Here is a 72089-nt window from a genome sequence, read left to right on the forward strand (position 1 = left end):
TATTAAATTAAAAAAATATTTTATTAATTTACTTAAAAAATTATTTTTTATTTATAATAATTAGAAAAAATTAAAATTTGCTATATTTTTAATAAGATAATTAACTTTATTGGTTTGTGTAATTGATTTAAAACATTTTTTTATATGGGATGAAAGGAGTAATTTTTTTTACGCACAGATGCCTAGTCTTAATAACAATATCTTATTTCAAAAAAATTTCGATGGATTAAATTTTATGGTCATATTCTGATTGTACATAAAATTTAAAAATTTTAAGATAAATTGCACGACAAATATCGGGTCTGTATCGAGGAAGGTCAATAATTAAGCGCTAGTGGCTGGACACTTGGAAAAGTCAGGACTAGCCCAGCCCAATGAGTTTTCTGGGCTCACTATACAAGACTTAGTCCACAACATATCAGACAATATATGCACGGTTTTGTTGGGCCTCAATAATAGGCCCGATTACTGTACGGAGTTCCACAATAACAGTCATGAACCTGAGTCAGTTAAATGGCCATACCTTAGTTAAGTTTGGTAGACTATGAAATTGGGCTCCACTTTTGGGTCCTTGTAATGGTCCGGCCCATTTCAAAGTGCGTCATTCATATTTATATTTATAAATAACAATGCACTTTTGATAATGAACATTACGTTAGGCGCAGCTACAGCAATTCTAATTATCCAAAATCTGAGTCATGACCTAACATAGGCTAAGAAAATAATCTAAAGGAGCCTTCCAAGCTTGAAAATTTTCAAAGATGTTTTCGGTAAAAAGAGAGACGATACATCGATGCCTTTAAATTTTATTAATATATGTTGCTTAAAATTTAAAAAAAATACTATAATTATATGAATAACAAATACAAAATACAAACGAGAAATGAAGGCATGCCAAACTAATAATCTAGGGAGAGTTATTCCTAAATCCTTCACAATGCATGATTAAATGTTACAAAGTCTATTAAGAACAGATTACAAATCTATACCCATATACCTGTGTTCAACTTATTTTGACATGATCTGGATGGAAATGGGCTAACTGGGATGCAGTGACCCACCTAGAAAATTGCATGGTGGAGGCAAATTTTTGCTCAAGATAAATATGATTTTTTTTAAAATATCATTTTAATATTTATTAAATTACATTCAAATTAAAAATTTGTTAAAAGTAATTGCTAAAGAATAAGGCATATTACATATATAATTTAATGATGTATTGAATAAATCAGTCCGAATATAATAACATTTTATAGTTATTGAAGTTATTTTTTATTGAATAAAATTTATCTGGATGGAAATGGGCTAACTGGGACGCAGCATGGTGGGGACAAATTTTTGTCAAGATAAATATGATTTTTTTTAAAATATCATTTTAAATATTTATTAAATTACATTCAAATTAAAAATTTGTTAAAGTTAATTGCTAAAGAATAAGGCATATTACATAAAGTTATAATGATGTATTGAATAAATCAGTCCGAATATAAATAACATTTTATAGTTATTGAAGTTATTTTTTATTGAATAAAATTTGTTTATCTTTAGTAGATAATTTTTTGTAGTAAAGTTTTTATTTAAAACATAGACAAATTTATTTTTTTAATTATTGTTCTCTCCATTCTAAAACTATCATTATTTGAGATTACAACATATAGATTAGGTTTGAGTTAAATATATTGTTAGGGAGATGAGTGAAAATTTCTTTCTGAAAGGGGGCAATTGAAATTTTTGAAGGAGGTATTGAAATTTTTCTAGGTCATTTTGTATAATTTTTTTTTTAGCCTTGTAAGGGCAATTGCCCTCATGACCCAATGAGTAGATACGTCCTCTTGGGACGAGTTCTTTATGAACAATCATAAGTCTGACATTGCTCTATATTTATGTCATGTTTGGTTATTAAAAAAAATAAATTAAAAAAATCGACACAAAAATGAATTAAATCATTATTTCTTTTGATGGTAAGCATGATAAATATATCAAGTGTAAAAATTAGGATATTCTTTAAAAATTTTATGAATTATCATTCTTACCTCATTAATTAAATTACGTTTTTCCTTTATGAATTTGGTTCAATATTTTTTTAATTATTTTATTTTGACCTTTATCTTTTCAATTCATTTATTAGAATCAAACAGGACCTTAAGCTTTTACTGCCCAGAAGCATATTCTATTGGGTAATCATGGATAATAACACAAAATCCCAACATATTATAATATACATAACCTAATTTTTTATGACTTTACTTTTATATAATATATATATATATTATCGTGCGTACAAGCCTGCCATGATTAAACTGAATTTTAATGGATTTTTTTTAGGATCCGATATTTCAATTTCATATAATGACAATTGATAAATACATTTTTGTAGTTTTTATACCAAAACAAACGCTAGCTTGTTTCAACTAGAAGACTTTAATCAAAAGTTTGAAGTATAAATTAGAATGTAATCTAATTAAATGAAGATATCCAGTAATGAAATAAAGAATATTGTTAATGATTAGCTATTTAATTACAAAGTCATCTTTTTTATTTGAAAGAGGTCCTAAGTTTAAGTCCGGTGTTGATTTACTAACATGGGTTTGTAGATGTGTGGATATTCTTTCATATATCAAATGACTACATTATGAATAAATTTTCAAAAAAATAAGAAAAAATTAATTATTAATCATATAGTTTTAATTCAATTATAACTCAATTCTTATAATTTTAAATTAGTTATAACTTAGTCAATAAACTTTAAATTGACACAGCTCAAAATGAAAAAAGATTAATTTTTAAATTATAATTAAGTCAAAACTACAATAACTAAATGATTAATTTTTTTAAAAAATAAAAATAATATTTTTTATTGCATGCAAATGTCCTTTTGTTGACACAATCCTATTTCACCATGATTAATTATTAAATATAGGCATATCTTCTACTAGGAATTCAAACTTAAACATTATAAGTTTTCAATCCAAACTCAAATGTTGGTTGGTTGACCCTCATAAAATATAATTTCTTTTATTGGTTTTTAAGATGGATCAGAGACTTTTTTTTTTTTTAATTAAAGACCTAAGGCCCCGTTGATTTTCACTTTTACTATTTAAAAAGTTTCTTTAAGATGTGATTTGAGTACATGTATTGTTTTTAAGGACTTTAAAAGTGATTTTGTCAAATATAAATATTAATCTTTTAAGTTTTTCTTTTTTTTTTTCCCTGCTGTGGCTTACTTTTGCTTTTTATATTTTGGAAGTGAGTGGATTAACCAAGGGAAAGATATTTTTAACTACCACATTTTCCCCATGCTATCTTGGTTGCACTTTTTTCTCCCCCCTCTTCCATTGGATCATAGTGTACATGCATTATTTATATTTTATATTTTCATTATATTTATATTAACTCTAATATTTATGTCAGACATCAAGTTGAGCATCATAAATTAAATAATTAATCATGTTAATATTTAATATTAATTTATATTGAACTATTTATATAATTTTTTTCTAACATATGACAATTTATATTCTTTATTTTTATTATTTAATGTATCAAATTTTATGTAATCATTATTTCCAAGTTTAATATATTATTCTTTTGTTTAAAAAGCACTTTAGTTCGTTAAAAAAATCATATTTAAATAATAAATCATTAGAGATCAAGTTTTTAACATTATTTAAGTTTGGATGTCTATCCTGATTTGGTAAGTTTTTAAACTTAACTTGTCTAATTTTTTTGAATAAAAAATCATACATATTTTTTAAATCATATTAATTTTAATATTAATACATGTTATGCTATTTACTATATAATTTTTTTCAACACATCAAACCTTACATTTTTTTATTGTTTATTATTTTAATTGTACATTTAAAAGTATATTTTAATATATATATATTAAATAAATTTTAATTTACAAAATGTTTTTTAAAAAATATATTTAAATATATATTTTATTATAACAATGAACTTTTTATTTTGGATTAACAATCAATTTATTTTTATCGGATGATTTTTTACAAATTAACTATTTTAAATTAACGCATTTGGCTCCAGATGTAAAGGAGGCTTTCGCCGTCAAAGTTTGCGGCCACAATCTCCTGAAAGAGCCCCAAATGTACAGTACCTTTTATAATATTGACCCGCCATATCTTTATTGAGAAGATCACATCGGTCTCCTTTTTAACAAAATTTTATCACATATAAAAAATAATAATAAATTTTATTTAGAAAAAAAATAAATAATATTTTTATTTTAATAATAATTTATTATATATTAATCTTTATTGTGATAATTTTTGTTGGGAGGAGTTTGATGTAAATTCTCTACTTTTCTTTGTCTGATTATATAAATTATATATATATATCATGACATTTCTCCGTATAGGAACCACAGAATTATTTTTTTATTATTATTCTCCTAATAAAAGTACCTTTTCATTTCCGTTTTTCTGTTTCTTCTTCTTCGTATTGGTATCGCAGAATTATTCTTTGGCATCCCTCTTCCCTTTCTCGATCCCTTCCTTTTTACTTCCTGGCCCTTCTTCATATAATCTTATTGTGAAGGGTTCAGCAGCACATAGATCCGGTAGCTTCCGCCAATTCCCCCCAACCTTTTGGATCTGTTACTATGACTTCAGTTGTGAAGATCGAAGGCCAACAGCTCCCCGTCAACGATTTTCAGGATTTGTCCCTCAAAGATAAGGTATTTGTGTTTTCTTCCTTGTTTTCTAATCTCGTTTTTGAATATTTATTCGTTTTCGGATGTTTAAAAGTGGCGAAATTTGGCGGTGGTAGGGTTTCATGGATTCTGGTTCTCGTCGTTATGACTTGTTCATTCGTTGACGAATTTTTGCGTAGTGGATGATTCTAGGGTTAATTGTTTCTGAGCGGTGATAGATATTGTGTTGCGATAAGGATTGCTAGAGTTGCTGCGCCTGATATTGTTTTTTAGATTTATGCCTGACTTCTCTGATCTTCAGAGTGAAATGCGATGCGAAGCAGAGATCCTCCAGGTGGGATCTGAGAACCATGGGGGAATCTGTGCGATTTGCTTGGATAAGATAGTACTGCAGGAAACTGCGCTCGTTAAAGGTTGCGAGCATGCTTACTGGTTGTCTGAACAATCTCTCACTATTTCAAAATAATTTCTGGACATTTGCTGCATAGATTAAATCTGGTTTATCTGCCAATTGGAATTGCAATTGGAATTAATCATGTGCTCACAGACATCCCCTGGGGTTCAGTTGTGGATGGAAGGAGGGGATGAGGTTATGGATTAGGGTTCTGGGAGGAGGAAATTTAGCTAGGGTTATATGGGACTCTTAACTCATGAACACACGCTGATGAAACACAACTAAAAATTACGGTCCTCTCATAGGATTTTCTTTATCCCAAGAAGCTTTACTGTTGGGTTGCATCCGACTAGCATTGATATAAAGTTTCATGAATGTTATGTGCCGTTAACGGTGTCTTATTTGTTTTATAAGATCTTATAATTAATAATATGATCTTCAGATGTATTCTGTAAAATCTTATTTTGTCCTATGTGGGATTATAGAGCAATGGTCTGCAATCTGGCTGGCTTGGACTTTAACGGGCATTGAGTTTAGGAACAGATTTTAGGTGTGCTTATGGCGGTTTTGACACTATTTTAGGTTCTGAAGGATGGTTGAGACAGCTGTTTCATATAATTTTAAGTATCTACTATTTGTGCTGACTCACAAGCTGTTGTCATCCATGGATTTACGATTTAATTTCATTTGCCATGATTTTTGTCATTTGCATGAGAGAATGTTCTGTGTATTGTTCGAAGTTGCTGGAAATGTTAAGGTGCCATGATGTCATTCTTCTCAAATTACTGGAATGTTGAAATTTGATAAGTTTGTTGCAGTTTGTATCACTCAATAATTAGGGCAATCTTCCTGAACATGGATTAGAGGTCAGATTTAACCTAGGTGGTTAATAAATGTTTTATAATTAAGTTTTTGCTTATCTATCTGGATTCAAGGTTGGTTGGCATTTTAAATGTTGCGCACTATTTTCCACCTTTGTCTCCGGGACAAATATTTGCAAGAACTAAAATGATTGGTTTAAAACACATGACATTTTACTGGCTTGCGTTCATGGCCTCCACTCTATAATATAGATTAGGCTTTGCTTAATTATTTTACTAGAGTACTTACTTTGTTTCTACCTCCTGTGATCTTTGTTATGAATGTTTGTTGCTATGATTGAAGCAGAACAATTTAGTTTACTGTGCAGCTACTGTAATCAAATTTGGATTCTTGTAGTTTAGATAGATGAATACTGATTTTTTATTATTATTGGCATTTCATTTTTTTTTTTGCGACCCCACCTAGTGGGATAAAGGCTTGTTGTTGTTGTTGTTGTTGTATTGGCATTTCATTTTTCTCCCCCCAATATTTGTCTTGGTGACTTGTCTGATAAGCTGTGACAGGTTATTATGTTCCTGCTTCTTATCTGAATGTTATTTGTTTTCCTGCAGTGTAACATGCATTCTTCAGTGGGCGACACATTGTCCGAGGGCCACTTGCCCGCAATGTAAACATCCATTTGAGTTTCTTAATGTCCATCGCTCCCTTGATGGCGGGTTAAAATAATAACCCTCAATTTGTTTCCTGTTCTCAACCCATGGATTTTAGTATGGATGGTTTTGGAAATAATCTGGCAAGTGTTGGTCTGAGTTGGAATTATTGTAGCCAACACAAGGGCCTTGCGTTTGTGTGTGGGTGCCTGTAGTAAAGAATTTGATAAGATGGATTAGAAACTTATGCTTGTCTTTTGTTTAAATACATGGGCTCATATTTCTTGTTGAATATTTTCTGTACAAAGAGTTGAAACATTACTTTGCTGTCTCACTTGGTATATACTAATATGTTAGAATCCTTAACTGTTTCGGACTAAAAGAGTAGTAGATATCAGTGTTTTCTCTGTAGAAATTCATCAATCACTCCAATCTTGTAATAGGAAATGGTTGTCATCCCTTGGAAGTGAATGATTTTTCTTGAGTGCGAAATTGTTGAAAAATGAAGTCCAAGTTTTTCCACCCTAGCATTTTTTGCAGCTTGAATTTCTGTGTTCTTACTGCTTGATTTGTGTTGAAACAGCCTTCATGACTACATGTTTGAGGAAAGTGTCTGCCTACTTCTCCGAGCTTCATGGTTTAAACCTTTAAATGTGGAAGATCGTGCTGAGCATGAAGACATATATATGTACGATGACATTGAGGATTATTTTGAATACGACGATGGGCAAGATGACTTAGATGAAGCTTATTATGGTGGCTCATCAAGCATCCGCATCGGCAACCGGAGATGGGGAGACAATGGCTATGTTAGGGCTGGTCGACAACAAGCTAGGCCAGTGTACCAACCACACTCCCAGAACTCGGGGGCAAGTTCATCCCGTGAGCCAAGGAACAAAGAGGTTGTCAAAGGTGCTACAACAACTGGACGGCGAGCAAAGCGAGCACTGAAACGGGAGGAGGCGGATAAGGCTGCTGCGGCGAAGCATCAGCAGCATCTAGTTAGGTTGGGAAGGAAGTGATTCTATTTATGTTGAATCAGACCAAACCTAGAAACGCTTCCCTCTCCCCATCTTAGTCTTTATATATTCATTTTAATTTTTTTGTACAGTGAATGTGGCTTTTAATCTGTAAAGCAATGTATCAGTTGGGGGAAAGATGTTTTAAGAATAATTGGGGTGCTAGGTGGTTGGTTGGTTTTAATGGTAGGACGGTGAACATGTTAGGTTTCTATTTAGCTGACTCGTTCTCTCAATGCAGTCCTTAGTTGTACATAATTCAAGTTGAACAAGGTAGGCTTCGTCTTAACTCGTTGTCCTATGTGTTGGTTCTTTCAATTATAAGTTGAAATTATGGAACGTGGAGAAGTGAAATTTGCCGCACATTTGATTTATGACATGTCTATAAATCAAAAGCTAAGTTTGGATGGATAGGTTGCTCTCATCGCACGAGTTATCATGTTATTAGAGTAACCTTAGGAATGTATAAATGATTGGATGGTGTTGGATTTTAGCTTAACTTGAAATTTGGTATTTTTCATGAAAAGGATTGAGTTAGGCATCCTTTTAGTTTAGTCTTGTCCAATAACAACTTAAAAATTAATACGACTGGACTTGATTTATAGATTGAGAGATTGGTTTTATTAGTTAGTAGTATCACTTATTTTTTTTCTCCTTTTTCTTCTATGAGAGACAATGATCATTAGTTTAATAAACTCAATTAAGAATAAAAACAACAAATAATAACAAGCCTTTATCTTATTAAGTGGGTGGGTTGACTATATGCATTGCAAGAAGTCATTGTATTTTATCATTTACCAAACTTTTAAAAATATATTAATTAAGAGATCGTGTTTAACAATTTTTAAGAGTGTTCTCTTAAGTCTTCCCCTACCCCTCTTAATAGGGCTCAATTATAAGATAAACAAAACACTTATAATAATAAATCCATTATAATTTCCAACAATAAAAGAAAAATCTTTCTATTAAGGCTAAATGATTTAAATTTATAATTTCAAAAAACTACATTATAACAATTTAGAAACAAACTCAATAAATCTTCATATAATCATCTTCTTAGCATTAATTATACTTGAAACATTTTTCAAATATAAATTAATTATAATTATATTAAATAAATTAATAGGATCGGACTGGATTAAGTGGTCCGGATGTCCCGTCTTTTGTCCAATTCAACTCGAAGAAATAGTTTAATCTTTTTAGTCTTTTTAATCTTGAAGGACCTAATTTATACAAACTAAACAAGACTAGACCATCTCGAATTAAATTGGGTTAGATAGGACTGAAGGACTTTTGCACAGCCCTAGCTTTTCATGGAGTTATCATGTCATGGTAGTAAGCAGCCTTCAGCTATTATATTTAATTGAAAATAAAATATAAAGTATTTTAGGGTTTTTATTGTGTATTAATATTTTTTCAAAAGGACAATTAATAAGTTATTTTAAATAGAGACACTCTATTAAAAAGAATGTGCAATTTTAAGAGAATTAACTGACTTATCAAGATTATGATTTAGTTAAAATGCCATGTAATACTTAAATGGAAAGAATATATGATAGGTTTTTATTCGATCTTTAAAAATATGTTAGATAAATTAAGGGGCATGTTTGATTTTGGTTCAATTTACTTTTGTTTTAAAAAATAATGAAAGAACTTGTTTTGATGAGTAATTTGGGGAAAATATTTTCAAAATTGTAAAGCAAAAATGAAAACATGTTAGAGCTATTTCGGGTTTATTTTAGTTTTCTAAAACATTTATTACAAAACATCATTTGAAACAAAAAAAAAAAAGGACCTAATTCTTTGTCTTGGTCCCCAAATTTTATTTAGTTATAGATTTCTTTTTTTACATAATCTAATATTGATTCTTGACTTATCATTTTCTTATTTGCTAAAAAAGCAAATAGGTTACTGAACTTTATGTTCACAAGTATATGATATATTAAATTCATTTTTAGTGTATTGTTTGAAATGATGATGCAATTTCACACTTACTAGTTACTATTAACAAAATTCTATTTTAAAAGTTAGTTGATTATAAAATGTCAAAAAATGACCAATAAAATTTTCTGTCATTTTTTTTTTTATTTTATGTAATATTTTTTATTTTTTTAACTAACGATTTAAAGTTAATTTTTAATAACAGTGAAGAGAGAGACTATACCGTTTTTAAAAATTAAAAAGAAATATTGTATTAAAAATAAGTTATGTCTTAGACCCCTACATTTCTAATTTATAATTATAAGCCAATTGCTTTGTTATACTTTTTTTTTTTTGTTTTGTTTTGATGAATTGCATTGAATTCTTTTATTATTATATTTCAATTCAATTGTATTATCAAGAAAAAATTTGAATAAAAAAATTAATATGATCAGAATACCTTTATTTGGATGGAAATATGATTAATATTAATTGAATTAATTTTAATATAATTCATTTAAATTTACATTAATTAAAACTAATATTTTATTATTAATTAAAGTTATTTAATCCCAAAGGAAAAAAGTGATCAAATATATATTGGGGTGAGAGAAAAATTAATACAATACCACTTGTTTATAATTTAAAATGTCACTTGTTTTAATCTTGAGATGCAACTCATTCAATATATGTGTGTTTGTAAATTGTAATCCAAATATTACTTTGTCTTGAATTTTTGAAGCATGAAGTTGAGCTAAGAGCACAGAAGGGAAGACAGTAACAGCTTGTAAATCTAGGCCAAAAAAAAAAAAAAATTAACAATATGGCGGGAAATAGCATAACATAAATTCATTTCTATAAAACAGTGCTTAGTGGAAGCCAAAAGAATAGTATGGTAAAGATTAAAAAAAAAAGTCCCTTTTCTCATAACACCTAATCAAATACAATAATTAGCTTTATTTTTTCAGTATATACTTATAGATATAGATAGATGATATTTCACATTCAAATTTCAACCGTATTTTTTAAAAAACTAAATTATTTTTATAATAAATATTGTTAATATTTTAATCAAGTACAAATATTATTAGTAATTCTTCCAATATTTGCCAATTATTTATAATAAATATTTTTAATATTTTAATCAAGTACACACCTGATCTATTCATTGAAAAATTATCTTATCACATTTAAACTGAAATATATAAAAGATGCAAGCGTGAGTTCTATTGTGAATATAGTGTTCTTTTAATAGCACCTATATAGCTTATGCAATAACGAGCAAGGTGAAAAAAAAAAAAAAAAAGGTGACAAAAACTTTTATTCCAGACAACATCACACCATTATTAGGAGGTTTCTCTTAAAATTGTCAGTCCAATATCAATGAAAGTGCAGAAAAAATCTCTTCAAAGCTTCGTAATTCTATAACAAAAATGAAAATACAATCAAACAGATCTAATTCTTCATCTTGGTCCCCAAATTTTATTTAGTTATTTAATTCTTTTGGCTTATTTAATATTTGATTCTAGACCTTTTGTTTTTTATTTTATTTTATTGATAAGCTGTATTGAATTTTTCATTAAATATTTCAATTCAATAACATTATTGAGAAAACAATTGAATAAAAAAATTTAGCATTATCAGAATACCTTGGATGGAAATATGATTAATATTGATTAGAGTAAAATACTTTACCCTTCTGTCTTTTTACCTAAATTACAGACACTTCTTTTCTATTTTTGAAACCTATATAAACCTCTCTTAATATAAATAAATACGAGCCTCTCCTAGTCATTACATTCCTAACCACTCACCCCCAAACATTATAAATCAAGATAGGTGAACAAGCCAAGATGTAAATACAAACTTGGGATTAATTAGCATCTACTGACAAGGAATCACATATCAGAAAAAATACTACTTAATTTTACAATTACAAGAGACTTGGAAGAGTATAGAAAGGGAAGTAAAGTTGTGGAAGGCACAAAATTCTACCGTTATATTGCTTCTCTTCATAAAAATAAACATTTTAACCATTGAAAAACAGAAACACAAGCAAACAAGCTAATCACTTGAGGAACCATCATCATCCTCGTGCTCAACAACAACTTTCTCTATGAACCTTTTACGAACACCATCAATGACAGCTTTTCTTGATTGTTCATTCCTGCTCTGGCCATCATTTAGCACAGGATCTGATTGGCATAGTACTAATGCAACACCTAATTTTTTTTTTTTTTTACCAGAATGTGCAAATGATTCACCAAAACATGTTGGGTAGATGGGGTAGAATGAGGGAGCAATGAGTAAGACTATCATGAAAAATAAGATGATAGGAGAACATGTCTCAGCTGAATTTTTTTCAATCAATGGAACAATATGAACACAAATAGTATGAGGAAATAACAATATATATGAATTCTAAATATAGACAGGTTCACAGACAAGGAACACAAGCAAATAATGAAGCGTGGAATCTTCAATCGATAATCAGTCTCCATGACTGGTGAACGTCATGCTTACATGTTAACATAAAATGACACTTGGATATAATATTGACACTTCGGGTTCTTGTGAAGCTGTACATTAGTGCCCATCTAAGATACCTTTTTTACAAGAGATGCAGTAAAAGAACACAATAAATATATCAATATAAATAATCTAACAATAACTATTGCCAGATGGTATTTGATTAAACAACATTCAACTATAATCATGTAAACAGACAATGATATCAGTTTAATTGCACAATATAATAAGCCATTTTGAGAAAACTTCACAATAGAAAGCAGCCCATAAATCCATATTAGAAATGAATTAGAAGAAGTAAAGCTCCTGCCTTTTTCAATAGGAAACTAATAAAAGAAATCAACTATGAAAGAAGGATATCTCAAGCCACCTAGGCTAGCTCAGATGGGTAAGAGTGGTGAGGATATGATAAAAATTCAAACTTTATTCCCTTCAAATATAACCCAAAAAAAAATCCATAACATAATTGGCATTCTTTAAGATTAATAGAATAAAATACAAAGGGGCACTGCCAATCAAAGCAAAAAAAAAAAAAAACAAATATCATAGGCATCCTGAAACAGATTAAATACCTTCAGGAGTGCATCTCCGCCCAAAAGTATGCATGCCCACATAATTTGCTTTAACTGCTCCATTGTTGTAAACCAACAAAGTGGGAAGATTGCGATCTGGGTAGTTTGGAATACAATCAGTAGATATTATCTTGACAAATTTTATTGCAGGATATCTTGCAGCCAATTTCTAAGCCATTGCATTAGAAGTCCACATTCAGAATTCTGCCATGAAATGAGTGTAAATTAATATCAGCACAAGAAACTTTATTCCAAACTTAAATACAGCTTTTGAATATTTTTTATCTGATTGTCCAATAATGCATTACAAGGAGAGATATTTTACAGCTTGACAATGCATAATTGGTAACAATTGCCTAAGAAACTTTACTGAGTTATAGATTTGAAATGATGTAAATAATTTAAAGATGTCTTAAGGCCTACCCTTCTTTGTAAAGGTGTACAACAACCCAAACATCAGGCGGAGCTGTGAAACCTCTCGAACAAAATCAGATCCTGATATCGGAATTATCGATCCAAACCTCAAAACTTTGGCTGTCTCTCTCATCTCGGCCAGCCTCTTCTTCCTATCAACGAACAAGAATCAAAACAGAATATAAAAACAAAAGTAGGACCTGATTTTGCTTTAGTCATAGTTTTATTTTTTCCCCCTCCAACATGTAAAACGACTAAAAATTAGCTGGCTGAAATTAACAGTATAATAAGCCACATACACACAGGCTTCTGACATTATAGTAGTTGTTTCCTAAACACAACATAATCCCACGATATGATACACATTTAAGAAAGTAAATAGCCAAAATAATCAAGGCAGTATACATCTACGTTATTTTCATATTCTGAGCAGAGAATCAGACATTCTTATATAGATCAAACTTCAATAACCAACCTGCACTCCTGTAGGAATCTATCATCATCGAGATCGTCTTCAAGCTCTTCGAGCTCTTGTTCCATTTTGTTATCAATCTATGCGTTATCTTTCGGAATCGAATCCTTATCAGGTGCAGGTGTAAATGGTGGTGGCTTGAACGCAGGTGGTTTGGGGGTAAATTGCCAAGCTTTCTCTGGATATCATCCCACTGTGTGGACGCTCCTTCCACGTCTTTGTACACAAAGTGATAATCCGTCATTGTTATCACACAACAGATCTTAGTGGACTTCAACTTGGCAAATTCTAGACGGATGAAGTTGGCTCTTCATAGATTCATATTTTTGGGAATTCGACTATCGGGGGGGAAGGGTTTTTCGAGATTTTACGCTTGCTGTGTCTTGAAGAAAGAGTGGCTGAAAAAACGAATTAGGCCAGGTTGGCTATTCATTTGTGGGGAGATAAAACATAAATATGATCGTGAGCACAAAAAAGAGAATAAAAATTAACGATCCTTGGTATCAAAAACAACTGTACGAGTCTCAATCTGATTTGCTTGGGTGTGGATGCTGCGGCCACAACAAATCAACTTCCCTCACAAGCCCAAGAACAGAAACGCGGAGAGAACTAAGGAGAATGAAAATGGTGAAAATCATCCAATCGCAGCAAACCAATAGGATTCAGCCAGAGCAGAAGAGAGAGCAAGTGAGAAACAGAATCAAAATATATGGGGCTCACCGGAAACCAACCAGAGCCCGCCGAGGAGGCATACGGAGAATGGATACGATGAGCACAAGGCTACAAGAACTGGGCCAAGCTTCAAATGGGAAGGCCCAAATGGATTCCAACGAGGCTCGACCTAAAAGCTCCCACAAACGACTCCACAACGTGAGGAAGGATTACTTATGCTTTTGTGAACGAGAACACCCCAAATCAAATAAAATAATTACTTTTATTTTTTAATATTATATATATCATAACAAAATTAGGTAAGTAGTTAAGTCCCAAAAGCTCACCAAAATTAGGATATTAAGAGTGTTCACAGAAACAGGACGGGATCGGAACACCCTTATCTCATATCTCATCCAAAAAAAAAAATCGGGACTGAATTTTGATCCGTGTCCCGTCCTGTCCAATTAGAAGTAGGGACGGGACGGGACAAGATCGGAACGTCCCGCCATCTTGATAAATCAGATAATATCAAAGAAAGATCTAGATAATAATATTCATTAAAATTTTAAATTATATAATTTATTAAATTAAATAAAACAAAACACAACACAAGTACATAAATCACAATAATTTAAAATTAATTATTGAATTAAATTATATTTCATGGATCTATATTGAAAACTGCAAAATATATTGACAACATTTTACAAACACACTTGGAAATAAAAGGCAAGCCACTTGAGAATGAATTTAATTTTCAAGTAAGTTGCAAAATAGTTACAACTAAGCTTACAGTTTTCAATAGTTAAGAAATTAGATTAGAACAATAATTAAGCCTTCACTCCAATTTCATGACTACTCTAAAAATAGAAACTAGATTAGAAGTATTTTACAACACTTTTTGATAATATAGATGGTAAACCACTTGAAAATGAAAATCATTCCACCATAATTTTGAAATATTAATTTTAACTTAATTTTCTGTTTTTAGTTGTTTAAAAATTAAAGGAAAAAGATAATTTGACCTCTAAATTATAAATGTCCAAAGCATCTAAATTTTTTTTAGTGTAATATTTCCTTTTAACTTTTGAAAATCTTCATTTTATTTTTACTATTGATAAAAGTTAACTTTAACTATTAATTGATTAAAAAATGATCGCAAAAATTATAAAAAATGATCAAGAAAATTACACAAAAAAACTTACAAACAATGACCCAAAACATACAGAAAATAACCAAGAAATTCTTAGTCTTTATTTATTTCTAATTAACTAATAAACAAAGTTAATTTTTTTAATTTTTGTTAATAACAAAGGTAACATGATACTATTTTCAAAAGCTTAAGGAGAATATTGTGTATTAAAAATGAGTTTAAGATAATGTTCCTGGACCTATAATTTAATATCAAATTTTCATTCAATTATTAAATACATTAATCACACTACACGTTATAATAACCAATACAAGTAATCTTTAGGCTATAAGAGTAGGAATAATAGGCAAGTTAAGTACAATATTAAATCATTGTTTTTCCACTTTAGTGAAGATGTACTAAGCTAATTACTCTTCTAAAAATCAAGCAAGAAAAACATTATAAATAAAAGTATTAAATAAATAGATATAAAAATAAATTATATTAATATAATTATATATTATAAAGAAAGATATCACCATGTTTACTCAATATCATTAAAATTATCAATATAAAAAAACTTTAGTTTTAAATAAGAATTGTAAGTATTGAAATTATAATTGATATAATTAATATAAATATAAATTATATTAATATAATTAATATACTTAAAATAAATATATATATATATAATATTTGAGATGGGATGGGATGGGACATCCCAATAATAATTCCGTGTCACGTCCTATCCTGTAAAGTCCCGTCCCGATTATTTTCGAGCCGAGACAAAACTTGTCCCAATATGATCGGGATGATGCCAAACCAATCGGGACAGATCTAAGCTAAAAACCCAAATATATCTCTAAGCTCAAAAGCATTTATAAAAATACTTATAGATTGTCCATTAATAAAATCTTTATATCTGCCGTGAGATGGATTTTTCCACAATCTTATAAGTTATGTATTAAATTGGATTAACTTTATTGGCTATATATATGTATATATTCACTCATCATTTTAGTTCTTTTTTCTTCTTCAGGTCTTTTTACACCTGGACCCTATTTATTGGAAAGAGAATAATTATTATGCTAACCCTTGTGAGTTGTGAGACTGTAATACTATTATTTCTATTTTAAAATTCAAATTAACTGTCAGACTGCAAAAGGAAAATGCTCTCAAAAACATGTTTAGAAAAAAATTCACAAAATTTGAATGTAAAACTTTATTTAAAGAATTATGTAGGTGTTTAAGTGTTAAGCTGAGTGATTCAACTATAAAAGTAGTTTGGAAATAGCCCAACAATCACATGTACATTGTAACATAATAAGTTAATGATCATTTTTGCCTCTCAACTTTGCTTGAGGGATTGCTAGAAAGTCTAAACTTAACTATAAATTAATTATATCCTTAAAGTTTAGAAATTTCCTCTTTCATCATCATTAAATTAAAAACACTTAATGTTTGTTAATAATTAATGAATCCCATTATTTTTTAATATTTTTATTAGGTTAAAGGTCATTTTTGCCCTTCAACTTTTATTCAAAAGATCAGTAAGCACATTTGACTCAAATATTTCATAATAAAAAGATATTAAAAGTAATGTGATAAGATGCAGAGTGATAAAGGAAGAAAATTTTAAAGTTAAGGGATATAATTAATTTATAATTGAATTTAGGGTTTCTAATGACCTTTTGGGTAAAGTTGAGAGATAAAAATAACCCTTAACTCTAAAATCTTAATTAGCATAGTTAATTTTGTTTTGGTGATTATATGAAATTATTAGTTGATTTGAACACATGATGGCTGATCAATTTTGCAGTTAAGAATTATGTGTTTTCATATTCAATTCCTCCAAAGTGACTTAAGAATTGATGGGAAATTTCAACATTATTTCGGAGAAATTCATAGTCTAAACTTTAGTGACTCTTTTCATGGACCCACTTGTCAAAAAACAAATGATTGATGAAAAAAATTTAAAGAAAGGAAAAACCTTTTTTTTTTTACAAATATAAAATGGAATTTCAGTCCCCCTTTTATAGTACATGAACAAAACTTTATTTTGACGATTTATAAATAATATGTTTATCAATTTTATCTTCACATTGATTGATAATCAGCAGATAATGAGTGTTATGAGAATCGTTTACTTTCAACCGGATACATATATATACATATATAAGTAGATATAATTTGCGACAAAAATTATTTTTATATATAATCTTTAAAATAAAAATAAGGAAATTAATTATTTTTTATTTTTAAAATTTTGTACTTCCTTGAATCCTAAAAATAAGAACTAGATGACTAATTTACAATATAAAAAATTAGTTAAATTAGTTATTGTATAAAATATTTGTTAATCGTTTTATAAGAGATGATTTGTTGTCTCAAGGTCTATATTATTTCATGGCAAAAAAAAAGAGAGCATATATTATTCCAATATTACCTTCATTGCTTTACTCTAAATAAATTTTTTTCTCTCAAGAGTATTTTAAAATTTTACAGAAAAATTAAGATTATAAATTACTTCACATTTAATGAATTTCATTGACACGTTAGTGTATTTAAAACATTTCTTATGGTCAATATATTATATATATTGATTTGTACAATCATATGGGTAGTTTGAGAAAAATAATAATAAATCCATGAGACAAAGAGATTTGAAGTTTATATTTAAGATCAAAATAAACTCTCCAAAAACTCTCATAAATAGAAACTTACGGAGTAATTGACAGTTGAACCAATAAATTAAATGAACCGAATAAGAACATCAGTACGTAAAATAATAATTATGAAAAAAGGCACAATATTTTCACATAAAAGTCTTCATAGTGTTCATTAACAACGGTAATTTTTTTGGACATTTACACATAACAAGTTCTTTGTTAATTGTGTATTTACTGAAACTATTAATAAAATTAGAAAACTTGCTATGTGAAATTGGATTATCACCTTCTTTAGAGAGACAATTATATTGATTGGCTAGCTTATCATGCCTTTATTATTAATATAAAACTTTAAATTTTTTATATCCCAATTCCCATCACTTGGTTGTAACAACATTTTGTATGTTAACATGACCTAAATTGTCTTTCTATACAATTTTTTTATCATGGCCTTGTATTTCAAAAAAAAAATGGTATAAACTTATTATTTCTGCGTTTTTTTTGGCCAAAACATTATCATTTCTATGTTACAAAAAGGAAAAAAAAAACATTATTATTTCAAGCCCATTTGTCCTATGAAATCGATTGCTATACTAATTTTGCATTTAGATTAGCGTGCCCAAGACAGCATTATAGGATTTAAATCATGAACTATTGAGAAAAAAGTATCTTATTGTTGTGAACAATATAAGTACAACCACATAATTTTTTCTCATGAAAGGGGAATGTTTTTATAGGTTACTTAGTTTTTAATTATTTTTTAGTGCTTTAACTTTTTTGGTACAATGATGGAAATAAATATCATTTTTTCGCACAAATTTGATTTAGCTAATTACTATAATTCTTTGATTACCATTGGATTATTTATTAACTATTCATTTAGAAAAATATCATTTTTTTTAAAGCTGGAGACCCAAATGTATAAGAAAACTTTTCAAGTCATTCACATTTATCATATTTTCTTTTCATTTTTTACTGCAAAGACAAAATTAGATGCCATAGTTTAATGTTTCTCTTCAATTTTAATCCATGTCTTGTTTATTTATTTATTGTTAATATTTTATTGTACATATTCCCTCCATTCAAAAATGGAAGGCATTTTTGAGGAGTTGGATATTCAAAATATAAAACATTTTTAATCTTTTGAGGTATAATCATTATTTTTTAAAAAAAGAACACCTATTGATAGTGAATTTATATTTATTATAGGGTATTTAATAGAGATAAATATGAAAAGATGGGATTAGTTTAAAAGTAGATAACTACTTTATTAAAGGATATGATTCAATTAAAAATATCTTATATTTTGAATAGAGGGAGTATGTGAGTTGATAATTGTTATCCATGCATCTTTTTATCTAATTTGTGAGCACACGCTATTTCCTTGTAGAATATCAAGACAATACGAAATCATAAAATCAATATTATTTATAAATATTGATAAAACTTCAAAAAATGGACAATATATACATTGGGCTTGTTTTTTTTCTGTTTTGAAAATTATTTTTTGAAAAAAATTAAAAAACCTATTTGGATAATTGTTTTTGATTTAATTGTTTTTTTTTTTTAAAACAAAAAATTGAAACAATATCAAGTTATTTTCATTTTATTTTTACTCCATTTGTTCAAAATGTAATAAATTTTTTGAGGAGTTAAATATTAAAAATATAGTATTTTTAGTCTTTCGAGTTATAATCATTATTTTTTAAAAAAAAGTGTCATTATTGATAATGACTTTATATTTATTGTAGCGTATTTAATACGAGTAAATATGAAAAGATAGGGTTAGTTTGAAAGTAGGTAATTACTTGATTGAGGTAAAATTTAATTACAATGTCTTACATCATTATATATATAAAAGTAGGGTTAAAAGTTACGAGAGAATGCCACATGTTCATTTTTAAGTTTGCTATAATTCTGTACTTCAGGATATCTTTCCTATAATTTCGTGCTCTGGAGTTAGATTTGGAGTTAAGTTCAGGCTAATTATTATTTTTTAATATATATATATATATATATATATATTATTCAAGTTTGAAGTTAGGAGTAGGATGACTTACTAATTTTTAGATATATATATATATAAAGAAATTATTTTTTACCTATTTGAAATTCAAATCTCATCATATTGAATTCAAATTAATATCTATCTATTTAAAGTTTTCATCCACTCTAAAAATATGTCGAAAATCTAAGTTCATATGATTGAGTGTATATATGCAAATATATTAGTATTCAAATTTAAACTAATATTTATCTGTTTAAATATTTAAAAAAAGGAATATGTGTTTGAATATTTAGACTATCCTCATGATTTTAGAGAATTATAAATATGATAAAGTATATATATTAATCTATTTAATAATTTGGATCTCATGATGTTAAATTTCACATATTATAAATTTTATAATATAGATATTAATTTATTTAACAATAAAATATTTAGAACTATCATTTGTTATTTATGGAGAATATTGAAATGTTAAATTTTGGATAATACTATGTTGAAAAGGCCCTCGTGAAGTTTGTTAAAATTTAAATACATTAAATATCTATACTCACAAAAATAAATATTAATATCTATCATCTTGATTTTTAAAAATTACCATTTAATTTTCTCTCCCAAATCAACCTTATTCAACTATAAATTACTAGATTAAGTCAATAGCACATTTCATTCCTTCACGTCTATCTTACTTCTCTAATCACGTTTGGTTTATTTTTTTCTTGACTGTTATTCATACTGTCAATGATTTCTACATCTAAGAGGCATGCAATTCACATCATTAGTACAACAAAAAAGGATTGACACATTATGGTTAGGATGATTCATGTGTAGAGATTGTTAGATAGAAATATATTTAAAAAATTCAACGAGTGTTGAATTGGTCTTCCAGGATGTTTAAGTAAGTGTTTATGTTTTTTATATTTGTTTTTTATAATTTGGATCACATCAATTACATCTAATATAGAATACTTATCCTATGTGTAGGACAACATTACTATAGCTGTAGTCATTTGAAAGCTTTTTATGAGATGTTCTGGAGATTTTGTACTTTGAAAATCAAATTTGATTTTTAATTTGTGAATATATTTGAACTCAATTTTTAAGTATTTATATATATAGAATAAAAAGATGATGATTATAGTATATCTTCTAAAAATATAATTTCTTATCCATTTTCATCTATATTTAAATTTTTAAAACTATAAAATGTTAGAATTTGATGAACTTTCATAAATTTAATATTCTCATAAGGTTAAGATATTGATTGTTTCTTGTGTAAAGTTTGAAATCTAAACTACTAATATTTTTCAATTAAATAATGTTATTTATATTTTCTTATTAAAAATAGTATTAATTAATTTAATGATATTTTTACATAACTAATCATTTTATTTAATTAGGAAATATTTGAAATTCAAATATGTTATCAAAATAAGTTAAAACTACAAAACACATCGACCAATTGAATGTACAAAAAATTATCTTTAAAACATATCTTTGGTAAAATAATTCTCCCAAATTAATCATAACTTTGAGGAGTATTTAAAATTTTGGCATGCTATAATTTGAGTAGGATAAGTTAATAATATTGGTCAATATATTCAACTATTTTTGGATTGCCAATATAATGTAGTTAATAATAAAAAGACTTTAAGTTATTAATAAAAAAAGTTTTTAAGTTTAAATTTAAAATTTTAAGCTAGATAAATTAAAATTTTAATATATGATGATTAAAATAGGTTTTCATTTTTAATTTGAATTTTCATCCATGTATATATTATAATAATTAAAAAATTAGAATACATTAACTTCTCTTCTGATTTACTTTCATTAAATATACGTCCTTTTTATTTTTTAAACATACACAAACCTTTCCTAGAATTAATAATTGTATACAAAAATCTTCTTTTTATTTTAAATTTTTTATTTTATTTATCCAATTATTAATTTACTATTAAGTCAATATTGGATCAAAATAGTCTATTTAAATGTAGATATTTTGTAGCAATCATTTAATATATCTAAAAAAAATTTAATGCACATATTTTTTAAACATTTTAATCATATTTTAAACTTTTTATTTTGAAAACTTATTTATTTAATTATTTTTTAAATATAAATACACAAGTTATCTAAAATAATATTTTAAATATGTATATGCAAAAATCTTAATGAAATAGGGAAGTAATGCATAATGAGAATAAATTAGTCAATATAATTTATGCTTTCTTTTCTTTAAATTTTATGAGTTTGATCACAAAATTTCTAAATTACTTATTTTAAAATTTTCATATTTAATTATTTAAATTTCCTTAATTTGAGGAGGGGAGAGAATATACAAATACATTACAAGGGCAAATTAATACTTTTAAGTTTTTTAATATAATTAAAATTAAAAATTAAAGTATTTTAAAATTTTTAGTTGAATATTCTTAATGGGGCTACAAAGTGGAGTAAAGTGTAGGTTTTAAAATCAAAAGAAAAATTTATATAATTTCAGGAAAATGGAGGTACAAGTTTGTATTTTACTCTAATTAAAATAAATGGTATTGGCTACCATTTTATTCTAGCTATATATTATACTAATTAAATAAGGAAGATTAATTTAATTAGGTGTTGGAACAAAATGATAAAGATTGGAAGAGGAAGGATTGAATAATTAAACAATAAAAAATTTGTAAAATAAAAAATTATAAGCGAGTTAGCTCGCAGGTTAGCGAGCTCAAGTTAAATGGTGCGAACCAAAACTAGCCAACATCTAATCGAGCTCCAGATTACACAACTTAACCTACCACTCTTTGGCAAGGTTTGACCCACGGGCTTGGCTTATATTACTAGCTCTAATTGAAATCGAGAAAATATTACAATATAATGAAAAAAGTCCTCGAGATCACAAGCTTATACTTTTACTTAACATGTCAAGTTTGGATGCAAGTAGAAACAAATTAATAAGAAATGAAATAAATTATAATAGGGTTACATTATATGATGAATTGATAAGATTGTTTTAGAGCCTAACTTTTGAAAAAAAAAGAGAAGATTTATGATGATGCCGCTGAATTTGATGAAGAAGATTTTTTTTTTCATGTATGGATATGATGGTGTTAGGAAGACGTATGTTTGGAGGATACTTTCTATTTCGTTAAGATTTAGAGGTAAAATAGTTCTCAATATAGTATTAAGTAGGATACCCTATCAGGAGGACATACAACTCACTCAAATTTTGTTTCCTCTTTTTATGACTAAAGACATTATACGTAGCATGAAACATGGGATCAACCTGGTTGAATTATTTGTTCACATATCATTGATCATATGAAATGAGGCTCTAATGGCACACAAATTTTGTCTTGAAGCTCTTGACAGATGCTTAAAGAATATTTTAAAATTAAGTAGCCTATTAGCTGGTGATCTTTCTTTTGAAGGAAAAGTTACTATGTTTGCTAGAGATCTAAGGCAAATTTGGCTTTCCTATTATTCTAGGTGAGTCAAGAGAAGACATTATTTTTGTAACCATTAACTTTTTATTTTGGGACAATTGTCAACTTTTGACACTAACAATAGACATGAGATTTCTATAAACAAATAATGGAGTATCTATTAGTACTCTTTAAAATTTTACTGATTGAATTATCTTAATTGGTGATGCAATAGCTGCTAGAGCTAATAAAGGATTTATGGATATTAAAATCCTAGATAATTTGATACAAGATGGTTAAGATAATTGTAAAGTCTATTGTTAATTTAACTTTCTCAATTTTTCTTGCCAATATATATAATTCTTCATATTTTAGAGATAGGATTGTATTAGCTCTTATGTAGGTTATGACTGAAGAAGTAAACAAGTATATGTAATCCTTATTTTCTAAGAGAAAGTTGTATGCATGAGCTTTAATAGTGTTATTAAACATGTTGGAGATATGAATTTACTTAATGACTTGCATTCTACATATTCTCTAAATTAAATTACAATGTCAAACCTTCTAAATTATGAAATAAGGCTTAAAGTGGATGCTCCAATTTTAATGTGAACCGAATCATTGAGAAGTTTATGGGTTATGCAATGGTACATGTCTTATAGTTACACGAGTTAGAAAACATGTTATTGAAGCCTAATAACTGTCTAGATCAACTACAAGAATGAAAGTATGTATACCAGGTATTGTTATATGTCTATCTAATTTAAGATTGTCATTTATTATGAGAACGAAGCAGTTATTCATTATGTTAGTCTTTGCAGTTCCCATTAATAAGAGCTAGGATTTGAGTTTGTGTCATATTGGTTTGTACATAACTCATCCTGTTTTCACCAATGATCAATTATATGTTGTTTCTCATGTTCAAAGCATGAAGAGTCTAAAAATATTAGTTCTTGATGAGGATAGTCACTATAGAGATATAATTTTTAATGTCGTTTATAAGGATGTATTCGATAATTTGATTTAAATAATTATAAAAATTTGTTAATTTATCTTCCATCATATCCATTTACACAATATGCATTTAGTTTTTACCATTTGCTTTACTTGAATATGTATATATAATATTAATGATTATAATTATATAACTCCACTGCATATATGATAATACATATGAATAAAATATCTTTTACAAGTTATTCTTTCGAACTTATTTATAAAAATTATAGTATAAAACCCGTGCATTGCACGGGTACTTTACTAGTTTTTTAAGTAAAGGGAGTAGTTTTTAAAATACATTATATTTGATTATTAAAAAATTACAGTTATCTTAATCAATTTCTATCATAAACTATCATTATTAACTTTTATAATTATCATACAAATCTATTTTTTAATTATAAAACTATTTTAAATCAACATAATCAAAAGGATTTTCATTTCATTTTGTTTTAAAAATAATTTTAAAAACTGCATTATAAAATAATTTTTAAAAATAAAAACTGGAAACAAAGACCAAGCAAGCCCATAGAGTGAGGGGGGAATGTTTTTGTAAGATAAGTACATAGGATGATTGAATGCAAATCCGCCTTAGTGGGAGATTATTAAAAGCAAATTTAGATTGAAATCAAATAATAATAAAAAATCTCTTCTGGCCAGACGAATGATTAAAAAAATCTCACAGTGAAGAATTATAAGCATTCTTTATGGTGAGAATCAAATTTAAATTTTAATAATTAAGTTCAACATTAAAGACCATTCTTCTTAGTTCCTACGTTTTCATCATGCAAACAGCAAACTCATTTAAATAGTTTGTAAAGTTCAATTGGTCTTAAGTCAAATTCAAACATTTCAACCTTGAAAATAGTTGAAATTTGAATCTGGATTGTGTATAATAAAATTGGTTTGGTTTTTTCCATTTAAATATTTATCCATCCTTGACTTGTGCCACAAGACCAGATATTTTAATTACACGTCTAAGTTGACAAATTTAAAAGGTTTAAGAGTGATTTTTGTCCTTAAAATATACACAAAAAGTCATAAATACTTCTAAACTCAACTATAAATTAATTCTCTCTCTTAACTTTGAAAATTCCTTTCATTATCACCCTAACATTAAAAACATTTAATGTTTATTAGTTATTAGTGGGTCTCACTATTTTATAAATATTTTTTATCAGGTTAAGGGTCATTTTTACCTCTCAATTAAAATATTTTATAATAAAAAATATAATGTGAGGCCTACTAACAGTCAACTTGAGAAAATGACAAAGTGATAAGGAAGGAAATATTTAAAATTGACAGACAGAATTAACCTATAGTTGAATTTATAAGCATTTGTTACCTTTTGTATATAATTTAAGGATAAAAATGACCCTTAATCCAATTTAAAAAGGTAAAAATATAATGTTTATAGATAGTATAAGCATGTGAATTTAATTTGAAGTCTATGAATTCTTACAAATTGATTATATAATAATGAGGTTTTCAAATATTATTATTCAAGTTTAAAAACCATGATTGAAAGGACTTTTGAGGTTTGGAAAGACATATTTGCAATCTTACGTCATATGTCTAATTATTCATTTGTGATGCAAGTTCATATAGTTGGCGCAACAATGACTATACATAATTTTTATTAGAAAAAAATCTACAATTAATTCTGACTTTTGGTGTTTTGAAGATAAAAATATGATTAACCTTATGACAATATTAATGAGCATCATTTCCATCATCAATTCTTAGTACAATTTCAAGTGTGACTTTTAATAGAGAGATGAATAGAATTCATGATTCCATTATAGAGCAAATTGTACATTACAGATCAAATCATTAATCATGTAACTATTTAATATTAATGAATGTTTAACTATATATTACATAATTTTTTCCAACATAATAAACTTTACATTTTGTATTCTTATTATTTAACATATTAAAGTTTATATTATTTTAAATTTTTTCATATTTTTTAAACATTTCTAATATATTATATTGTATAACAAAAGTTACAAATTATCAAAATTACTGTTTTTTTTGTTATTATATGTTCAAAAGCACGTTTCAAAAGCACAAGTCATTGTTAATTCAAATAACTTTCAATTTATTAAAATAAATTTTAAAAAATATAGCTAAATACAAATTTTATTATAATAATTGATTTTCACTGAACTGACTTTGTCAAATAAATTTGACAAATTGAGAACTAAACACACACTAGAACAAAAGGAAGAAATGAGTGTACATGTGTAAAAAAAAAAAAAACTCTATGTTCAAATCTCACACACATATGTGTACATATATCACTTTCTTTTATTGTTTACAAGTATAAAAAGTAATCTTATTTGAGACATAATCAGGTATTAATGTGAGCACCTCTCTCAGTAGAGATTTAAATATTAATTTATCATGTCATGAGAGACTAATATGAAGTAAAACTATTATAACTGCATTCACAAAACGACTTGAGACTTCTAGTTAAAAAAAAAAAAATCTCTCTCTTCTTAGTTGAAACAAGCATTTGGGTGAGAATATATCTTTTTGGCATTTTGAATGCATGATTGTATTACAATTTAATTTTATTAATTAATAATTTAATTACTTGAATATTACTAAATTTCCATTTTTTTGGGTGCATGTTGACATAGAAAATTAATAAATATGAAATAATAAATTGAGGGGACGAAATGGCGGATCCTCTTTTCCTATTACCATTTAGTGGAGAAATTTGGTCACTGCAAAGTGGAAGCTGCATTGTCAAGCAAATTCCCAAAAAAATTATAAAAAGGTCTTTATTCCATTTTTAATTTTTTTTTTCGTGAAACTTGCAAAAGAGTACCCCAAATAAATATTTTGTATTAAAATATTTTATACATTGAAATATACAAAGATTTAAATTATAAGACTAGGACCATCAGAGTTTCTAGATTTTTTTTTATAATGTTTTCCTTTAACATTTAAAAATAGTACAACATTATTATGTTTATTTTGATGGCTAATTGAGCAAAAAATTACATAAAAAGATCAAAAAAATTAATTATTTTTTATATCATTGTCTGTAATTTTTAGTCTCTGTAATTTTTTTATTTTTTCTATAATTTTTGTTGTCTTTTGTAATTTTCTTGTCAATGAGGTCAAAGTTAATTTTTATTAAAGATATTGATGGTATTACACTATTTTTAAAAATTGAAGTGATGAAATTACACCTTTTTTTGGACTTATAATTTAAGAATGAAATTATCCTTTTATCCTTAAAAAAATTATAAGTGTTAAAGGACATTTTTGCCTTTCTAAAGTATCTGGTATCATAGATTTTCATGTGATATAATTTTCTACTTTAACATTTAAAATAGTTTATTGAACCCTTTGATGTCAAGAAAAAAGGTTAACTTTAATATTCAGTTGACATAAAATTTACCAAAAAAACCAAAAATACATAAAAGAACAAAAAAAAATTACATAAGTATCTTATAAAAAATTAATATTAATTAAATTCTCTAATTACACATAAATAATAAGATACATATGTTATTTCTTACCCACATGTAAAACATTAAAATATGATTTTTAACAATTATTATTTTAGGGATTTAATCAATATTATTGATGGATTTTATAGGTTTATATGATGCTTATATGCAATTTTATAGGTCTTTTTTTATTTTAAGTCCTTTTTATTTTTGAAATTTTTGGTCCACTAACATCAAAGTTAACTTTTTTAATGGTTGGGTGCTTAGTATATTAGTTTCAAGTATTGAAGAAAAAAATTGCACCACATATAAATTTATGATATAAGGCATTTTTAATTTAATAGTTGAAGAGTAAAAATATCTTTAATCTTAGATTAAATGTATAGCCTCCAGCTCAATCAAAGTTTATGGTTACCTACACAATGCATTACATATGAAACATGAATAGAGTTGGGTGATTTTTATATTATATATTAATAGTTCAAAATTTTATATCCCTATATCTTTAAATTAAATTTTAAATTTTAAAACCATTTTCTTTCAATGAAACTTTTTCAGAGAATTTCAAATAAGAACAAAGGATATGACTTAATTAATAGTGGGTTTAAAAAAATTCTAAAATTTCATATCATTCTAGCGGTATAAAAGTAAAAATAATTTCAACTATAAAAAAAGCAGAGTGCCTTTTACTTGTTCTGTAGAATTATTAGTTATTAATTTTTTACTTTATTTGTTAATTTACCAATATCACTTATAAATTACATTTGTTAACATTAGTTGTTAATTCGCTTAACTTTACTTATTAATTTACTAACATCAGTTGTAAATTACAATACTTGTTAATAATTTATAATTAATATTAATAAATTACAAGACTTATTATTAATTTATAATTAATATTAATAAATTAATAAGTAAAGTTAATAATTTAATAATTATTGTTGCTGCTTATAATTGAAGAATTGATGTCAAATTTTTATATAACAAACAAAGGATACTTTAATCTTCGCACAGTTAAAATTATTTTTCCTTTTATTCCTTTAGACTGAACTAAAATTTTACAATTTTTAAACTTTACTAATAATTAAATCACATCTTTAATCTTTATTTAAAATTTCGTTGCCAAAATTTTTCTCATTTTCCCTCCCCCACCCAAGCACCACCCACCCTACCCTACTCAACAAGGCATATCTTTATCGTGTTAGCTAATTTTTAAATTACATTGCTTTATACTATATTAAAATTTTTATAGAATCAACATGTTAAAGTATAATTTATTTTACATTGAAGTATATTTTAAATTTAATTTCAATTTAAAAATTCACATGTATTAGAAACAAACTTAAATATGTCTATATCCAATACTTTGTCATGCGACTTATGAGTAGAAGCATCCCTAAAAGATTGAATATATACTTGAACGATTTTATATTTTTAATTAAATTCTTTTCCCCTTCACTGTCCCAAGAATGATGCTAATATAATGTTGATATTTTATGATGTTGTGTTAATTTAAGACACAACATAACATGACTATGTTCCAATTTCATAGTTGAAATTTAAAATTAAGAAATGTTTTTAATTTGTAAAGATATGACATATAAATCATAACCTCAAAATATTAAAAAAAACCTAAAAAGTACGGATAATAAGTATACCACCTTTAAAAAATAAATTTAAAATGTTTAAAACAATTATATCTATTATCAATTCATTAATAAGGTAAATAATGTGACTCATTCATATTGAGATAATATAATTTTTAGTTCCTAATTTTTTAACTCAGTTCTTGTAAAATTTATTGAATTAAGAAATTATAAAGGCTGAGTTATACCTAGTCAAAAAATTACAAGTACTTAATTATTTCAAGTTAGGAAATTATAGGAGTTTGGATTTTTACAAATCAAAATTTAGAAACTAAATTAATAGTTAAAAAAATTTGAAGATTAAAAATTATATTTTCTCTTTTCTATTCCATGAAGTAACGATGGTAAACTTACGAAGGGTCTTGCCTCATATTTTACAATAGTGTCCAATTAAATTTTGATATACTAAATATGAAGATTTTATTGATGGATACTTCTTCTTTGACTTGTAAGACCTGTCTAATAAACACATCTAGATAAGATACACTTAACAAACATGGCCTTGCCTCATATTTTGCAAGGGTCTTGATTTACATCCTTTCATATATGAAGGTGGGAAAAAAAATCATATTATAAATGTGAAGATGTTATTAATTAGTAGTTAGTTATTTCTCTGATCTTATATAGAAGTCAAAAACACTTACATCTATCTCATACATTAAAAAATTAAGATAAAAAAATACTTCTTTAGTTTTCTAACTTTAAATTAAATTAAATTTATTAATTTTATGAATATCCAACAATGTTAGGGTTAGATTTAGAAAAAAAAAATACTACCCTTTATTAATGGTACTAAATTGTAATTTTCAAATATATTTTATTATAAACATTGATTTCAACAAAAGAAAAAAATTAAAATTTCAAACATTATCTGCAAATTTAAAGATATTAAATTTATTCTCCACAAAGTAGGACAATGGAAAGGGCATCTTCTAATAAAAATTAGTTCAATTATTAAAGATTTGATTCATAAATAATACTTCCTCCATCAAAAAATATAAAGTATTTTTTAAAAAAGTTGAGTGTTTAAGAATGTAAAACATTTTTAATTTTTTAAGGTGTGATTATTATTTTTTTTTAAAGTATCCCTAGGAATGATTTTATATTTATTATAGAATATTTAATAAAGATAAATATAAAAAAATAGAATTAGTTTGAAAATAAATAACTATTTTATTGAGAGATAAAATTTAATTTAAAATATTTTATCTTTTTAAAAGAAAAGAATAAGATTATAAATTAAATTTTATTGTTAATGTAAAAATTTTATTAATGAGTAATATATGTCTGTAAATATTTATTGAGTTTAGAAACATGCTTTTGGTGTAGGTGAATTTGTTAACCCAACCCGTTCAAATCTTTCTTTTAATTTAATAAGAAAATTTGATTTTCACAAATTTATTTATAAATCGCGTTTCGCTTATGATGATTGTGGCTTTTTGCATGAGTGAGAACCAAGTCAGAACTTTAACTGAGAAAGGGGTGACATCTAAACAAACCCTTACATCATCGTCGTCATCATATAGTTCCTCTCTGTTCATTTTCATGCTTCCATCTCCCTTTCTCACCTACTGCCCCATTCTCTCTGTCTCTCTCCTTTCTTTGGCATCATCATCATTGTGCTTCTCCTATGCCCCATTTATATATTCCTTCTCTTCCCTTTTCCCCTCTCGTTCCCAGCCTCTCTGTTCTGATTCTGCCCAGAAATTTGAGAAACTTGCCTTCCATGGTTGATCCTTGACAAACTCGGTATTTCTGAACTGTTTGCTCACCATACTAGGTACCTTCTGGTTAGAATGGATTCCTTCGGTCAGAATCGTCATCAGACCACCAACTTCAGGTACAATCCCAACGCCGGCACGGTGAGCCACGGTGGCGATGACGACGGGGATGGATTTTCCGGTATTCTCGAAATCTACGTCCATCATGCGAGGAATATTCACAACATATGCATCTATGAGAACCAGGACGTGTACGCGAAATTCTCTCTCACGTACAACCCAGATGAAACTCTCTCGACGAGGATCGTCAATGGAGGCGGGAAAAACCCGACGTTCGACGAGAATCTGAGGATGGAAATTGCCCAGAGCGATGCCGTTTTGAAATGCGAGATTTGGATGTTCAGTAGAGTGAGGAACTACATGGAGGATCAGCTTCTGGGTTTCACTTTGGTCCCAATTTCTCAGGTTTTGGGAAAAGGGAAGGTCACTCAAGAGTATAGCCTTTCTTCAACCGATCTCTTTCATTCTCCTGCTGGAACTGTTAAATTGACTCTCTGTTTGAATCTGAACCCATCTCTGCAAATTAATTCATCTGTTAACAAATCTGTATCGGAATCATCAGTTAATTCTAATACCAATTGTTCATCCATATCTTCAGAAGTTGTCTTGCTTGATAGAAAGATCTCAGAGGTTATGTTAGACCCAGTTGAGTTTTCTAGAATTGAGTTTCCTGATATTAGTGTTGTGAGAGAGAATCAGCAAATGGTATCTGAGTACTTCAATTTGACATCTCATGGTTCTTCTTCTGTTTCTGCTTCTGCTTCAAGGCCTAATTCTGGTGGACTTTTGCCATTTCTTCGCCTTTCTGCACCTCCTCAAGTTGATGACTGTGAAATGACTGTGAATTCTCCAGATGGGAATCATGGAGATTCCATTTCTCCCAATGGCAGCATCCAGAATTCTGGGTTCTTCAGCTCTACCACCACAACCTTAAGTGATGATAGAAACTCTGCAGATTCTTCAATTGACAAGAAGGGTCATCATCATCTTGGTGGTGAGTCATCAAACTCTGCTAATATTGCAATCTCTAGTGAAGCTAATAATAATCAGAATTCTGGTTCTTCTTGTGGTCCTGACACTCCGACTTCCAAGAAAGAAAGTGAAGCCAGAGATCATGAGAAAGAGGGAAAGTTCTCAGCCACAAAGGAAAAAAATGATCAGAGCAATAGTAACAAAGATAGGAACATGGACATGGAGGCTGCTGCAAAATTTGGTCAAGTTTTCTCAGCTCCATTAGGGAACATCAATCTTGAAGCTGAGCAATCTGCCATGCAACAACAGATAGTTGACATGTACATGAGGAGCATGCAGCAATTCACTGAGTCTCTTGCGAAGATGAAGCTCCCAATGGATCTCAATACACCAGACAGAGAAGATTGTGGTGATGTGATTCAAAATCATAGCAGCAACAGCAGCAGCAAGTTAGAAATTGACAAGAAAAATGATCGGTCTCGCGTGTTTTATGGAAGTCGTGCATTCTTCTGATAATCACCTTCTTGATGCTGGCAAAACTAGAAGAAGATCAGCTTAATTTGATGCATGTTTAGTGCACGGAAAAATGTTTATTATTTCCTTTCTGGAAAATACTATTTTACCTACTAAATATTGTGATGGTGTAACTTTTCTGATATATTTATTATTATTCTGCTGAAACTTTCTTAAGAAGGCTCTTATGTTGGTGACTATATATAATCTTGTAGCTCGGATGGTTTTTTTTTTCCTTACTTACCGTTTGACTTGACTGTAAATGGGTTCGCTACTTCTCTGTCTCTGTATTACTTTATCTTGATCTGAAGTGCTTTTGAAGAGATGTTCATTTCTATGGATTCTTTTGTGATTGCTTCAGTCATAATCTTTCTGCAGAATTGAATTGCAAGGAAAGTTTCTGGTCTGATGTCATGTAGAGGTGGCTAAAGTCGTAGCTATAGATTTCATACTTATGCTTCAAGCTGACTATAATTGCAATGCATATTGTCTTTTATTATCATTACTTTGACTACACACACACACACACACACACACACACACACACACACACGCACATTCTTCTTCTTCTTATTTTTCTAGCAGTTGAATTACTCTGAACTCATTAAACTATTGATCACAGGTAAACAAGTCTTGGGCCATTAAAATTTGATAAGTACTCCTATATATAAAGAAAAAATAAAATGACAAGCAACTATTCTTAAATTCCCCTAAATTTAAGGGTGATATGCCATTAAGGATGATTTTTTTTTTAAAAAAAAAAAACTTTATGCAAAAAGATTCCTCTAAATTTTAAATCAAATGTAGATAATTCTTAAAGTTTTCAAGTTATCTACAGATAATCCAAATTCAAGGAAGTTTAAAGTAATTTAACTTTTTTTTAAAAAGGACGACCATGAGTATTTTCCACTCGTATTATTATTCCCTAACATTTGCATGTTAAATAGTCTTTCTAACAGTTTAAAATGTGTTTTTTTTAAAAGAAAAAAATTTAAACTATCAGATAAATTTGATCGCTGGTAAGATTATGCATTTTAATTCAGTCCTTATCCAAAGATGGACAATAATTCATATAAACTAAAGTAACTTTATTTGATATATAAAATAAAGTAACTTTTGGTTTGACGTATCCTCTAAACAATCTGCTCTAACCTGTGTCACTCTGTAATTTGTTTTAGATTATTAGCTCCATGTCAAGTCTACATATACCTTTTTATTACAAAGTCTCAATTGTTTTTCTGAAACTTCCATTGGCCTGGACTTATTTGAGGACAGTTGGAAGGATTTGAATTTATATATATAATGTTTGTAATGATTGATATTCCTTCTTAGAGCATTATCTTGTTGGAACCATTAGCAAAATCTGCATAATGGGTGGCCATCTCTTTGCAAACTTTATTTCCCACTCACGTTTTTTTTCAAAAATTTCCTATAAGTTTTTAACATAAAATTTCTGAACCAAGGATAAAATAATTGGCCCCTTATAATTTTTTTTAGAGAGAATTATGTATAAATCTCCCTTAATACAATTAATTACTCTCAAAATTCATTAACAATTGAGTTTAGAATGACAAAACAAATAATTATATAGCCAATAATTGTGTTCGTCCCTTTTAATTTCCTTTCACATCTTTATAAAGCCAATACTTATTTACATTTCAATAAACAGATTCAAATGTTAATCCTTTTTGGTGGATAAATGTTGTTTGGCTTCTGAAAGTTATATGAAATCTTGGCTAATTTGAATAGAATTGGAATAGAAATATTGATGCGAAACCCTTTTGATCATACTTCTCTTCATGTATATGATTTGAACTCGATCATTTTTAAGATAATCGAGCTTGATATCACTTCATTAAATAGTTGTGATATTGATCAAGAGATCGGTGATATGTGTGTGAAGTGATGTTGTTTTATGAATTAAAGGGGTCCCCATGTCATGATCAAAGATTGAAACTTTTGATTACATTGGAATTGCGGTGGGAATGGTGGGGGCAGATTGAAGCCATTTTTGTCAACACAAGGTGCACCACATTCTTGAGATAGTAGGCAATTGTACTTCAATCACACAACAAAGAAATGTAGGATTGGGAATCCAATGCCCATGTGAACAAAAAAAGGAAAAGATACATACATACATACATACATACATACATACATATATATATATATATCCATATGAAATAAAGAAAAATCACGATATATTATGTTTTTACTTTTGTTTGAATGATGTATATGTATATATATATATATGGTTCTTTTTAAATATTACTCATTCTATTTGAATAAATATTTATTTTTTATCAACAAAAAATTTAGTTAAATTCGGTCCTTGAATTTATCTAAGTCAGAATATATCTTCAAACGTATAGATTGTACATCAACAAAGTTTTTACATCAATGGTAAAATTCAATCCCATAACCTTGTAATTTATGGATCAAATTTTTATCAACTAGATTGACTTTTGTTGGGTTAAAATAAATATTTACAAATGTATGTTTATAAAATTATTTATTAATGTTAAATAATTAAAATACAATATATTATTGCCTTTTATTAACATAATAGTCACAATGTAATATGGGATTAGTATGAGACAGCAATAACAATAAATAAATAAAATTTATTTTTATCAGTATCCGACACATGTATAGTTATTTACATACAAGAAGTTTCAAACTATATTAAAATGTTATATTTCTTTTCACATTACAATGTTCGTAGTGTATATATTATTATTGTCTCATATTAATGCACTGTTTTGCAGTGTAATTTCGTTATTTTTCCATGACTACATTGAAAGTTTTTTAATGACAATTTTGAGATTAAACACAATATTAAACAATTAAAGAAAAAATTATTTACATGCAATCACATCAAACATCAACGATTGTAATAATAGTGAAAATCTATATGTTGGGGGAAGCAAAATTAGTGCTGTAAATGTTAACTGAACAATGAAATTATGTCTGTGTGAAAGAGAAACATTGAATGACAAAAGTTACACTTTCACTTTCTTAAAGATCAAGCAAACCCATTTTGATTCATTTGGGTATGTCCAACCGACTTTATGGAATTTCTAATGTTGACTAATGTTTTCCTACTTTCTTCACGCTTTAATTAATTGCATGCATGTTTTTTAATTATTATTTTCAACATTCAAATAATGACCTTTTCCTACCTACATTGTTGTATTATATTGAGCAGATTAATTTTAGATTTTTTTTAAAAACTAATCATTTGATTCTCATAGTTTAACATAATAAAACTTAATCCTTAAACTTTTATTTGATATAATTTAATTTTTATAATTTTAATTCTTACAACTCAATTCTTATAATTTTATTTTTTTTATTATTATTTTCTTCCAGGTTCAAATTTGTGTTATTGAGCAAATTTGTTTTCAATTTTTTAGAAGGAATTAATCATTTAATTCACATAGTTTGATTTAGTTAACGCTTAACTCTTGAACTTTAACTCAAAATTTTAGAACACAATTTTTATAATTTTATCTATTTAAATGTTGCTCCTTATATCTGAAAAAATAAAATTATAAATAATAAAGTTATTATTAAATCTTACAAACTTAATGCTTTACTAAATGGCTTAAATTAATTTGTAATTTTTTAGGTTATTTTCTATAATTTCTTATAGGGGCAGAGCCAAAAAATTTTGTTAGGGGGGCTGAAATGACAAAACATATATGATAATTAAAAAATTAAATTTATAGATATCACTAACATAACATAAATATTTTAACTTATATATTTATATTCAATTTCACACAAACACAAAATAAAAATAAATAAATAAATAAATATATATATATATATATATATCTTCATTTTTTTAAGTATCGCTCATAAAATATTTATGAGCAATACAAACTATCATGAATAATTAATTATCATGTTTAAGATAAAATTTTTAAAATTTTTCTCAATATAAACTATCACTAAATTGGAGAATATTTTATCTTTCCTGTAAGAATTGAAGAATTTAAATATATCTTTAGGATCTAAAGCTCTGTTTAATATAAAAAAACTCTATCACTTACTTGTTGAATTTACTATTGAATTATTTCAATTGACATGTTCTTCATTCAATATATCTTAGGATTTTTGTTTTAGTGTTTTATAAAGTTTATTAGTAATAATTCTTACAATTTCTTTTATCAAATATAAAATGAAAGCAAAATCAAATAAAATTGCTTTAAGAACAATTGTAATGTTATTTGATTAAAAATAAGTAGATTTTATAACAACTATATTTTCAAGCTATTGTAATAGTTGAATTATATATGTGTAAAAGATTAATATAAAATTAAAATAAAAATTTTATCTAGTATTTTAAGACTTTAATGTGCCAATTTAAGGGATCAAAAATATATAATCCCTATATTTTATTAAAAAGAAATTAAAAAGTTAGAAATAATCGTGGCCCCTGCTAGTGTCCTCTATCTCCACCCCTGATTTCTTAGTTAGTTAACTATTAAAGTTAACTTTTACTGAAGATGAGGTGTGATATTATACTGTTTTTTAATAGTTAAAGGAGAATATTACAAGAAAAATGAGTTTAAAGTTTCAATACTCCTAAACTTATATGTTAGATACCAAATCTCATTTAACTAACCCTAGTATGAATATAAATTTTCTGTCTGAACAGGTTCACTTTTGTGTTTTGAATAGCACTTTAAAAAAGACAGTGGTTATAGTTGTGTGATAAGATCAAAATACTGCAAAAATGTCATTTTCATTTTACTGAGAATTTTAACTTCTTTTTAAATTTTTGATATTAGGAAAAGAGATGCATGGCTGGGGTAGTGTTTTTTATTTTTTTTCCTTACTGTATATTCAAATGGGCTAGGAGTTATATTGGGCCTTCAAGATGAATTTTCTTGAAGGCTGTTTTGGAATGAAGAATGATAAGATTAACCCCATAACGCGTTATTGCATAGGAAAGGAAATATATTTTTTATATTAAATATAATACGTAATATATTAATTTTAATGAAATTACATACGATTTTTGTATTTTATAAAAAAATATTTGATTATAATTTTTAATCCTTTTAAAATAAAATAGTTTGTTGAGGGCCTAATTTTTTTTCCTAAAAATGAATACCAAAATATATATTCCCTCTGGTAAAAAATGTAAGGTATTTTTTAAGAAATTAAATGTTAAAAAATATAAGGTATTTTTAATCTTTTAAGGTGTAATCACTGTTTTTTTTTCAAAAGTACCCCTATTGATAATGACTTTATATTTATTGTAGAATGTTTAATAGGGATTAATATTGAAAGATAGGGTTAGTTGAAAAATAGGTAACTATTTTATTGAGAGTAAAATTTAATTAAAAATATTTTACATTTTTTAACAGAAGGAGTAATATTTTATTAGTGTATAATAATAAAAATATTTGTATTTAAACATTTTATTTTTTACCACAAATTTAAACATTTTATTTCAGTAATTAGTAAATAAATAGTGATAAATAATTCTAATTTCATATATATTTTTTTACTTGTAAATATATAGTGATTTATGAGACACTATAAAATCCTAACCATTTTAAAAAATTCTTTTGACCTTCCGTAGTTAGTATTGCTTAATAATTATTAGAAGCAGCTTTTGGTTGGGAAACGATCTTGAAAGTCACTCGAGTTCGATTTCAAAGAATCCTCCATTAGCGACGTCACATCATGGATCTTTCATGGCGCTCCGGCGAACCCACCGATGACGACAATCATATTCTCCGGCGACCAACAAAGCGACCAAGGACTTGGAAGAACAAGCCAGAGGAAATGGCATCCCTCAAGAACAAGTTTCTCAAGTTCGTCACGGCCGTTATCGATGGTGAATCATCCAGCACAGTGTTGATCAGATCAGCGGAGATGTTTTTGGAATCTCTGATCAGAAACATTAACGTGGAAGCTACCCCTTCCACCTGTAATTACCGGCGTCTCACAACGTTCTGTTCAGTGAATTTTATAAATCTATTACTTCAGATGATCTGAAGAATCCTGTACAGTCAGATAAAAGAAAAGAAAATGAAACAGATGATCAAGAACACAATCCGATGAGCTCGAAGTATGACAAGTTGACGTCGGGGAAGATAGTGGAGATCGTGGCGATGAATGAGAAGTCGTCGGCGCTTAACAAGAACGTAGAAATTGAACCTCTCTGGAGCTCACCGTCATCCCTAAACATGAAAGAAAAAGAAACAGATGATGAAGACGATCTGATGAAGTTGAAGAATGATGATGAGTTGGATGATGATTTCTGGAATTCTTTGAGTCCCATTGTTGGTCTCTCCCTTTGAAGACGATCTGATGAAGTTGAGATGATGATGAGTTGGATGATGATTTCTGGAATTCTTTGAGTACCATTGTTGACCTCTCTCCTTCGAAGGAGTTTGAAACACACTTGTTTATAGTTAGTTTAGTAGTTTTTTGAGAAAATTAATCTTTTAATCACTCAATTTTTAATTCACTTATAACTCAGTCCCTCAACTATGACTTGCTGCGACTCAGTCTCTCAATTTTTGATTCATCTATAACTCGATTCTTATTTTTTAATTTTTTAAAAAAATTCTTATCAAATAAGAGGGATAAAAAGTGCTCATCTATTATTTTAAAATACCCTCCTCTTACTTATTGATGTGAGATATAAGCTAACATGAAAAAAAAATTAACAAAAGTTAAGGGACGAATTTGTAAGTGATTCAAAAGTTGAGGGATTGAGTTATAGGCGAATTATAGTTGAAGGACTGAGTCATAACGAGTCATAATTAAGAGACTGAGTCACACCGAGTCATAGTTAAGGGACTGAGTTACAAGTGACTTAAAAGTTGGAGAACTAAAAAATTAATTTTTTCTATTTTTTTTAGTAATATAAATTGATAGATTTTATTTCTTTTAATAGATAAATTGATAGATTTTAGGACTACTCTGAATTGCAATATCATTTTATAGTAATGTTGTTTGATCAATGTTGACCATTTATTCTGAGGGTTAAATGGCAATTTTTTCTTAGAATTTTGTCTATATGAGTAATTAGTATACTAAACTTTTGATTTTCACAATATTTTTAGGTTATCAACATAAATATTAGAAAAATTATCTATCAACTTGTTATGATCCAAAAATAGAAAAAAAATTGTAGATCGAAGTATATTATATGCCTTTAGTTCAGAATACAGGCTAGCTTGTCTATGTTGTCAAGGAACAAGTCTAAATAAATCTATATTTGTTGAGGGTTAAGCATGTGCAAGCCGAGACGCTCATGGACACATGATTGAACTTTCTCATTGGTAATGGAAAGTCCATTAAGTGCTTGGATAGAGTTGGCTTTATGCCCAAGCAATGTTAGGGAAATTCCACAACATTGTGAAAAATTTAATTAGGATTAATTGAAGTTAATTAAATGTTGGTTGTGATTAGATACGAGCAAATTAATAAATTTAGGCTTAATTATACTAGAGATTGATTTGTTGATGACTAATGGGTTAAGTGGACTCTAAGAGAGGCCTAGAATTGGACCTAAGGAAGTGTTGGCGCTTGTTGGCCCTATTAGATCAAACTAGATTCAAGCTTGCCTCTTTATATTATTTACTACAACGGATGACAAGATGCGTCACAATGGATGGTCACAAATTTCAAATTTGATTCTCGAGATAGAAGGGAAAATAGAGAGAAAGAGTGGGAGTTTGAGGGAAAGCATTTAAGGCTATGTTAGGGCTTGTTGATTTCAAACTTTAAAGGCTATTTAGAGCTTGAGACATGTTAGGCAAGCTTCAAATCATTATCCTCTCCCTCTCCATGCGTTTTCTTCAATGTTTTTAGTTAGTGATTGGTAGAATCTGAAGATGGGTTGTAGTTCAATTACATTGGATGGTCCTGTTTTGTATTAATAGTTCATGGATTCAGTTAAAAGTAATAAAGAAGATATAAGATTATGTATTGATCATGCATGTTATGACAAAAAAGGATCAAGAAAATTACTAAAAAAGACCCAAAATTACAAACAAGGACACAAATTACAAAAAATAACCAATAAATTTTTTGGGTCATTTTCTATAATTTTTGAAATATTTTTTTATTATGCTATAATTAACTAACAATTAAAGTTAATTTTTATTAAAGATAAGAGCATGGCATTGTTTTCAAAAATTAAAGGAAAATGTCACGTCCAAATTAAACATGATTGGCACGAGATGTATACACAAACATACATTCCTAAAGTTGTGGTAAATGAAACCTCAATCTAATATTTAATATTTATTTATAAAATATAATTAGATTTATATTGAAATTTTTAACAAACTTTACTAGTGTTCACCTATAATAAAAATTTTAATATTTTTATAAAAATTTTAGCAGAACCTCCTTTATAAACAGGATCTCTCAAAAATTCTATAATACAATATTTCAATAAAAAACATCAAGTCAATTAGGAGTAGAGCTTCTTCCAGCCAACAAACAAAATATATAACAATATAAACAAATTAGTCACAGACTATGTGAAGCACCTAATAATAAGTTTACAAAATAAAATTTTATAATTAAAAACTTTACATCAAGAGAAAGTTTAATCTTTTGCTCTTCCGCTTCTAGTCAATCATAAGCTTCTCAATGTTTAGTAGGTGGTTTAGCATCAGCTACGCTATTTGAGACTAATATTATTTCCAATGAATAACATCCCAAATATAAATAATTAAATATGAATAAAAGGATAGTTAAAAACACAACGATCTTCATGAAAATTTAAATAAATTCATAATAAAAGGATTCTATATAACTTTAAATGAAATTTTAAACCATCAAATTATCATATCAAATATTATTACTTGATTTCAAGGAAGCAAATAAACAAAGTGAATAATTATCAATAGATTACTAATTGAAACCATTAGGATATAAAATTATTAAATAATCAAATTCATATTTATAAAAACTTTTCAAAACAATTAATAAACATGAATACACAATCTACAAGGGTAAGTGACCAAACACAGTTGAAGCCACAAAATAGTCGTGCACATATAGTCTACGAGGATAACTAACTAGATATGGTCAAATCCACGAAACAGATGTAAGTACGAGGTTTACAAATAACAGACGTGAGAACAGAGCTCACAAAAATCATACTAGCTAATAATTGACCATGGCACACCAATAGCTAATGGAACTGCTGTTAACAACCAGTGTTCTGTATAAATTTCCTTTGAAAATTAATTTTTAAACATGCAAGAAAAACAATCATTATCAAATTAAAATTTTCTCTTCTCCATATCAGACTCGTTTGAATTATGTGAACACCCATTCTTTTCAATGTAAAAACTTATAAACTCTTTCACAAATTTACATGATTGTCCTTGTCAAATAAAGGATTACTAGAACTTGTAAAAAAAAATAATTTTATCAATGTAAGAACATGACATGATTTCAAGAAATAGAGTTATTCAATCAATAAAAGTAATCAATGCTGGATAAATATATACATACACACACATATATAAATAGATATAATTGTAGATTGTTAAAATTAATATCTTTGATGAAAAGAAACTTTGCTAATAAATTAATTAGGACGTTATTCACTTATCTAAAATTCTCACAATGCAAAATTCCCCTTTAATTCCTATCAAAATCTTTTTCTTCCATACCCCCCATGAATCAGTCTTGCAATAGCATCAAATCAGCTCTTCACTTGCTTATCACTCACGAATAGGAAGAATGAAGGAGAAAGAAGAAGATTCAACAGCACAAACAATGAAAAAATTATAGAGATCGACAACTGATTGAAGGATCATGGATTCATGACTTGAGCTACTAGCAGTGGATGACCACAGCACACGTTTGCAGTGCCGACGACCTGATTCTCACACCACTAGCAACGCATGTGTGAACGACGAGGACTAAGCAAAAAATGAAGGAGATAAACAGAGACAGAAAGCACGACAGAGGCTCTAGGCATGCACTGTGGCGACAAGCCTCTAACTTCACCGGTGACCACTAGAAATGGAAGGGAAGAGATGAAGTGCAATGGAGGACAAAGTATTGGTAGAAAATCAGAGCTCTCTCACTCACACTTGGTTCTGGAAAAATCAAAGAAGGGAAGAAAGATATGTATTCAGATTTGAAAAAGGGCATAATGTTAATTTTGGGAAGAGCTGAAGCAAGAAAAAAAAAATCTCCACTCTTGACCTCCCTAAGGTTCAAATTTTAGACCTCCTAATTAAATGATTGCACTATCACCACCAGGCTAGCTCTTGTTTCTTGCTATATTTGCTCCAAAATTAATAAAATACATTTAAAACACAATATTATAATTATACTTAAAATTTTTGGAATATTACAAAAAACATTACATTGAAAATGAATTAGGGTCTTAGACCTCTGAGACCTATAGTTTAAAAATTAAATTGTCATTTAATCCTTATTTAAATTAATTGTATTACAAGATTGGGAGAATGGATTAATTAATCAAATCATCTAATGAGAATGAAATGTTAAAAATACTTTATTGGAAAATTAAATTTTGATAATCAGCTTTTCGTCTTATAATAAATACGAGAATTGGTCAATTATAATATATTAGGCTATGCCCCCTCCAATACTTTTGCATGTCTTGCCCGTAAATCTCAAAAGTTCTTGACGTGGCCCTATTTCTTGTACATATGAATTTCAATATTTCCATAGACAAAAATCCATGCTCCAAGAAATTAAAATATTATATCATCAATTAAGTTTTACTCCGTAATTCAATCCAAACTTGATGAGTCAATCCAAATAAATAAAACTTGATGGGCTTATTTGATTCACTGGAATAATAAGGTTTAACTTTAAACGAGCTTAGCTTAAATCATTAACTCTACTTTAAATGAAATTTAAATATTTTAATTAAAAAAATTGACATATTAAAATTCATGCTCAAATATGTTAAATATTATATCATCTATCCTTCTAAATAAAGTTATTAATTCAAGTCAAGCTTAATAAGTCAATTTGAATAAGTTTCAAAAATCTCAATTGCTGCGCCTTGTAGTTTAGATTTCTTTTTTTTTTTTGGATTTATTTGAACCTCCCCTGATAATAAGTTCAAATCTAAATGAGCTTGGCCCACATTATTGACCTTACTTTTAATGGAATTTAAGTATTTTAATTAAAAATACAAATATCGAAATATTTTATATTTAATTAAGTTCTAAATTTAATTATCCGATAACATTAATCCAAAAAACTTTATCTGATTTCAATTAAATTAAAATTTAGTTTGAATTTGGTTATAATCGGATAATGTAAATAATGAGTTAATGATAAAGTTTTCCCACAAATATACAAGAACGAATGTGACAAGGTCACACCGATCTTCCTCATTAGCGTTCTGGATCTTCCAAACATGTACTCCATCAACAATCCACAGTCACCGCCGGTAGTTCCAACTCAGGGGCCGGCGACAGCACCCGCAACCACCATATTCTCCGGCTGCCAGGTAAGCCGCCGGCGGGAAGACCAAAGGATTCGAAGAACAAGCCCATGGCATCATCATCAGTACCACTCAACGTAAACCAATCTGAATCTCCCAAGTCGGAGAAGATCAAAATGAAAATCTCCGCCGGTGCCGACGTAATGCAGTGGCTCTTTCAGCTCTGTTGCAACCAGCAAGCCACCGTCACCTTGGAAAAAGTGTCCGGTCGTCTTTCCCACATCGTCCTCCGCAGCCAACCCAACTACGCCATCACCGGACCCTTCAAGATACTGTCTCTTTCCTGCACTATCACACCAGTCCCGCCGTCCGGTTCCATAAACTCACCGGGGAGTTGTTTTGTGTTGAAGGGCACTTTTTTTAGCCGGAGCAGAACCGTATATTACGGTGCGAATTGGCGGTAGGGACGGCGGAGGCGGTGCTGAAGGTGGAGGCGATAAAGACAGATCTTAAGAACGTTACGGTTGAGAATGTGGCCGGCGATTTACCGTCTCATAATATTAACGTTAAGGTCAATGAAATTTATAATAATCCTGTAGAATCAAGAGAGAATGAAGCAGATTATCAACAACACAATCTGATGAGCTCAAAGTATGATGAGTTGATGGCCGTTGTCATCGGTGAAACATCCGGCAGCCGAACGGCGGCAGGAGAGAGGGCGATGTTGACGACGGCTCCGTCGAGCACGGTGGAGATGGACAAGACTTGGTCGTCGGAGCTTAACAATAATAACGTAGAAATTGAACCTCTCAGCAATAATCATAACCAGAAAGAGAAAGAAACATATCAAGAAGACGATCTGATGATGTTGGTGATGACGGCAACGAAGACTTCGAAGAATGATGAGCTAGATGATGATTTTTGGAATTCTTTGAGTCCCATTGTTGATCTGAGTCCGTTCGAGGGAGTCTAAGAGCAGTGATTTTTGTAAAACACTTTTTTTTAGCCATTTTTTTAGAATTTAGGACTATTTTTTATTTTTTATTTTAGGAGTAATTTGAAGTGCAGATACTTGGTTTTTTAAATTGTCATTTATTTTTTATTTGTGACTTCATGGTTAAGCACTTATTTTTGGTAATGTGTGAGTGGATGTTCGGTATTTTGATTAATCGCATAATTGTTTGTTTAATTTGGAGATTAAATATTTTGATATTCTTAATAAAGTATTATTAAATATTAATATTAATTTAATAAAACACCGTCTGGTGACTAGCCGCCGGTTATGGTCCAAAGACCAACGCCCATAGTCAAGCCAGTCAAGGTGAAAAGGTCACGATGGTCAAAGGGTATTTGAGTATTTTGACTAATTTCGCATATTGACAAAATTACTTAATTTCAAAAATTTATTGATAATTAACTTCCATGTCTAGGACTTCTAGATGATTCTTTTTTTTTTTTGAGACTACAAGGATTTTTTTTTCTGCCAGAAAAGAGTGGATATTATTAATCATAAAAAATAAATTACACATACTGACAGTTGAAGCCAAAGAAATATACTCAAAAAAACTATCAATACAACCTAACATACCAAAGTATATCAAAAAAACAATAACGAGTTCAACAGAAAAATAAATACAGTCCAAATATCCAGCAGAAGTTAACCAAAAACAAAAAACAACAACAACAACAAAACAAGAAATAGCAAGTATCAACCAATGCTTTTTTTTACAAAAGAAACATCTATCCTAGCATCACCAACATTTAATGCTTTAGCCTTATCATGAAGCAAATTCAAGGCAAGGTAAATAGAGGTGATAATATCAAACTAACTTGTTCTATCTTTTTTTTAGCATCACTTGTAAAAATCTATAACTTCATTATTGTCTCTATAAACAAGAGACAAACAACAATTCTTCACAGAAGGCTATAAAGAACAAATATTATTGATAATGCTGACACTTTTTCAATTACAATTAATAGTCACATCACTAAGAATAGCCTTACAAAGCCTCATAATCTCCCTCCACACAAACCTTCGAATCCCCAAAATCATTAGCTAATAATAAGGCTCTCCTCAAAGCCAAAGCTTCAATCATTAAAATCGAAGAGCCTAACACCTTATCACTTATGCAGGTTGGAAGACATTTTTTAAATTATCTAATCATTCAAATTTCAACTAAGAGTTGCAATGAGAAGCGAAGTGGAAATAGAATTCAATAGTAAAGTAGCGTCTCCTCTTGATTGAAAATATCTTAATTTTTAAAATGTTCAAAATAAGTATTATTTTATATAAATATTCAAATGCCATTTCTCTTTTTTTTTTTTTGAACGAAAACAAATGCCATTTCTCTTTAAAAATATTAGTCATATGTCTCATTGTTAAAATAGTGTCCATATTTTTGAAAATTCAACTCAAATGTTTTTACCAGAGATATGCATGTCACTTGCCCACTTTAACCTTCCTTTCCTTTCATGACTCATACAACAACTAAGGACCAAAAAAAAAAAAAAAACAAGTCACGACTAGTCCAACAATTATTCGATAAAACCCCCCGTGTCCCTCTCACTCAATCTCAATCTCACCCTATTTGATTCCTCTATTTTTTGAAGCCCAAACCCAACTTAAAAAAAGTTAAGATACAAGCTTAAATTATTTCCGCGTAAACTAATAATCAACCTAAAGTCTAAGATGGTACAGCATCATCTTTGAAATATGAAAATAATGCTGGTGAAGGCCCACAAATGACCTTAAAATGTTAAGCACATGGTTTAGATAGAAAATTTTATTCCTTTGATCAACCACCACCTTGTTGTAGTGAGATGGTGGATGAAGAGAAGATTTAATTTTATCTTTATTGTCCTTATAATGATTTTTGTTGTTTAATATATGATCTCATGTTATATTCAAAAAGGGCCCCCAAATGCTCTAGTTTTCCAATTCATCTACCTCATAATCTTCCATATGTTCATAGACCCAAAAAATGTTGGAGCATCTGGAAGCTCTCAAACAGAGCCTTGTTTAAATTAATAGCGTTGAACCTAATAAAAGCATGTTAGTTCCCCATAACATAGCAAGTTAAGATTTGAATTTTTACTAGAAAAAGTATCCTTATTTAATATCTAACTTTATCTCAAATAAAATTGTCTCTAATTATAGGATTCTTGCATGCAATCATGGGAAAAAAAAAGCCTTGTTTGAATCAGAAACCGTATAAATAGCCACAGATCACAAGGAAAAGCATTCTCTTCATCACTACAATTATAATATATAAAATCATTGTTATATTGTGAGAAGTGCATACTTTTTTTAGTACTTTATCCATTAAAAAATGTAAGGCGTTTTTAAAAGAGTTTGATATTAAAAAATATAATGCATTTTCAGTGTTTCAAAGTCAGTAATGTGTTTTTCCAAAAGTGATCATAATAAATAAATTACTTTATTTATTTCAAAGTAAAGCACCCTATATATATGGATAAATAAGTAAATATGGTGTTAGTTTGAAAATAATTTACTACTTTATTAAAAGATGAGATTCGGTTAAAAATATCTTGTATTTTTTAACCAAATATCCTACTGTGACAGTTCCTACTTTATAATGATCTATTTTGCATGAACAAAACAGACAAGTAGAAAAGAAAAACTTGTTATTCATGTCACACACTTTCCAGTTTACTTTTTCTATGAGTATAAAGAGATTAGAGGCCAAAACATTTATATTTTTTAAAGAATAACTCAACAGCTAACAGTTCAACAATGATAAAACTATATTTTCTAAGTATCTTTTCATTTATTATAACATGGAAATCATGTCTATATAAACCAGACCTGCCCGTTTCCATGCTGCGCTCTTGGCATGGACTGATCACATCATAAATTCTAACTTTGGCTCTTATATCCAACATTCACATTTACTTGTCATTTACAAGCCCATCATCTACTCACTTAGTTTATTATACACACATTTTTATTTTTAGATCCAGCTTAGATCCATTGTATTTTCGATTTTTAGTCAATTCCATTATATTCCATCTCATTTAATTCATTGTTATTATCAGTTTCAATTTTATATTTGCATTTGAGGAAATGGTGGCAAAGGACCCAAAAATTTTCATATTCCATTATTATTTAGATGGCCGTTCACGCGAAAGCAAGGAAATATATTGCCAACAATTTTATATAATGCTGCAATTACTAAATGAGATTCACATTTTTGATTGAGATGAGAGCTTGTGGAAAAATATCAATAGAGCTTTGAGTTTCAATGTTTAATTTTGATCATTTGGTGGAGCTTTAATTGCAGGGATTTTTTTCCCTAAAATCTTTTTAAGAAAAATCATGTTAATTATTTTTCTCTCGAAACCATTTTTCGTGCACGAACACCTCTACATCGCTTTTTCAAGAGTTAATTAAAAGTATAGATAGAATGAAGATTTTAATTCATGATTCGTAAAAGGAAACAAAAAACAATGATGGTAAATGTTATATCTATGGACAAACATTCCAAAATATCAAACGAATGCATCATTTTTAATTAATTTTTTTAAAATGCATTAATTAGTTATTATTTGTTCATGCACGTTCCTATAATCATTTTCTTAATCACTTAATAAATACAATATGCAACCCATCTCTATACTCCATTTTATGTCTTTCCATTTTATATGCCTCGTGCTGTGCACCGCTAGGAAAATCTAGTTAATATTAATGGATAATCAATATCCTATATATCAATAGTCTGAATTTAAATAACGTAAAATTAATATAAAGTCACACTATTCATAAACAATATTTATCAGCATCTGTCTAGTGTACAAGGAATTACGCGTAATTTATATTTATTTTTAATCCATTGTTTCTCAAATTCTTGTTTGCCCCATAGTTGTGATTTCTGAGGCCAGAGACAAACATAAATTAAAAGATCTTCAAATGCTATGATTAATATTGAGGGAAAATTGGTAAGAATTGAAGGAGCATGACGTAAAGATATTTGGAAAAAAGGCCTAAGATCCTTCAGGTGAATTAAAATTATAACTTTTTTTTCGATGAAATAAAATTATAACTTTAATTCATTTGATCTTAATTCATTTGACGGACATCCTTAGGCCTTTTTCAAAATAAATTTATCCCTTGGTCCTTCTGATCAATTTCCCCTAATATTAATTACTACTTTTGGTCCCTGTTGTAAGACATATAACTATTTTACCATAATCAATGAAAGGTGGTTAAGTCATTAATTTTATCTAAAAATAAAATAAACTTTCAATTCTACCCCTATTTAAATAAAAAACTTTTAAATTTGCATTATATTTACCTCACTCATAAATAATATTGGAAAAACATAATTAATACTGATCAAATGCCTTATACTAAAAATCAAAAAATATTTTTAAAATGTGCTTACTTATAATAAAAACAGGAGGGGAGTACATTAAAAAGTGCGATAAAGCCTTGAGATCCCAGGCCACTAATCAAGTACACCCAACAATAATCTCTAGCAAAATCAAGTCATGAGCTCTTGCATTCATATCATATGTATAGCTCTTAGCCTTCTGTAGTACCTAGACCTGCAATCATATTTAGTTCTCATTTACTATAGCTCAACAAATATACACAAGTTTCCAAGACTCATTTGCCTGTTATCTTAGATCCAGACCTCAGCCAGATTCTCTCCTCACAGTCGTATATCACCAATGCAAGGAGGTACGTGGCTAGCTGATCTGAGCCACTCAAAAGAGATAGTTTTAGAAGTAGATGGCTTAGGGAATGGCGTCCAAGAGTTTTCAAATAGGAAAAGAGCAAAGTCGTAATGAACCGAGGCTAGAACTTAAGGGGTCTGAGCTGGGTCTACAGCAGTCTGAGCTAGGTCAAGATGAGCCAAATTTTGAAAAACTCGAGCCAAATCCAAACAACATGTACCTTGAGGGGAACCAAAGCCAGGTCTAAACAAGATATATAGACTTTGAGGAGCAAGATCTTGAAAAGCCAAATCCTAAACTATGCAAGAGCTTTTCACCAAAGAAACATCTAGTTGCTCAGCCAAGGCTCTCTCTGATAAAAGAGCCAAATCCCTAAAAGAAACATTCAACAGCAACCATTAGGGGTGCACACAGGTCGGGTTGTGACATGTATCACCCTTGCTTGATGTTTGACTAAATATGCAATTTGGGGTTGAGTTTGGCTTACGTCTAAGAGAATTTTAAATTCTTTTTTGAAAAATATAAAAAATACCTTAAAAAATATACTTATTATCATTTAATTAAAATAGATATTTTATAAAATTAATATATGATCAAAAAGTAATTATTTTTAAAATAACATGTAATCAACAATTGTCAATTATATTTATATAGAATTAAATTATAAATAAATTATATTGATAAGAAATGTCCAAAAAGATCATAAAAATAATATAATGCATGATAACTCTCAACTAAAAATAAAACCATAAATTAAATTTTTTAACTAAAAATTAAAAACAAAAAAAAAGTTCATGTTCGGGCTAGATTAGGCAACGCAAAACTTGACCCCTATCCCTAACTTGATGAGCCTGAATAGCTCAAGCAGGATCATGCTAATCAGGTTTTTAAGCGACACTAATAGCCCTGGCAATAGATTGAGAAATATATGGAGTGAAACCAATTTAAATATCGGTGCAAAGTTGACCTACGAAGACTATGACCTAGTTTGTATATTATTATGTTAAAAATTTTTCAATAATTCAAAATTATGTTATTTTTTGTGCTTTTATTTGTTTAGTGGTTAGTTTGTCTTTAGCATTATATATGTACACGATGATTTATTAATGATTTTAGTTTAGTAATCAAAACTTATGTTGATTTGATTTGCTTAGACCATTATTGTAGCATGCTTGATGATTTTATTTTTTTGTAATTGATGATAAATGTATTTTTATAATATTGGTGCAATTAACTGTATATTTGATATTTATGATAATAATATGTTGAATATTGTCTAAATATTTTTATTTTTCATACATAATCTTTAAATTTTATTATTTTTATTGAGTCCAGTTGAACCACGATCCAATCACAATTAAGAGTGATCAAAGGTGCGGTTTGGCTCAGTTTTAATCAAAACATGAACCAAATCAAATTAATCAATTTGCATAAATAATGATATATCTGTTTGGTTTAATTTTTAGGTAGTTTAGTTCGATTTGATTTATACATAGAACAAATGTTAATATTTTTTTAACATATAAAATTATATATTAAGACTACCCATAACTTTTGACTCTTTGTTCTTTCATATTACAACTTCAAGTCACATTCTTAACTTATATCATGCATGAATGGAAATGAACATCATAAAAATATTCAAATTTAATTATCAATAAATACCAGAGTAGCGCAAATTAAATTTCATTACAAATTATTTTAGATAATAAAAAGAAAAATTCTATATCTAAAATTATCTAAAAGATCACTCTTAAAAGAACATGAGTATTCATTTGGCTGTATAATAGCAAAATTGAGAAATCAAAGTTCTATTAAAGTATTTGGGTTAGGGTTCGATTTTAGTTGAAATTAAAATTTTAAAAAAAATAAACACTAAAAGTATCATATAACAATAGAAAAAATACTCCATTTAAAAATATAAAAGATATAGTTCAAGTTTGACTTAGGTTTCAGAAGACGAAAAATCGAAATCTAAACCAAACTATTCGGCTTTTAAATTTATAAAACCAAATCAAACCTTTTAATAATTGGTTTTATTCAATTTTATTGGATTAATTTAGCGTGATCAGTTTTGTTCCTTTTTGTTCACCTTTAATCACAGTTTAATAAATCAATATCCTAACCAGTCACATTTCAGTCCAATTTTAGCAACATTGCTATTTGCCATCAATAAAAGAGAGGACCCTCACCAGCTGGAGGACTTCAACATGGCCAACAAATTTGCTTGACTTCGGCACTTAGAAATTGCCTATCATCTACTTAGTTTCCTAGCTTCACTTGAATATGTACTTTTAGATCCAACTCATGCCTTGCATTGGAATTAGTTATACAATTCCCATTACATATCCTTTTTTTTTTTGGGTAACATCACACATTTATTATTTGTTGTTATGATCTTGTCTTTCTTTTCATGTTTGTATTTTTTTAAAAAAATAGAAGGACATGGGAAAAACCTTGCAAGGAGACCAAATTCAGGTCATGTCAAAAGTCATGAGGTTTCTACAATTCATGGGCGGACTGTTAAATAAGAGAATATAAAATGCTTGCTTTATGAACTAGAAGATTGACACATTAATTAATTTTCTTAATAATTAAAATGATATCTCAATCTTTCATGGTGAGATTTCTTATCCTTCATAGGAGGGAATAAAAAATTACCAACAATTCTACTAGGCTACCAAAACTAAATGAAATTTCACAGCTTTAATTGTTGGAATTTTCCCACGTAAAATCTTTTAACAAAAATTATGTTTGCTATTTTCCTTCTCAAACCAGTTTTTCATACATGAACGGCTCTATGTAACTACTTCAAGAGTTAAAAATGGCGATAGATTGAAGATTTTAATCCATGATTCAAAAGAAGAAGAAGAAGAAGAATGACTGCAAATACCATCTATGTATATAAATATTCCAAAATATTGAATGAAAATGCATATCCCTTAATCCCTTATAGAATGTAGATGCATGTTAATTCCTATAATGATCTTTTCTCAGTTTCTTAATAGAACCTAGCATTATACACCATTTTATCTCTTACCATTTTCAATGCTCATGCATCGCATGGGAAGAAAAATCTAGCGAGTATCAATGGATCGATAATCAATAATCGCCATATCCATAATCCACGTAATGTAAAATCAAGGTGAAGTTGCATTATTAAGAAATTTCATTTCTGAAGTTTTGTATATACACGTGTGGAATTCATATTTCTCTCTCTTTTTTGTCAAAATGAATAAAATGAAAAAATGTGATAAACATATTATTTTGGAGTATTTAAATACAAGCAAACATTAAAATATGATATATTTTCTTAGTCTAAATTTAATTTAAATAACTTGATAATGATCCAATAACATGTAACCAAATAATAAATTATATGCAATCAGATATCTCGTATCCTCCCCATATATAAACGCGTGTGTGTATTTATCACTCCAAGTTCACTCTTTATTGACTATTCAAAGTTCCTTCACTAGCCTCATGGATCTTCCAACCATCTCCCTCTTCAACAATTCCTCACCCGCCACCGGAAACTTCATCTCTGGCGCCGGCGAACCCACCACCGGCAACAACCAAATTCTCCGGCCAGCAAAAAGGCCAGTCGGAAGACCCAAGGGTTCAAAGAACAAGCGTCAGGTAGTATCACCACCGCTGGGGAGCCAATCTCTGAACTCCACTGCCGTCATCGGAATCCCCACCGGCGAAGCTACTGACAACAACCATATTCTCCGGCCGCCAAAACGGCCTGTGGGAAGACCCAAGGGTTCCAAGAACCAGGCCAAGACACCCACCACACCGTTCAAGATTGAAGAATCTCAAAACTCGACAACGGCCGTCATCGAAATCCCAGCCGGCGCCAACGTGGAACAGTCGCTCCTTCAGTTCTGTCTCCGGCGTCAAGTCTCCATCACCGTCTTAACGGCCTTCGGTCAACTTTCCAACATCATCACCTGCCACCAACCAATACAAACCATCCTCGGACCCTTCCCGATCCTGTCACTTTCCGGCACCGTCAACCCAATCCCACCGTCTGGTTCCATGAACTCGCCGGAGAGTAATTTCCCGTTGACGGTTCTTCTTTCTTTGCCGAACGGTCTTACCATCGGCGGAATAGTGGGAAAGGTTGCGACGGCAGCGAGCAAGGTGAAGGTGGTGGCTATTCCGACGACGGTACAAAACAACGCAACGTTTGAGACTCTGCGCGTCGACGATATTCAGGCTAATAATAGTCACGTACGTAGAAATTACACCGCTCAGCAATTTACCTGCGCAGAATCATCAGTTCAGTGAGTTTTGCAAAGCTTGTACTTCCGGCGATCTCATGAAGAATCGTAATGATGATAACCAGAAAGAGAAAGATGAAGGACAGGATCTGATGACCAAGATGATGATCACTAGGGAAGGAGATATTTGGCGATATGATTATAATTTACACCCTGCTTTAAGGGTTGATCGATTTTGGACTAATAAATTACGTGTCAAATAATCACAGCACTTTTTTACTCTATCGATATATGATATTGCTTTATTATATTTTCTCATGATACATGGTGTGTTTTTTTTATTTTAAAATTTAAAGAAGGCTTTATGTGATATACAAAATTTGTTGTTTATTTTTTTTTATATCTTGAAAATTTTGAGGTTATTTCTAAAGTTCTGCTTCTTGTTGATAATTTCTATGTATTGCCATTCATGTTATTCGAGTTTATGAATTGGGGTTAAGGGAATGTGTGTATGTGTGTAATTTTAAATTAAATTTTAAAATAATATAAATATATTTTATAAGAAACATTAAGGTTGAGCCAATGAATCTCCTAGGACCATCTTTCATCATAACTCTAAGATTAAGTTTGGAACGGTTGGGATTTGATATTTTGAAAATTATTATTATAATATATTAATACCAATAAATTAATAAATAATTCTCTCAATAGTTTAACGTTCATGTTAAATTTTAAAAATTTTGAATTTATTTATTTACTTATTCTTATTTAAGATTATAAAAATATTGTTAATTGAATGCAAAACCGAACACTTTGTATATTATGCAAGAAAGAGTATACGTAAGAGAATAGTTTCTTTCGAGATAATTAAGTTTTAATTATAACCTTCAATTTAGTTAATCTTATAAATATCTACTATTTAAGAATCCTGTACAACATATAGGAGATATGGATTCTGATAATTTAATGAAATCGTGTTAAATGTGTTTGAAGATACTTTGATCTGAACGAGATTTTTTATATATATTTAAATTAACAAGAATTGAAATTAATTAAAATTATCTAATATAAATTGGAGATATTTGGCAACGTTTTATGCTGATTCATATATGCCTACGTACGTTAGATTCATATATATGCTAATATATTGTCATTTTGGGGCTGTGTGTGTGTGTGTGTCGATTGAAGAATGAAATATACAACCTATTCAATGACTAATAGCACTAAACGTTTTAATTTTTCTCATAATTTGTATGTGTTAGTGTTTGATGGAAAAATAAATTAATTCAAACATAGGAGAAAGAATAATAATGTCAGTCTAAAAAGAAAAGGGAATAGTATTAGTGTTAACTGTTAAGCATCCAATAACCTATCTCGTTCCAGCCACAATTACCTCCTTGCTAGACTCTAACGTTATACAGTATTATTATTATTATTATTAATTTATTTGAATCAATCTAATCTAGAGTACTAATTAAAATTCCATTTAATATTAAATAGTTTAAAAAATTATTATTATTATTAGGAATAACATAACTATTTGTTCTTAAATTTTCTCTCAATTGTTGATCTAGTTTCTAAACTTTAACTCTTTATAATCAATTCTTGTAGTTTATTGAATTAAAAAATTATGAAGACTGAGTTATATATATTGAGTCAAAAAAATTATAAAGATGAAATTATTTTGACTTAAAAAAAATTCAATAAGTGAGTTATTCGAAATCAAAACTGTTTAAGTATTAAATCAAGAGAAAAAAAATTCAATGATCAATAAGTTACATTTTTCAAAAAAAAAATTACAAAGAGGTCTCATATAAAAAAATTTTTTTTTTACAAATAAGTCTCACAAATTTATGCAAATACACTCAAGTCTCATGAGGCTTAGTTGTAATGAATTTATCATGTGATATGATACAAATGCCATTGGACTATTACCATCTTGTTTGGAGTTGACTGGCGTTGCTGGTCACTGGCTGATGTTGACCAATCAATAAATAATTCTGGAAAAAAATATTTTTATTAAATTCTTTATATTTTAATATTTACAAGTCAAATGTCACATATTTAAAAGCAAATCTTCAATATTTATATCTCAAACTTCTTACATTTATAAGTCAACATCTTACAATATTGATAATATTTACAAGTTAACTTCACATATTTACAAGTTTAATTTCACATATTTATAATTTAAACATCTTAATTCACAAGTCTAACTTCTTGTAAATGTAAGAAATTTTACTTGTGAATCTGAAATATTTACTTGTTAATATATGATATTTGACTTATAAATATTAAAATATTAATATTTTAATAAAAAAATTTTGATCATTCAGTGCCAGCCAGTGACCGATCACTAGTGATCGATTAACGCTAGTTGAAGAAGCAAAAGTCCAAGGGTATTTGTGTTATTTTATATAATAAATTAATTGCGCAAAATCCCCAAGATTTGAGTGTCTTTTCATAAATTCATGAAATTTATTTGTAAATAAGTTTTTTATATGAGATTTATTTGTAATTTTCTCTTTCTTTAATTTATTTTTGGGTATAAACTTTTTCTATTATTATTATTATTATTATTTCACGTTACGTTCAATGAGGATCGAGGGCTCGTGGAAACATGTGAACAGAGCTTTGGATTTGAGTGTCGTGATCGGTTAGTGTCGTTCAGTCTGACTTACGAGTTATGACTACATAACAATTCAAACAGTCCAAAAAGCCCAATCCGATTGGGCCCAGCAAACAGAAGATCCAATAAAACTTTATATGGGCCTAATTTTTATCCTCTTGAAGGGAGAGATGAGAAATCTCATTCCTTGGGCGGATGGCAAATGGATTTCGATTCCTAAGTTCATCCACTCACTAAGCATTTTAATTAGAATTTTATTATTAATTAAATATTGTTAAGATTCACTTTCCTTCAAAAATTCAAAACACTTCTCATGATAGAACACTGCTCATATATATCATCCTCTCCAAAAATTTAATATTTAATATTTTTTAAATATTATATAACAAAATCTCTTATAGCCATCAATTATATTAAATGATTATTATTGCGTCTTGTAAAACACTAATTGAAAAAGTAAATTAAATTCACTCACTAAATCTAAATTCAATGAGAAACAAAAGAAAAGGAAAAAGAATCTCATTGATTGTGCATCAATCAAAAAAATTTTATATTTTCCTTTGCTTCTTCATTTTGAGAAGGTCAATTTCATTGTACCAAACAAGTCACAAGGATCCCAAATAACGTTTTCAACAGTTTTTGCAATTTAACTGTTTATAGTTCCTTATGCTTAACAATTTTTCAGGGTAGTTGACCGAAAAACTGTATATTTATTTATTCATCTAACTATATCTATCTATTTATGGAAATTGAGAGAGAACCACGACGTTTGATGTTGGCGTTGAATTTTGGAGAAAGAAAAATTGCTGCGGGCCAGAGAACAAATTAATGATCTTTAAACATTTTAAAAATATGTTTTTATAAATGATTACGATTGTTATTGAAGCTTTTCAAACATTACTATTAGTCAATATACCAATAAATACATTAACATATAATATATGTATAGCAAATATGCTACTAATAAGGCAAACTTTGATTTCACATGAGTTGCATATCAGCAACTCATTAAGGTTAGGCATGTTCATAGACTTAAAAAGACACTTATAAAAATATTTATATAACTAATAAAACTTTCATATCAGTAATTAGATTTGAATACAGGACTTTAAAATTTATAAGTCAAACTCATATAAATTTAACTAACTTTTATTGTCACTAATATATTCCTCCCATCTTATTTAGTAGGCTCTCTTTTAAATATTCTAGACTAATTACAATTTTGTGAATACGATTTTGAGGATATAATGTTGATCTTTCAAAAGAATTTTAAGACATTTAAGTATCATTAATTTTGATTTTTTTTTTCAAAAATATTTAATTGTTTTAATACTAATATACATTCATTCAGTTAGTTAATTTCCGATTTTCAATATATTAATCACATTCCATAGGATGACTAAATAAATGCATAACGACGTTATCATAGACACATCACCTACAGTTAATGGTCACGAGGCAACTCATATTTTTGGTTTGTTTTTAATTATTATATAAAAATGAAAGGTAAGCAATATTAAGACAAAATATTTTATGGTTAGATAATATATACCTTAAATTTAACATCATCAATGTAAGATACCAAATATAATCACCTTACGCAAATTAAAGAAAGGAATCAATGCAGTTGGGGTGGGAAAAAATTTCAAAATTAGAAGAATTTATGTCAAAATTTATTTAGTTTTTATATTTATTGTCCAAAAGACATGATTTATTCTAATACTTTTTCCCCAGTAATTGAATGCAAGCACTTGGGGGAAAATGGGAATATTTGATGTAAACCTCTGTGAATCCAAGGAAAATGTTTTTAAATACTCAATACTCCTTCCCATTCTTTTTTATTAAAAACAAATGACTGTATTATTACCATCAATAAATATAAATAAAGTTCATAAATACATTACTGATTTAATTTTCTTTCCCAAAATGGTCATATTGAATATTTGGCCTCACGAGGATGTAAAATAAATAATTCAATAACTATACCAAATAATTTAAGGGGCTTTTGTTTCTGATACCTGGACCAAAACAAAACATTTTTAGAAGTTTTTTATAAAAAGGAAAGGACGCATTCATTGTTACATTTTGGAAATTCAAAACGCATTTTGTCTTTCGTAATCAATAAATGTATAATATTTTAAGTAAATTATTTATTATGCATATCAAATTCAATATTTCCATTGTATTCTCTCTTGATCTTGTACCCTGATAAAAGTTCAGGATTTAATGCAAAAGAACATATGAATCTTCCTTTAAACAGTCTTTCAACAAGTAATTAGGCAAATGTGCCTGTATTTAAATGAAAAATAATGGTTTCAATTATAATTCTTACAAATACTGATTATTATTAATATATATGACCAATCATCAATTTCATTCAATATATTTTATAAAACTAAAGCCTTTACCGTTTTCAAACAGCACATCTTGTTTTATTTTTTATATTGGTTGATTAGATTATTTTATTAATAAAGACGACCACAATCATCTATTGCTTTTAATTAGTTTACTATTTAATAATGTGATTTTTAAAGAAATTAAATTACAGGTCATTATTTATTCATCATTTGTGAGAATTTTAAGCATCGCATTTGGAACAACATATATACTTTAGAATTGAGGTGAAAACTTCAAAGCGAATTTATAACTTATTATTTTATTTATGTCACTTCTAATCTATTTCATCTTAGACAAAAAAAAAAACTTAAAAATTTGTTAACCTTATTTAAAAATTTAATAAATTTATATATTTTTATTTTTATAAAAAATACATACTTTAATAACTTATTTATTCTCATCAATATTTAATAATCAAAGGTAAAAAGAAAATTATATTTTTATATTTTAAGTTTTTATATTTTTATTTTTCACTCAAATCCCTGAACAAAGTGTAAGAATTTTAGAAAAATATAAAAAAATAAAAATATAATGATCTAAAACACCACAAAAAAAAATACAAGGGTCAAAAACAAAATACGAACAAAATGTAAGAACTTGAAACTATGTTTTCTCAAAAACTTATAATAAAAATTTAAGGACATAATATATAAATACAACATCAACACCAAGAAGCCTAAACCAAGTCACATACAATAATTATATATTACTTAAATTAAAAGTATGATTTACCCCTTCCACCATGGTCAATTGGTATGAAAAATAATATATAATATTATTTATGTATATGTTTATTTCCAAAACCATTAATGTCGTATTTTCTAAAAAATTATATAGTCATCATGATTTGGATAATTTCCAGGCCATGAAACTCTTTTTCCAAAAAAAAAAAAAAGAAATCAATTAAATATTCTTTGCGAATGGTATGTGGTATATATCCAACTTGAACAACCAATGACTTCTGATGTAATATTAATAACACACATGAAAATGAAAAATTAAAAAAAGGAATGTGGTATATACATGCGTGTGTTAGTAATTAGGCTATCTAACCCATTCTATCTAACCCATTCATCTCCATCGAGAAACAAAAGAACAGACAATACCTTCAGAAAGATTGATCTGGATCATCACTATTCTACAATAATAATAAACTCTCATAATGGGTATGAATTATTATATATGGGATCGAGAACTCTGAAATAATACTAAAATAACACAAACACACAAAAGATTTAAATCTGAAATTTATTCATTTCTTAACAAAGCGCCTGATCGGAACTTGAAGAACTTCCTCACACACATAGAAGTTTATTCTTCTTTCTCTGCGAGCAAATCCCATTCACAGAATGAAAATCATCAGCAAAAACCTTCATTTCATCCCAGATTGCTTCAAATAAAGTCCAAAATACAGAATAATTTTATATTTTATATTTTATATTTTATTTTATTATATATAAATTTCAAACACTATCTCAATCAATCTCTAGTAACATACATAAATATATATATATATATATATATTGAAGCATAGTAGTGAACAATCTGACTTCGAATCAGATAAAGAGACATGAAGAACCATATATCGAAGGTCTTGATCTTCTCTCAGGTTACATTTATTTAGAGAGAGAGAGAGACAGAGAGACTGAAACTGGAACTTCACTTCATTGAAGACACAGAGAGAGAGAGAGAGAGAGAGAGAGAGAGAGAGAGAGAGAGAGAGACCTAGAGAGAGAGAAAGAGGAAACCCTCGAAGCATCAAAACAGAAGAGAAAGAGATTATAGGAATGACTGAAATGTAGCAGAAGAAGAAGATGAAGAAGAAGAAGAACCCATTGTACTTCAGGTGGATTTCCCAGTCGGCGGAGGCTTCTTCGCTGGCGCCGGAGAGTGAGACAGAGAGGTTACATCTTTACCGGCTTGGGGATTGGAAATGCTACTGCCTGAGGGGGTCCCACCTGTGCTGACCTGGTGGTCAATCAGGTCAAATGGCTTGGAGAGATCTTCGCCGGCGGCCATGATCTCCGGCGGGAGGACCTGGGAGGCTTGTCGCCGATGGCGGGACATGGCACCCTATACGTTCTTATCTGAGTTTTCACAGAGAGAGAGAGAGAGAGATGAGAGAGAATCGAAGGAAGTGAGGGAGGGTGTTGAATGATTTATGGAGGCTGGGGATTTGTCTGGTAGGAGAGAAATTCTAATCCACGCGCTGTCTGAGAGCGTGGCCAATGTCTTACAAGACATGTTTATTTATTTTCTTCATCTGGTTCGACATTTTGGAGTTAACGTGGGTATTTTATTTATTGCACAAGATTTAAAATAAATATATAATTTACAATTTATTTATAGTATCAGTTTTTTTAAATAACTTTTATAGGAGGAACATAGCTTTTTTGGTTGCAAAAGTTTGGGCCAATTTATGTCAAAATATTATAAATTTTCTTATTAAGGAGTTGCTAGTTTCACGCTACGGTGATCTTTGTATATTCGTGATGTGACAATAAATTTTGGTAACAATAGAGATAATAGAGATTTTGAATAAAATTAACCACAATTTTAGAAACTAATACTTTTGTAGTAAATAAACTATAGAGATGTTGATTTAAATTGACCAAAACTTTAAGTACCAAAATCTATATATTTTCTCACATATTCATTCATTCAATTCCTTAATATAAGTCTGACATCTTCTAGAAAGTTCTTATGATTCTAAAAATAAGATCCCCTGTAAAATCAAATAATGTTAAAATTTTCTTTTACAAAAATGCCTCATTAATTGCATTAGATTTAAGGCTAAGAAAAAAATTGTATAAAACTAAATTAAAGATAATTAAAATAGATTGATTTTAATTAAATGTTAATTTTAGAAACTTGCCAGAAAATTTGACTATTTTAATCTTACAATGCTTCTAACAATTTTTTTTAACTGGGTGAAAGGGTTCTTTTATCCTTCAATTATTCACCCAATAACATCTACTATTATAAATTTATATGTGATGTTGTTTTTCTTTCAATATTTAAGAATGGTGTATTGGGTATCTTGCTATTAAAAAAAGTTGATATTAATCGTTAATTGACTTAAAAATTTATAAAAAGAATTTAAAAAATTATAGAAATAGATTCAAAAAATTATACATAAATACCCTATAAGAAAATTAATGCTAATAAAATATCATAGATCATATATAAATATCAGGATACAATGTTACTTCCTTCATTTTTATTTGTTAGAGAAACTACTACTTTTAATTTTTTTATTATAAGCAAAATCACATATTTCACCATACATTTGTTACATATTTTTTAAATTACCCATCATAATTTACATTAATGAGAAGTAATTAATGTATGTTTATGGTGATTAACACAAGGTATTTTAGTTCAATTTTTTTATTTTTAGACGTAATGATTTTAGTCAATTGATTTTCTTAAACTGTGTGATACTATTTTTTTCTTTCATATATAAAAACAGAGAGTATTTCTTACTCATACAAAAAATAAAAAATAATTTTGACCAACTTCTTTGATTAGTTATTGAGTGATTGACAAATCATCATTGCAAGCAACATTGATTAGTAGTAAAAAAATATTATATTTATTTAATTAATATCTTTTTAAAATATTAATACTTATAAATTATCATATTATTTTAAAGATTTAATCGATATTAATTTTTATAAGATACTTATTTGTAATTTTATATGTAAGTTTTTTGTAACTTTTGATGTCAATTAATTAAAATGAAAACAACTTACAAAGCTTAAGTTGGGAGACCATAAATAGGAAAGGGAGCAGAAAATAAGATCTATTTGTGGAAAAACATTTTTTAAAAAATAACACCAAGAGATCCAATCAACACACTAAATTGAAGTCAGTTGCTAAAGGCTGAACATAATGATATTTCTATGAGAGACAATTGTAAAGTTTCTTTTTTAGTTTACTAAAGAAAAACCACAATGGTCAACAATTCTTAGAATTATCATATTCTTGATTCAGATCAGCAAGATTCTAATGCTAAGCAAAATGAAATAGTTAGTGTATATTGATTAGTACTTATAGATCAGTTATAATTTCCATCAAAATTTATTGTTTGTTTAGTATCAATAATGTATAGTACAATGCAACTTATTTTATTATTTTAAAAAATTACATTAAAGTCTCACATAAAAAAAATAATTACTGTAAGGTTCATTAATAATTGAATTAAACTGCATTGACAATACAATCAGTTATCAATGTAGTTTAGTTCAGTTGTTAATAAATCTTGCAGTAATTAATTTTCTTATGCGAGACCTGGTTGTAATTCTCCTTATCCTTTATATGTAATCCACAGAGCTGAAATCCAATTTTAGTCCAAAAAAATACTATTCATCTTGTCGTCAGCTAACTTGCAAAAAATATTTATTTCTCATGATTTTATTAAACAAAAAATAAATAATTCAAAATTGAACAGTAAAAATGTTATTTTTATCAAGAAAATAGTAAATATGTCTTTTTTTTTCCTGAGTTTAATTTAAAGGGTTAAGATCTAATTCTGTCCTTGTATTTTTTCTAAGAGCACTAAACACCCTATATTCCTAATTGAAAAAAATTTTTATTGAACTATTTTTTTAAGGGAGCAAAAATACCCTTCTGTCAACTAGCCATTTATTCTCACATTATAAGGTGACTTGTCATTGCGTGGGGTCCAAGAAAAAGCTAATTTGACATAGTCTAACCACTTTTTGATCAAACAGATGGAATATTTTCAAAATAAAAAAATGTGTTTAAACCTTCTTCTTCCTATACTCTTCTCCCATTCTGTTCAAGCCAATCCCCCTTCCCACATCGTCTTCTTCTTCGTCTTCTACTTCCTTTGCCCAAGAACCCATGACCCATTTCTTTGCCAAATTCATCGAACAGATCAAGCATTGTTGAACATCCACCTTCATTCTCCATTGAATCTCGTGACCATCAGTGTGTTGCTTAGCATCAGTGATTCACGTTCAATTGCAAGATCAGGTTTGAGATTGTCAGCAAGAACTGACTTCATCACAGAGGAATATGTGGCTTCCTTAAATCCTTATGGCTTTGCAAATCAATCTTCTTTCATTGCATATGTATGGCTTTTGGTTTATGGTGTTCACTATGTTTATGCTTTGATTTCATCCATCATTTTTATAGTGTTTAACTTAAAGAGATTATGAGTTTTCGTGAATTTGTGATGATGTTTTATATGTTTGCCAAAGGTAAAGAAACATTATCTAATTTTTGGGTTTGTGAGATTGTTCTAAGTTTTTTTATATGTAGCTATATGTTAGGTTTGGAACAAGAGTAAAGACATGATAGGGGGAAGGGGGAGAGAGAGAGAGAGAGGAAGCTAGTGAAGGGATGGAGCTCGGAGTGTTTTTCTAAACAAGAAAGTTAAGTCAAAATTTAGCTGGTGTTCACATCTTATCACATCATTGTACATTGGGAGAATAAACAACCAATTAAAAGAAAGGAGATTTTTGCTCTCTTAAAAAATAGTTCAAAGGAAAATTTGCCTCACTTAAGAGTACAAGATGTCTAACACTCTTAAAAAAAAATACAAAGACAAAATGGGACATTAATCATAAATTAAATGACAATAGTAAAGTGGGTGAGCTCAACTCTTATGATAATACAATATGATATGATATAAAAATTTGTCTTTTTTTTGACATTTTTTCTCTTGCTTAGTAGTTCACACGAAAAAATGTGTTGGAATTGATGGATGAATCAATTTGTAGATGCATTTATATGGTGGTTCATATATATAAACAAAAAAGTTGTTGTGTTGGGTTGAATTTTTTTACCCTATAATTTCCATTGGTTGGAAAAAAATATTCAATCTTACATTTAAATTTTCCAAAATATAATACTTTTTTATAATAGCGTAATAATCTATTTGTAAAATAAAATATCAATATTGTTTATACTAATTAATGCAATATATAAAACTCATACTAATAAATTGTATAATGTACTTGGATAATTGAATAATCTGTTTTTTTAGTAAAAACTATACACTTGTTCTATGCTTAATTATATACACTGAAAAACTCCGACAATAAACATGTAAACCATGTTGCTTATAATTTTTTCTTGAGAAAATAATCAATTTGTGCCATACAACAATTATAAACACTTTGTGAGGAATATGATATAAATTGGTGACACCATAGATCATTCTTCAATACGCATTGCTTGCGTGTGCATTTAGTGTTGACCATCAATAGGCAATTACACCACATATATAGGAAAGAATATCATCTTCGTTTATTGTTTAATTTTAATGGGTTGTCATATTACTTATTATATATTGTCAAAACCTAATTTTTAACTCTAGGTACTTTTTCATACTCTTATTATATTTAATTACATATAATTAACTTTGAATATTAATAATTACTATTTAACTCTAGATAGGCTATTACTCTTATTTTTCTTCTCTTTTCTTTCTTGGCCTTTATAGTAGTTGAGCTATTTAAGAAAAACTCAAGGATACTCTTTCTATAATAGTTAGCCAAATTTAAGATATTTGGTATTTTAAACTCATCATAAACCATTGTTTTCTTGGAAAACTGTTGTATATACTATGGCTCAATAACTTTTTACTAGGTATATTAAGACCATTAGATCTAACTACAATCTTGAGATCTAACTGTAATCTCATTGAGCCCTTTTTGAATCTATTATAATCCTTAGGATATAATTGTAATTATTCTCTAAAAGATGTAGGACATAAGGATAAAGTTATCAAATAATTCTACCTTTATTTAATCAGGCAACTTTACTGATTATTCTCCAAGAATGATCTTAGATACTTCTGTCACCCTCTTGGACTTTATTTATTTCCTTTTTAACCTATCTTGGACACTTCTAAACTTTAACTTGCTCATTTCTTAGTTTCAAACGCTTTCTTGAAGTCTTTGAAAGTATTATGCTTTTGCACAAAAAAAACTTTAAAATTATGATTTAGCCCCTGAGAATCATTCCATTTTCAGAGTACTTTTAGGACTCTCAATACTTAGGCTTAGTAGTTTACTGATTCTTGCATGTTCTTGAGCTACTAGGTCTAAAATTCATGATGTTGCAATTCTCTCTCTCTCATTCAAATTTCGTTCTCAAAATTTTAGGATTAAACCTTTTTTCATATCATTTTTTATAATATATATTCTTTGTTGAGAAGCTTGCTAAAGAAAAAATCTTTGTTGTTACTCTTCTAGCTACACCTTTTGCCTTTCTACTTGCCTAAATTGAGGGGACTTTTCTTCTTACAATTTGACTTTTCGTACTTATGATGCATAAACTTTGTTACTTTTGCTATTACTTCTACTTTACTTATTGACTTTTACTATCTTATATTATCTCTTTTACTTACTTTGCAGCATTCGTCTCTCAAGTACCTATCTTTCCATCTGAGTTGTTGTTTCATGCCTAATCATTTCTGACTTTTCTAACTCCATCTTGGCTTTGACTTAAAATTTTTGCTTTCTCAAGTCCATTTGTACTCTTAATTTTCATACTTCTTTGTTACTTTTCCCATGTCTCTCCCATTTATATAGGAAATTTTAAATTTTTCCTTAGACCTTTTAACTCTTTATACTCTATCTATTCACTTACATTTGTAGCTCTTTTTATTCATCTCACGTTCTTATCTCATACTTAACTTGCTTGAACACATATAATTCAAGACTTATAGCCTTAAACTCCATCAAGTATTACTTTTATTGGCATGCTCAACATGTTTGTTTCATTTCCAATAGGATCTTAAGCCATTAATTGATCTCAATTAAGTGATATTCTCTTTCGTACTTTTCTTGACGAATAATCACTACTTCTTTAACCTATTTGATTTTCTTATTCTCATTAACTTAGACATCTTACCTACTTCATTTGCTTGCTACCTTCTTCAAGCCTTCTCATTTATTCTTTTACTATGCATTTGTAATACTTAGCCACTTATTCATCTTTGTGGCCATCTGACTTAACATTATACTTATGTCATGCTTGCTTAGCCTCAATGATACTTCAACTTTTACAAGTCTTACCACTTCCACTAAGCCTAAACATTGTAGAGAGAAAACTCATTATATTGCCTCAACTCCCTTGAGGCTTAGGTCGCGATTATACTTTTATGCTATAGCACAAACTGATACCCTTATGTAACTTACTTAACTATAAATCATATTGATGTCTAGTCATTGTCCTTTAATTGGGAGTCTCTTAATTCTGAGTTAATGGCTACCTATACTTTTTTATAAGAAATTATCATTGTGGTAGTGGTATTTGTCTAGCTACTAATTATGGCAATGACTTTATAGTTATTTACAGCATAAGAGAATTTTCCTTTAAACTTTCTTTAGTATCCTACCAGACTAAAGGGATATTTGATCCTTACATTATTCTTGGCCACCCTTTACTTTATACTTTTATTGGAGTAAGGTCAACTTTGCTTTGGCTTGCCTCGGCTGCACTTTCTCTTTCTTTTGGAGGACCAATTCCCACTCTCTTAGGAAAACTTCGTGGCCAAGACTTTCTCTTACTAGGTCCAGTAATCAACTACATCTAGGTTTTTCAGAAAACTCTTACTACTTACAATAGCTCTTTTACTAGCATGACATCACTAAATTATCATATTAAGAAATGACATCTTAAAGTTCACTATTGACTAAGTGTTTTATTCACATGCCTTGCATACATTATAGGTACTTCGTCTAACCCCAAACTTTATTAAATATCTAAGTATATGGGGAAAACATATTCATTCTATTATACCATTTATTGATATATAAATCATCTTTAACATCATTATCTATTTCTTTTATTTTCTTTCCCAGTAAATTCATTGAGATTGGCTAACTTTTGTTCTTTTTAACTTTTCACGTCTTGGAGCATTTCCTATTCATATGGTCACATGTTTATTATTATACTCTCTAAATATAATCATCATCATGCACAAATCATTCAATTCAAATATTCAAACTTTTCTACTAAGCTTGCAATATGATTAGGCAGCCAACTCATGATCAATCATTACTAAGTCTAATATGACCACATAACTTAAAGCAACTATCCCATACTCATAATTTTTTTGAAACCACATTTGCATAACCCATATCTCTCTTCTTATATGGGCTTTGCCTGAATTGGCTCTAATATCAAAATGTCAGAACTTGATTTTTAACTCTAGATACTTTTCATACTCTCATCATATTTAGTGACATATAATTAACTTTGAACATTAATAATTACTATTTGGCTCTAGATAGTTCTTCTCTTTCCTTTCTTGGCTTTAATAACAATTGAACTATCTAAGAAAAAAATCAAGGATGTTCTCTCCATAATAGTTGGCCAAATTTAAGAGGCCTTGGTATTTTAAACTCATCCTTGACCATTGTCTTCCTAGAAAACTATTATACATACTATGGCTCAGTAACTTTTTATTAGGTCTGTCATGATCATTAGATCTAACTGCAATCTTAAGACCTAACTGCAATCTCACTGATCCCTTTTTGGATCTAATATGATCCTTTAGATCTAACTGTGATCCTTCTCTAAAAGACTTAGGACATAAAGATAAAATTATCAAATAACTCTACACCTATTTAATCTGAAAACTTTACTGATTATTCTCAAAGACTGATCTTAGATACCTTTATTATCTCTTAAACCTTTCTTAGCCTATTTTGAATAATTCTAAACTTTAACTTACTTATTTCTTAGTTCTAGATGCTTTTCTTGAAGTCTCTAAAAATATTATGCTTTTGTCTAAAAAAAACTTTAAATTATGATTTGCCCCTTGAGAATCATTCCATCTTTTTGGAGAACTTTTGAGACTCTTAACTATTTGAGCTTAGTAATTTACTGAGTTCTTACATATTCTTGAGCTACTAGGCTACACGTGTGTGCGTCCCCCCCCCCCCCCCAACAAAAAAAAAAATAAGGTATTGGTAAGTAGAAGACATATATGCTTAGTTACAAGTTTTCAAATGTAGAATACAACAAATCATATTTAATTTATTAAAATCCAAATCTATTCATGTGTACGTTAATTCAAGTAGCATGGTGCAATTACATCTTGCAACAGCTTGAATTTGAATCTCATGTGAGAACCTCATCAACAAAAATTTGTAAGTTCTTTTATAAATATTAATATTTGAGTCATGAAGCTCCCGTTTTAACGGGTTATGAGTTCTCAAAATTCTCTCAAGAAGTCAAGATCCTATTAATAAAAAATTATTTGTTCAAAATAAAACATGTGTACTTTTTAAGTTTATATCATGTGATAACTTGAATTATCATTAAAACAAAAAACAAAAAGCCACCACAATAATTTAGTTCTGAAAAAAATTATGTTTTATCAATTTTCTTATGAATCCTTAATTAACATTTACTATACATCATAGTTCATCAATCTATTATAAATTTGTCAGATAAATACTCATTCAAGACAAAATATAGCCATTAACTTTACAATCGTTGTAGACCAATCAATCAATATTAATATTAAAATAAATACAATATATATACATATATCGCAAAACTTCATTCTTCATGAACAGTTTTTTATATACTCCTTGCAAATGTACAGAACGATCAAATTACTTTCAAAATAGAGCCAATTATGGAAGTCATGTGACTCAAAGATGTCATATATAGACTTAATGATCCTTTTTGTTGGTTAGTATTTTCAAATGATTATATATATATATATATATATATAGGAATCTTTCATGATTTGTCCGAGAAAGGTAACCCACGGGAGAAGATCGTTTTATTGACTTATCGATAATTTATTGCTTATATTGGATTTTACGTGTGAGTATAAACTATAAAAGTGTATAATAATTATTATAATAATTAAATACATGTACTGGATAAGAATGCTGACACTGTAATTTCTATTTTATTACATTCTGCGAATCATAAAGGTATATTAGGTGTATGTATCAAGAATGGGTGAAGTTAAAGTGTGTACAAGAAGATCCAATGAATGTGTTCATAGTTCCAATAACAGTTCTTAGGTCCCCTTTCAAGATTTGAATTTTATGAGTTTAGCTTTCAATAAAAAGGTTAAAATTTTTAGTCACAAAATATGAGGATTGATTGAATTATATGGTTCGTAACTTAATTATATTATTTAATCATAAAATATAAAGTATTTTTAATTAAATTACACATCTAACAAGTTAATCAATTATTTTTAAAATTAAACATTATTTCTATACTTATCCTTACTTAATATAATATCTCTATTTAAAACTCGTTTTTTATACATCCCTTAGTTAAGGGTATCCTTGAAAAAACTTCATTAATTTCATTTCGAAAGATTTGAAATATCTTATACTTTTTAACATCTTAACTAAAAAAAACTATATTTTTTATAGAGGAAGTAAATAATTTAATTTGTTACAGATATCAATGAAATAATTGGTTATAATTTTTTTGTTAAAAAAATTGTTATAAATTTTATATTTTCTATTGACTTGTATTGATGTTGATGATTTTGGCTTTGTATTAAATTGTTTTTTAAATGACTCATAAGTCGTTGTCCCCCTATTATTATTAATTATGACGGAATTATATATATTTTAGGGATTAGTAGAAAAACGCAATCAAACCCAACTTACAATTTAAGTAATGAAATGCAATACGTTCTGTTAATTTTTTTGACAGCCAATATGTTCTATTATTTGTTGTATAGTAAATTTACATATGTAAAGCTTGGTCTCTCTAACGTGTTATTAGATGTTTGTCCCAAAAAAAAAAAGTGCTAGAGATAATGATCTTTAAAATTTTGAGTTATTATCTTGTTGATTTAATTTATAGCCTTGGTATGTGTTTACATATGGAAGTTTGCTGGAGAACTAAATAAATGTGTGGTGTGTGTATTACTTATAAACTAAACAAATGTGAATAAAAAGCTTTAATTTTAACAGGATTCTTTTCTGATCTTATTTATAAGTCATTTCTAACATGTTTCACCAATACTAAAAAAATTTTTAAAATTTATTAACTCTATCTTAAAATTTAATAAGTTCTCAACTTTATTCTTATTAAATATACATATTTTAATAATATATTTTTTCTTTCCAATATTTAATGAAGGGTAAAAGAAAAAATTTATAATAAAAATTTGACGACATGACTTATAAATAAAATCAAATATTTTTTTCCTCTACCCTATAAATAGAACCAGATGGAGTATGATAGTTGTTTTTATATCATAAAAACTTGTTGAAACAAATGAAAATACCATTGATTACAATACTATTAGTTACTAGTGATTTGGTATCCCAATTTACAAACTCGTTTTTTATTTTTTGAAAAAACTATACATACCAATAAAAAAAATTTATGAAAGGGAAAATAAAACATACCAATAAAATTTATTAAGTATAGTTTACAATCTTAATTTTTCTATAAGACTTTCAAAAAATACTCTTCTTTAATAAGAGAGGCAATGAATAAAAATTTTTGAGTGAAATAATGAGAACTAATATTTGAATAATTACTAATACGGAACCTTATTTTTCTTTTTAAAATATCTTATATTTTAAAAAAATTATTTAGGACCTTTAAAATACAAAAATTTGCATCGCAAGTTCAATAGAATTTGAAAATATACTGCAAGCCCAAGGATTTTTCTTGCAAATTTTGCTGTGAACAAAAAGGCACAATTGTTCTTGTCTCAAAGGCATGTCCATGTATGTACAACACACTTGGTGGATATAATTTAATTTAAAGTAAAATGTACAAATAAGCAATTGATGAACAATACAATGTACATAAATACATTACACAATATACATAAATATATTACACAATGTACGTGTGTTTAATTAAATTAATATGGATCAATGTATTATATAAAATTTAAAAAAATAAGTCACACACACTACTCAATAATATGATGTGTTAGACTTCTTATCTTACAGACGGAGAAACGAGTGCCTCACATTCTTCCTCCCATTTT

The 72089-nt window shown here is 28.2% G+C and overlaps 3 protein-coding genes and 1 pseudogene across 3 annotated transcripts; 3 read left to right on the forward strand and 1 right to left on the reverse strand.

Moving 5' to 3' along the window:
• The first annotated feature begins 4478 nt into the window (after positions 1–4478).
• Positions 4479–7920, forward strand: LOC129319050 (uncharacterized). Its single transcript, XM_054964082.1, has 4 exons — positions 4479–4696; positions 4974–5104; positions 6500–6604; positions 7122–7920. The coding sequence occupies exons 1-4, from the start codon at positions 4622–4624 to the stop codon at positions 7558–7560; spliced, it is 750 nt and encodes a 249-aa protein (XP_054820057.1). The 5' UTR covers positions 4479–4621; the 3' UTR covers positions 7561–7920.
• Positions 7921–11331: 3411 nt separating this feature from the next.
• LOC129318585 (uncharacterized) lies at positions 11332–14106 on the reverse strand (annotated as a pseudogene).
• Positions 14107–30957: 16851 nt separating this feature from the next.
• LOC129317169 (uncharacterized) lies at positions 30958–33062 on the forward strand. Its single transcript, XM_054961532.1, has one exon. It carries the CDS (start codon positions 31258–31260, stop codon positions 32725–32727), a length of 1470 nt encoding a protein of 489 aa, XP_054817507.1. The 5' UTR covers positions 30958–31257; the 3' UTR covers positions 32728–33062.
• A 16860-nt stretch (positions 33063–49922) lies between these two features.
• On the forward strand, positions 49923–54316 carry LOC129317286 (AT-hook motif nuclear-localized protein 25-like). The gene is made up of 2 exons (XM_054961644.1): positions 49923–50071; positions 53335–54316. Exons 1-2 carry the CDS (start codon positions 49923–49925, stop codon positions 54146–54148), a joined length of 963 nt encoding a protein of 320 aa, XP_054817619.1. The 3' UTR covers positions 54149–54316.
• Positions 54317–72089: the final 17773 nt, after the last annotated feature.

The sequence above is a fragment of the Prosopis cineraria genome, unplaced genomic scaffold (assembly GCF_029017545.1).
Source record: "Prosopis cineraria cultivar Desert tree isolate PC_DT_omini unplaced genomic scaffold, ASM2901754v1 PC8, whole genome shotgun sequence".
In the NCBI taxonomy this organism is placed as follows: domain Eukaryota; kingdom Viridiplantae; phylum Streptophyta; class Magnoliopsida; order Fabales; family Fabaceae; genus Prosopis; species Prosopis cineraria.

Bases quoted from the DNA above. Each gene is read 5' to 3' on its own strand.
- LOC129319050 (XM_054964082.1), top strand. From the start codon at position 4,622: ATGACTTCAGTTGTGAAGATCGAAGGCCAACAGCTCCCCGTCAACGAT. The intron at 4,697-4,973 runs GTATTTGTGTTT...TCTGATCTTCAG, and splicing joins ATTTGTCCCTCAAAGATAAG to AGTGAAATGCGATGCGAAGC. The intron at 6,605-7,121 runs GTTAAAATAATA...GTGTTGAAACAG, and splicing joins CATCGCTCCCTTGATGGCGG to CCTTCATGACTACATGTTTG.
- LOC129317286 (XM_054961644.1), top strand. From the start codon at position 49,923: ATGGCGTCCAAGAGTTTTCAAATAGGAAAAGAGCAAAGTCGTAATGAA. The intron at 50,072-53,334 runs GTACCTTGAGGG...TTCCTTCACTAG, and splicing joins GAGCCAAATCCAAACAACAT to CCTCATGGATCTTCCAACCA.
- LOC129317169 (XM_054961532.1), top strand. From the start codon at position 31,258: ATGGATTCCTTCGGTCAGAATCGTCATCAGACCACCAACTTCAGGTAC.